Source organism: Heloderma suspectum, chromosome 5 (assembly GCF_057233095.1).
Source record: "Heloderma suspectum isolate Gila_16-S chromosome 5, 16-S_ref, whole genome shotgun sequence".
NCBI lineage: Eukaryota > Metazoa > Chordata > Lepidosauria > Squamata > Helodermatidae > Heloderma > Heloderma suspectum.
This window is the reverse complement of record NC_139462.1, coordinates 104,026,880-104,087,827: the sequence shown is the minus strand read 5'-3', so window position 1 is coordinate 104,087,827 and position 60,948 is coordinate 104,026,880. Positions and strand designations below refer to the sequence as shown.

Sequence of the window (60,948 nt, the reverse complement as noted above, 5' to 3'; positions counted from 1 at the left end):
GAAACCTAGTGAGAGGGAGCCATTTTATTTAAGAATAACCACAAAACATGTATACAGCCCTATTTTCAGAATATAACAGAGCAATGCAGTTTTCCTAACTCTAAACTTCCTTCTTTCCTTCCTTGGCTTTTGAATCATGAACCTACAGTCCTTCAGCAACAATGAAGAAAGCAGTAAAGGGAGCTTTCTTGTGAGGAAAGAATTAACCTTGTCCACGTTTGATCTGCATTTGTTCCTTTTCAGATTCTTCATCGTTCTTTATCTTCCTTCCCCAAGAAAAAATATTTCTAGACAATACTCATGGAGAAAGGAGGAGACGAGGGATGAGAACAGAGTCTGCTGTTGTATTGTAAAACTGGGTTAACAAAGTGAGAAGGGCAAAGCAAGTCAAGGCTACAGAGGAGTTTACATGATTCTGAAGAACAAAAAGTGCTTCACTCCATAATGATGAGTTGAACGTTTCTTTTCATACTGTGTTGATAAACCGGATCTGAAATAACAGGGCAGTGCCTGAATGTAAAGGCCTTGCTTAGACACATGTTCGGATAAATTTAAGCTGCAATCTTATGCACGCTTACTTGGGTGTAAGACCCATAAGTAGGACTAATTTTCACAGAAACATGCATAGGATCAGAAGGTTAGATTTCCAACACAATGTTTAAAACATGCATCTATTTGGTATTAATATACCATGGAAAATCCTTGGTTGAATCCAGGATCTGCCCTCTGTGAGAGCAAAGGCTCCAACTGCAGAAGCTTCCTCCACTCAGTTTTAGGGGGCTTTCTCCCCCACACACAGACACACACACCACAGCTTACCCCATTCAGTAGTCTCCTAATTCTCTGTGCACTGTTTTCTTTGGGCTGGAGGGGCTGCCATGGGAAGCAGGGGATGAGAATTCCACTTCCACCAGTGCAGTTAATCCAGTGTAAATCTGGATCCAGCCCCCTGCTATTACTGGCAATTATTTGCCAGGTCTCAATGTTCTGCCGTATTCTTCTACTATCTCCAAGAAATACTACCCAGGATGGGCTACAGGGATGGAGGTAGATTTACGAGCTGTCTTGGTTATCAATCTGCAGTTAATTAGGGGGAAATGGTGGGGGCTTAATTAAATCTACCTTTCCTGTAGCCTCCGAAAAAGTAGCTAAGGACCTGTCAAAAAATGATATGGGATCTAAGTGACCCTCAGATTTGACTTCTGATAAACACTACCTACAAAAGAAAGCGCACTCAATGTATTAGTCATGGGAAAAACAATGTATTACCCATGGAATATCTTTTTGTTTGCTTCCTCAGAGGGGAGCAGCCTTGCAGATTGGCTTCTGGAATTCAGCAAGGACATACTACATGCTGTCAGACACTTTGGAGAGTCACAAAATGGACTGCTTGAACTGAGCAGTAGAAAAACGAATCAAGGCCAGCGTGCCCCGTATGTATCTGAGATGTCTGAGTGCGATGCTGACAGAGAGGAAGTAATTGATGTGCAGGTGCCAGAATGTATAAGTCAGCCATTCTGTGAACCTTCACCCATGCATGAGGAGGAGAGAAGAAGCCAGCTAACAGGAAACAAAGTGGTGGAAACTGAAACGGTTGTATCCTTAAATGAAAAAATATCTGACAAAGGACAGGAGTTTCCAAGGCTCGTGAAAAATGAAAATCAAAGTATACTGGAGAAATCAGTTTCAATGCCACATCAGGACAATGGCGAAGGCTCTCATTCAGTGAAATCTTCAGCTAAGGAAATTTCAGAAAACATAGATTTGGACGACAGTCCAGGAAACCACGGGGAAAATGCAATTGTGTCCAGAGAGGTGGAAAACAGCAGCGTAAATCATCTGCAGATGCAGCCCAATCAAGAAAAGCAGGCAGAGATAAAGGAAGCCCTGAAGCAGGCAGAAAATGGGAATCGCAGGCTGATAGCAAAGCCAGGGAGGCGGTACAAAGATGTCAATCAGCAGGAGAAAAGTAATGAAAGTGCCCAAAGCACCCCGGAAAATTCTACCAGGTCAGAAGACGTAGTTAAAAACATTTCCATCGACCTGCCCACTGGTAAGCTGGAGGAAGAGGACTGTGGAAGTGACTGGATGAACAAAGAGTAAGAGCAAATGGTCTTCTTTGGAACCACAGTACTCACTTTTGGGGACAGAGTGAGTTTTTGGCCTCATGCAGGTTTTTTGTTTTCTAGTTCTTCTATAGGATCCACAACAGCCACATCTTGAGCCAGGATGTTGGCTGTATGGAACTGAGCCCCAGTTAGTTTTCCCCATGGTGTAACATACACCACACAGTCCAACAGTGTTGTCGCACCCTTACCCTGACTGAAATCAATGAGCTCACCCATCCCTATGTCAGACAGCAGAGAGCAGGTCACCACAGAGGAATTTCTGCCCAACAAAAAGATGCAGATAATTCAGTCAGTTGGTCTGCAGGGGGAGGCAGTAGATTCAAAACCTGTCGCCATAGGCTCCAATTTCAGATCAATAGAGCAGACATGGAACAGCCATATGATGATTATTTTTAAGGGAATATTGTTATTATTTTAAGGGATCCTGCCAATCAGCTGGATTTTTATTATTATAAAATTATTATTATTATTAATATTATTGTTGTTGTTAGGGATTATTGTTAGGGATTATTATCATTATTATATTATTATATTATATTATATTATATTATGATGATTATGATTATTAGGGATTATGATTATTAGGGCTTTTTTTTTTAGCAATCCTGCCAATCACCTGTTTAGCAGTAGGGAGAAGTTGGCAGTGGAGGCTGGTGGTTCCCCTGTCAGTGGGGCGGTGAATCTGCTCCGTGTTTCAGTCAGAACCAGGCAGAACTCTAAAGGAGCTCTCCAAGGTAGGGATGTACGAAAGGCACTTACCTTTCGTGGATTATGTTGATGGTGGGGGGGGAGGCGCTCCGTCCCTCTCCCCGGAATCCTGGACGGGGGGGAGGCGCTCCGTTCCTCCCCCCCCCCCCGGAATCCTGGCCAGCCGGCTGTGCTCCGCAGGGATTCTGCGGAGCCACCGGCCAGCTCTGCCAGCAGCCAGACATCCGGCCACTGGCTAGCAGGGACGCAAATGGCGGCGGCCGTAGCCGCCGCCTTTTGTGTCCCTGCAGTCAGCTGTGATAGGCTACGTAAACATTTACGTAGCCTATCACGGTTTTTTTAAAACTTAGCCGTGATAGGCTATGTAAATCTTTACATAGCCTATCACGTGTTGTTGTTTTTTTTAACTGGAAATGGCGGCAGTGGCAGCCGGTCGGAAGACCGGCCGCCGCAGCTGCAGCCGCCGAACCGCTGCCGGAGCTGCCGCCGCCAGGAAGATCCACCCCAGGTAAGTCTCGTCCCGGGGGGGAGGGGGGGTGGCAGACCGTTCCACCACCTATTTCGGGGGGCTGAATGTGCTGCCATTCGGCCTCCCCAAGATCGGTGGCGGAATTCTCTGACATCCCTACTCCAAGGTGCTTCTGCAGATTCACCGCCCCACTGACACCAGACCCGCCAGCCTCCACTGAGTTGGGGGACTGAATCCATCCACGCGTTCCCATTGTAAACAGCTGATATCAGGATTCAAACTTTTAAAGACGTGCCAGATGTGTGCAGCTCAAGCTGTTGTCCTGGGATGGTCACATGCCTGGCACCCATCTGTGCATACAATTTCCTATCAAGCTAGGGGTACGTGCACAGAATCCTGCTTCTGAACACATATGGTTTATGATCAGGTGGCTCAACTTTAAACCAGTGCCAGAGCCTTTTCTGCAGTGGCCCCACATCTCTGGAATGCATTACCAATGCAGGAATGCACAGCAAGCCTGAGTACTACAGCCATTCGGGAAACCTCTCAAGACTCATTAATTTCCAATGGCCTTTTCTTGAGCTGTGTTTTTACAGGACTGCTGATTATTTTGACTGCAATTATTATTTTTGTTTTCCTCTTTTTGTGGTGGGATGTCTGTTTTATTACTGACACTGGTTTGATTTATTCTGATGTTTAGTGTTGCATTGGTTTACCTTGTGAGCTGCCTTTAGAGGGTGGTACCCTAAACGGTGGCCTAAAAATATTTCAAATACTAATTTTAAAAAGTGCACTGCTATTGCATAAAAATGCAATTGAATCCCCTGTGTTTTCTAAAGTTAAAAGGTGGATGTATTTTGGGATGTAAAATATAATCTAGATTTAATTACAGTTGGCATATTATCATTATTCAGTGTAGTGTAGTGGCTAGAGTGTTGGACTGGGACTAGGGAAACCTGGGTTCTAGTCCCCATTTGGCCATGAAGTTCACTGGGTGACTTTGGGCCAGTCACTGACTCTCAGCCTAACCTACCGCACAGGGTTGTTGTGAGGATGAAATGGAGAGGAGGAGGATCATGTAAGCCACCTTGGGTTCCTCGGAGGAAAGGCAGGATAGAAATGTAATAAATCATCATCATCATCAGGACTGCATTACATTTTATTAAGATGGTAATAATAATATGTAATTTTCAATGTTCATGCATTATCTAGTTGTGATCTTTACAACAACCGTGCAAGGTAAGTCAGCATGATTATCCTGTTGCAAATGGATGGGGGTGGGCCTGAGGCAGAGAAAAAGTGACTTGCTTAAGGCCACCTCGGGAGTTCATATTCCAATCAGGATCTTCCTGATTCATAGCTTTGTCTCTTGGCCATTACAGTGCACTAGCTACAAGGTGTCTGATCCATTGTTCTTTGCTATTTCAAATATGGACCACGTTGTCTTGTGTCTGCAGATTTCTTGTGCAAGTGAGTGGTCTGAGTGAACCTGAAGTGGCCTGTTCAGTTACAGCCCCTCGCAGCATTCTAGAAAATCTAGTCATCAAGGTTGCCAATGATTTAAGTTCATTGGTGGTGGATGATTCAGAAGAACTAGTCAGCAACGTCATCAGTGCTGAGTGCTCGCAGCTTGGCCAGCCAATTGTTTCTCCAATCACCCTTGCAATCCCATTTACCTCACATTACAGAGGAATGTACAAAGACATTATGGTGAAGGTGACGGACATGAACTTTAAGTCAAGTTACTTAACTCCCATCTCTTTGGAAGGGCACCAAGGAAACCACAAGGTTAGTGAGCTCTTAACTGGGTGCAGTTCTAAAGCTGGGGGAGGCCAGAAGGCTTCAGAAGCAATTATTTTCCACCTCAAATTAGTTGAAAGAAACAAGGCGGTCACACCCCCTGAACCACATGGAACCCAAATGAAACAGAAACTTCATGGTGTTCCTTTTTTGCAATGTAAGTATAATGTGTAGCTTCTATTATCAAATGGATCTTTCAGATCATGTGGAAAGTTTTTGTTCCAGAACCAACTGCCACACCTGCAGAGTGCTTGGTCAGTAGGGATGGCAGAGAATTCCACCTCGGATCACGGTGAGGCCGAATGCCAGTGCATTCAGCCCCCGAACTCCGTGGTGGAATGGCCTGCCACCCCCCCGCCCCCCTGCGGATCCCCCCCAAGACGAGACTTACTGGGGCAGATCTTCCAGGCGGCGGCGGCTCCGGCGGCGGCGGCGGCAGCTCCAGTGGCTGGTCTTCCAACCGGCTGCCGCCGCCGCCATTTGCAGTCTTGTAAAAAAAAAAAACAAAAAAAAAAACGACGTGATAGGCTACGTAAATCTTTACGTAGCCTAACATGGCTGGTTTAAAAAAAACAAACCACGTACGCAAACGGCCGCCGCCATTTGCGTTCCTTATTTTTGGCCGTCTTAGTCTACGTAAATATTTACATAGACTATGACGGTGAAAATAAAGGGGAACGCAAATAGCATAGCAGACGCTATTTGCGTCCCTTTTTCATTCGCCATTTTAGCCTACATAAATATTTACGTAGGCTAAAACGGTGAATCAAAAAGGGACGCAAATAGCGCCCGCTACGCTATTTGCGTTCCCCTTTATTTTCGCTGTCATAGTCTACGTAAATATTTACGTAGATTAAGACGGCCAAAAATTAGGAACGGAAATGGTGGCAGCCGTAGCCACCGCCATTTGTGTACATGGTTTTTGGGTGTCCCCCCCCCCGAGCCCTCCACGGACGGAAATCCGGCTGCGGACGGCTCTGGCCTGGCTGGGCCTGGCCGGCTGCTCCGCGGAGCTGCCGCAGAGCACAGCCAGCCGGGGAGGATTCCAGGGGGAGGGACGGAACGCCTCCCCCCCCCCCACCATCAACATAATCCACGGAAAGGTAAGTGACTTTCATACATCCCTAGCTTGGTGTTAGCATAGACATTCTCCATATCAAGTCAACAAGGAGAATCACATGATGTCATACTACATATTAGAGCAGAAGTAATAGACCACATAGATGCCATTTATAATGCATGTAATGTGCAAAATGGCCCCCATCTTGGTGGGAATTATTTTGTATTAATGCCTCCTGTTAGAAAGGCAGCCAGCAGAGAAAAACAAAAGGCAGAACAGAATGAACATTTACCAGTCTCACATGCATACAAGGCTTAAAAAGGAGCTCACACCCTTCTTTGGTGAAGAAAAGGTAAAACTTTACTCACAATATTGTCTATTATACAGGTAGGAGCGAGAGAGAGCAAACACAACAGCTCCCAGCAATGGAGGAGGAAGGGGAGGAGCAAAAGGAAGAAATCACAGGAAACCACACTGTAGGCTATAGAGATTCTAAGGCTAGCTGTGGTTTAAATTCCCATGAACTAACCGCAACATGGGCCCTTACGGTAACTTGCAGATGATGTTGCAACGTTCCCAACACAGGAGGCTCCACAGGCTGGATGCAGAACCTCTGTGAGCCACAGCTTCTGCATCTGTGCCTGTCAACAACATTTCCATTCATGGGCAGTAAAAAGCACACAAAACAGAAGCACAAAATACACAGGATACAAAATACCATCTGTTTTCTTATCTATTATATTAGATCCTCACTTTGAAAAGAAAATAAGGAGAGTTCATTTTAAAAAATGAACTTGTCATTAACTCTGAACCAAAAGACCTTGGCCATTTCTACACGAGGCATTTATGGTGTGCTCGTGACTCGTCACACACAGAAGTTCATGGGTCCTATACATGACATCGTCATTCTCCAGGACACCTCCCACTCTTTGCAACCTTTTTTGTGTTTTTCTTTCATGAGAACAAAAGTCTGACATTTTCCCTCCTCCCCCTATGAACCGCTGTAAATATATGGTGTACTGATGAAATGGCAGTTTATCTCAGCAATACAACAGTGCCATCTAGTGATTTTATAATGAAACATATAGAACTTGCCCAGAAAAAAAAAAAAGGAAAAAACCACATGGGAAGGAGCCAGTCGTAATCCCACAAAGAATCTAGAAGCAGAATCCCTTGTAAAGTCACAGGCTTTCAGCTTCATGTAGTGCAGCCCCTAGAATCAAAAGAGTTCAATTTCCCATTGCTTCTTCCCTAGCTACTCTGACAACACAGACGAAGGAACAACACAGGCAGGGTCAGTTATGTGACTTCTTTTTACAGGACCATCACTCAGGCTGAGGGCCACTCCAGGTCTGTGGGGCCTGAGAACAGTGCCCTCGGGTGGCCACCCTCTTACATCGTTGGTCCTCCGCAGGCTTTCCTGGCAGTGGCAGCAGCACTGCAAGAGTGGAAGAGAGCTGCTGCTTTCCCACAGCACCCCAGAGTGCCCAGTATAGTGTCACTCCCAGAGCACTGGGTGAATTAAAATGGAAGCGTGAGACCCAGCTGCCTGATGTGGAGGGCCTGAGGCAGGTAGGATGGCCATGTGTCCTCTTTTACAGAGACCAGTCCTCTATTTGAAGGGCTGCCGCCTGCCAGAAAACTGGCCTGTATTCGAAGGCATTCTCTGTTTGAAGGTCTGTCCTGTCCAATCCCAGTTTAAAGATAAAGAACCAGAAGAACAGTTGCCCATCAACAGGTAGCGCCTACCTGGACAGCAGGCTGAACAGGTGGGCACACGGGTCACCGGTCATAGTCTTCCACACACTGGTGAGGTGTACTGTATTTCTATTTAAATTTTAATAATTATTTCTAAATGTGCGGCTATACATATGAATTAGCAGATGCAAATTCTATGCAAATTGGTGTTTTCTTTGCTCTCTTTTTTTGTGATGCGTTTCCTTGCAGGGGGGATTCATAAGTGGCCACTCAGTCAGGGGTCAGCACTGGTGGCCTCACTGGAGTACTGGGGCCGCAGTAACTGCCCTAGGATACCAAGCGCTGACACCAGGCCTGGCATGGCCTCCATAGTATGGCTCCTTCATGTTATCATAGCAGTGAGGGAAGAGACCATAAGAAGCACTACCCAAATCTTTTCGGCAACATGTGAATTTGCTGCAAAGCTCCACTGAAACACAATAGAGAAAATAGTCTTTCCCAATGGTCGTAATTCTCACGTTCATTTCCATTCATATCTCTGATTCAGGTTAGTTTCCAAGGTCCAAATTCATAATCCATTCTCAGATGTAGCATCTTTTCTTTTTCACCCAGGGGACTTTTGCTGAAGTAAAAACCTGCCAGCTTGGCATTTTTTACGTGGTTTCATGCTTAAAGAAGGAAACGTTCACCGTTCCAAGGAAAGGTCTCTCACGTAAACTAGCTATGGATTCCAGAATTTCCTTTTGCTATCCACCATCCACTTTCAATTCCCGAGTAACAACGCACCTAAAGGTATGCTTGAAAGGTATTTACCATAACCCTTGAGAATTGCCAAAATACTGGGAAAATTGTAGAAATACCGGGAAAATGCATTAACTCCTGATCTTGATGGCAGAGATTGGTGTGCAATTAAGGAATGGGTACAGGAGAGGACATCTGAGCTTATAATTCACACAGGGCAAGTTCATGTATACATATTAGTCACCTGATGACTGCGCTATAAAGTGGTGACTTGCACATGTGAAATGGCTATTGCAGGTCAAACTCAAAACTGCCACATAACTTTAAACAAAATTATTCCAATAAATCAAGTTCACACATTCAGCTGCGAATGGAATGATATGTCACTGAGTAACCAGACTGAGTAATGTGTGTGAATCTGGCTCCTTTAATGCTAGCACAGTCCTCTCGGGAACTGGAGCAACACCTGTGTAGGGAAAGGAAACATGGCACAGACTTCACCCGTGTGCCTTTGGACATCAGATGTCACCGGGCAATTCAGGAAATGACCATACAAGCTGCTTTTGAAAGCCCCCACAGTTTCAAAAGGAACTTGCCATGTAGGATAAGTGTCTGTGCTGTCCAAGAGACACCAGCTCCAAGACATGCCAAACTTATTGTCCACTTCTTTGGATTCCAGGCAATGTCTGAAGGGGACCTTAAGAGCTGCTACTGTTAGTATGTTGCTCATCTTCCTTTGTAGCATAGCAGCTCACTTTTTTTTCTTTTGCTCCTGTTTAAAGAATTCTTGATATCAGGAAACAGAGGATATCACTCACCTCATCCCTGGGTGGCAGCAAAAGCTTAGGAAAGAATTCTTAGGAGTATATTATAACCACAGAATGTCAACTGTTCAGTTGACAGTTCAGCTCCTGCATGGTTGCATTCTTCCTGGAAGAAACACAACTCTTTATCCTCTTTATAATTCAACAATCTTCTCCGATGATGTCCCAGATTTTTGTGAGTCTGTCCATCTGCTTGCTTTCTCCTCCTGTACCACTTTGCTGGTGTGAGTAAAAGAGGTACTGCCAGAAAGCAGAGAGGAAGACTTGATCATATACTGCCTTTGGCTAACCTACAACCTTTTAATCAGGTGAAATGCCTTTCCAAACGCTCCCCACCACCACCCCAGACCTGCAGTGGGAAATAAGCTCTCCTCCCCAGCATTTCAAGGAGCCTTCAATTACATCAGCAGCTATTACACCAGTCCCCACTAGGGATGTGGAAGAAATCTGCAATGGATTCAAATAAGTTCCACAGTGGACCGACTTTTCCCAGTCACAGGGATTACTTAGACTTGCAGACTTGTTTGTTACTTTGTGGAGGGATTTGTGTAAATTTGCACTTGCACGATTAGCACAAGTGTGCATTAGTGCTAGTGCACATTAGCACAGGTGTGCACTTGCGGTAATGCACGTTAATGCTAATGCACACTTGCACAAGTGGAACAAACTTCCCTAAAACCATCAGATTCCGTCAATGAGCAGACGACAGAATGTAAGACACCTGACAATCCATGAAACGCAGGCGGAACAGATTTAACCAAATCCATACATCACTAATCCCACCCACATATCAGGCCAATGTCTAAGACTACCCACACCTCTCACTAAATAAAATGAGAGAAGATTGCCATGCTTAACAAGACTGCAAGCAATTGCTTGATAATTAATATGGACGTACAGAAGTAAGAAATACTTTGTATATCTTTCCATCATTTGGTGGGCATTTCATTAGTAAAACAATAGCAGACAATTCTCCTAAAATGAATCCTTGACTGGATGTTCAGCAGCACTTTCTTCTTAATCACTGTTGCGTGTCAATTGCATTTTGCTTTACAGTAGACAGCGAAAAGAGAGCAGAAGTTTGCTATTCATTCCATTCTGCAGATCCTCCACAGGAACTCAGTCCTATCTGCCATGAGTATGTAAGGAAATGGTCTGTGCACAGATGGGGGATTCCCTTCTGGACATGCTCAGACCATTTCCTCACTTAGAGAGAAAGGGAGGCCCTGCCTGAGCATCAGAGCATTGGGCCATCATGGCCCATGGTCACAATTCTGCTCAATTAATGCACTTAATCATACATACAGTCAGGGCCAGAAATATTGGAACAAGGATAACCGTTTTGGCAGTTGGCCTCTGTACACCACCACATTGAAGTTGAAAGGAAACACACCCAGATGGGAGCGAAGTCAGGACTTTCAGCTGTAATGCAAGGGGCTTGACAAAAGTGGGGCACTAACCATTCAGGAAGGACAGCCAGTGGCATACACACACACCCATCGTTGGTGGCTCATAAGTAATGGAACGAATGGCTGACAAGCAGCTGCATAAAGAAGGACTTAACTGGCAAGCTCAGCAACAGCAAAAGGCCTGGAAGACCACAGAAGACAACTAAAGTGGATGACTGCAGAATTCTGCTCATGGTGAAGAGGAACCCTTTCACAACATCTAGCCAGGTCAAGAACACTCTTGCGGAGGTAGGCATGTCATTGTCAACATCTACAGTCAAGAGATGGCAGGATGAATTCTGAAGTATATAGGGCTATACTTTCTGCTCAGATTCAGCCGAATGCTGCCAAACTGATAGGATGCCGCTTCATATTGCAGATGGATAATGACCCAAAACATACAGCAAAAGCTACCCCAGAGTTTCTCCAGGCAAAGAAGTGGGATGTTCTTCAATGGCCAAATCAGTCACCTGATCTCAGCCCAATAGAGCATGCTTTTCACTTATTGAAGACAAGACTGAAGGCAGAAAGACCCACAAACAAGCAGCAGCTGAAGGCAGCTGCAGTAAAGGCCTGGCAAAGCATCTCGAGGGAGGAAACCCAGCATTTTGTCATGTCCATGGGTTCCAGACTTCAGGCCGTCATTGACTGCAAAGGATTTTCATCCAGGTATTAAAGGCGATCCTTAAGTTTGAAATGATGTTGGTTTGTTCCATTACTTATGAGCCAACAGCGATGGGGGGGGGTGTGTGCCACTGGCTGTACTTCCCGAATGGTTAGTGCCCCACTTCTGTCAAACCCCTTGAATGACAGCTGACAGTCCTGACTTCGCTCCCACCTGGGTGTGTTTCCTTTCAACTTCAATGTGGTGGTGTACAGAGGCCAACTGCCAAAACAGTTATCCTTTTTCCAATATTTCTGGCCCTGACTGTAACTGGGGAACTACGTCATGACTTATTTCAAGAAGATAGTTGGCTCAAATTACAGGAAAGGGCAGATTTGGCAACACTGCAAGAGTTTCTAGGTGACCATTTTTGTTGATGCATACCAACATTAACTCTAACTTTACATTAGGGGCCTGCAGGTGGTGGTCCCTGGGCCAAATGCAGCTCTCTCTGGGGTGTCATCTGGCCTCAGTTGCATGTGGAAGCAAAAAGCGGTGTGGGGGGTGTTATAATAGAAGCATTGTCAGTGGCAAAAGCACTTGGAAGCAGGCCACTTTGCAGGGTGGGGTTAGGGATTGCCCCAGCACCTTCTTTCCCTTCTAAAAGCAGCCCTAGTCACTGGACAGGCCTTTGGATTGTAGACTCCTTTGGGGCAGGGAGTATGTTTCTGTGTATGTTATTATGTAAAAGCACCATGTCCATTGACTGCAGGGCCCTTTACCCACCCGCACTGGGTGGGCCTCATGACAGCACTCACCCCTCACCTGCCTAGCACCTGGCAGGCACAGCAGCAGCAGTTAAAGAAAAGAAAAACTGGTTTAACTGGCAAGCACTGCTGCTGGTGCCCGCCATTTTAATTTCCCCCACAATGCCTCTGGGGCCCTGCTGTAACATAGCTTTGGGCCAATGCTATGTGTGGGTCTGAATCATTCTGGGGGAATTTGAATGGTGGGTGCCAGCCGCAGCCACCTGGGCTCCAGGATATTGGATCAGCAGTAGCCCCTCCAGAGGGCTTGGTCCATCGGCAGCTGCCCAACGATGCCCAGCCCTGACACCAGGCCTGACTGATTGCACTGAATGATAGATAATGATCATTATAACAACGGCAATAATGATAACAATTACACATAGGTGCAACCAGTTGAGCCATCGACGATTTCCATATTAAAAACCAAGCACGATATATATCATTCAGTAGTGTCTACAAGCCCTCTGGTGCATCTGCAACATCCTTCATCTCAGCCATTCAACAAGTCCATCACCGTCATTCTGCCTTGTCCTCCAAACCACGAGAAGAAGAGGGAAGCCAGTGAGACAGACCACGGGAGAACGACTAGTGCTTCTATACACAGGGTTTCAACTGTGCACCATTTTCGGTGAGAAATGATCATTTCTACCTGCTTGAGTATGATGTACCTGTTCTATATAGTCTATTCCCAATCATTCTTGTGGGCATTTGCTCTGAAGGACAAGCAACTTTTTCTGCCTGAAAGAGCATCTACATGTTGAGCATAGGAGAAGGTGTAGGATCATTCATCTTATAGTGAGATAACCTCAGGTCATACATTTAACGCCCCCCCCCCCCCCAGCAGCAGTCAATGAGCTTCTCCGCATGGGGCTTTTATCTTGCAGCTGAGACTGGTCACTCACGGAAGTTTGCAGGTCCTTTACATGATGTCGTCAACCTCCAGTGCCTCTCTCGTACTTTCCCAGTGTTTACACAGGTTAATTTGAAAAGGGAAAAATCTAGTAACAAATAGATCAGTTTTCCATTTCTACATGAAAGGAGGAAATCCTGCAATAAGAGGGGCTAGACCACAGTGCCATCTAGTGGCTATATAAATCAAACATACAGAACTCACAGATAAACAGGGAAAGGGAAAGGGGGAAGATTGTGTAAAGGGAGCCCATCATGATCCTGCATTTAAAACGGAAGCAGAAAGCCCCAGAAAAGTTGAGGGATTTTAGCCTGGTGTAGAAATGCACAATGATATGGAGAAGAGGTGGGACAATGTACAGGTGATGATGTTACAAAATGGGGCAAGTGAACCTATAATGTATGGGGAAGAAGGGGTAGAATTCAACATCAGATTCACAGCAGCTCCGTATTGGACATAATGTATATTTCCTCTCTGAGCCTCACACTCTTCAATGTCGTTAAAAATCAGTGTAGTCAGAACTGGCTTTGAGGATCTTCTGGAACCAAAATGCTCTAGTAATAGAGAAATAGCGGGAACAGTCTCCAGAAATATAAGATTGATATGATGGAGCAGATATGATGGGGCAATGTGATAAAGCAGCTTTGTACCTTCAAGGGAGGAGACAGTGTTTGTGACTTGGGTCTTACAGTTATATTCATGGGCAAGTTTTTGTTTTCACAGTGCGGACAAAAAGGGCTGCTCATTTGCACAGCCAATGCCTGCAAATAGCCCATGTTGTAGTAGGTCCATAAATGGCGGTTTTCAAAGGATCTACCTTCAAGGAAGACTTTCCATGCTCACTTGTCTGCCAAGCAAAACCTAACTATCTGCCACAGCCTGTTCATTGCAAAGGGTCCCGGAGTATGTTCTAGGACTGAGGCCTTCTTGGACTCACAATTGCCCATGTGAACTGAGTGTGGCTTCCCTGTGGCTATATGTTGCGGAGGGACATGGGTACTGGTGAACAAGCTATATTTTAGGGATGCTTTTCTGTCACTATTGATCTTCTCAATGAGGAACCCCTGGTAAGATTTTGAAGAACTGCAGTGTTCTCCACAGTAGTATTTGAAAACCACTTTGCTAAAATTAAGGCAATGGAACCAGGTAGTTTACAGATTCGGTCTTCTTGAAAATAGAAGCATGTGGATTGTGGCTTTTAGAATCTGTTTATTTACACATCTACATGTTAAGCAGGTGGGAAGCAAGCATGAAGAGTCAGGCATCGCTAATCCTAATATAGCATCAGTTCTGCACCTTAAGATCCTCAAAGAGCCAGTCAGAAATCTCTTAGCAGCCTTTCCCAGCCAGCTGCCAAATTCAAATTCTTTTCTCTTTCCCTAATCAAACTGAAAAATAAAATGTTCAGCATCCACCCTGCAAATAGGAGTGGAATCAGGTATCCTTCAGAATGGGGTTTTAGTCAAACAAATCCTTGCCTGATAGGCCATTAGAATCAATTAAGGAGACATCTAGTGTTCACCACCAACTAGTAAGAGGTACAAGAACCTACAAAGAAAAAGTTGTCTTTTCACCTGCATCAAAAGAATAACATGGCCAACATTCGATAGAAGGAGATTCTCGGAGTTAAACACAAGTGTTTTACTTTCCTCCAAAGCTGGTTTTAAAAAAATAATAATTTAAAGTCTTTATCATGTCTGGTCACTGAAGTCAGTGGATGAAGCCCATTTTGTGGTTCTGCAGAGACCAGTTAGCATAATTTTTTATGGTGCAATTTTACATGTGTTTAGATAGAAAATAGGCCTACAACTCCATGGGGCACGTTGGGAATTGTAGGCCTTTTTTCTGCCTAAACATGCATAGAATTGCGCCTTTAATGTATTAGCCCCATCTCTGTGGAATTCCTTGCCAACTGATGTCTGGCATGTGCCAACATTGTTTTGATTTCAGTATCTGCTAAAGACATTCCTATTTAAACACATTTTTCCTGGTTGAAAGCCTAGTGATGGTTTCAGTGGGATAACTGGTATAAAATAATATATTTTAAATATTTTTATCTTTTGTATTTTAAAGTTGTTATTGTGGATCACCGTTAGGGATTTTTCTTTAGTGCAAAGTGGTCTATAAATACAACAAACAAACAAATAAATAAATGTCTTGTGATTCTCCAGAGTAATGAGTGCCTCCCCAAGAAAACATGGGGAGAATCTCAATGAATCTTTGAAATTACTGGGGTACAGGAACCGAGAAGAGGAATGGGCACTGTTGGATGACGTCACGGTGAGAAATGCACGGAGTGGCCTTGTGACGTTTGAATTAGACGAGCCCTTAGACAGGTGAGACAAAATCAAATCGGTAGGCGAATGTGAAATTACTGACTCACTCTGCAGTCCAAACAAGGTTTCAGTAAACATAGGAAATGTTTACAGTGAAATTCATTAGCTGCAAAATATTTTACCACAAGCAAGAGGAGATATATTCATCCCTACTCATGTTTAAGTGGGAGAGGGAAAGAAGAAGCGCAAGTCATTTGTTCCACTTTAGGGAGCAATACTATTGCACTTATTGTAAGCCTCTGAACTCAGAGACTTGTGGTCATCCTATGCAGAGTGGGAGAAGCACTGGAGGCAATCTTTGCCTCTCCATCCTCCCACCCTGAATTTTTCAGTAGACGGGCTTTTTTGTCCATCTAGCAATGGTGCTTCAGAGGGGCAGGAAAGGAGGCTGGAGAGACCTCAGGATAGCTCATATCCTGGCCTCTCCAGTCTCCTCCCTGCCCACCAAAATGCCCCCTCCTGAGGTTGCTTTCCTGACCTCGCAGAGCAGCCAGCATGGTTCTTTCTGCCCATGCTGCAAGCGGGGGGTGTCGGACTTCCGATTCCCTCCTCCGAGGTCAAAGCGCTCCGAGGTCAAAGTATCCAATGTGACACTACCACGAACATAAATTACATTGTGCTAGCACAATGCCAATTGTACTTGGTGGCGCAATGGGTTTTGCAGGGCCTGGCATTGCATTTACGCAATCACCACATAATTTCCAGTAGTGGTAATGTTGTTTGGCATCTGCCTTCTGCATCAGCACAGTTGGAATTTCAAAGCAATGCTGTGAGCCAAGGTGACAGTTGGAAGAATACCCAGGATGGAATCATTCCAATGGGCATGGCATGTGCCAGCAGTGTTTTAATAATCAAAATTGAAGGCTAGATAGAAAATGAGAGACTAAGTCCATGGGTGCAAAGGTCTTCAGTCTATAGCTCTCTTCAGGCATTTGAAAACCCCACAGAGTCTAGGGTGCAAGGAGGGGGAGTGATGAGGAGCGTGCTAGCTCCACCACCCCCATCACTGTTCTCATCACCTTCCATGTGTAGGGGGTGACCGTTTGCAGTGGGGAGCTTCCTTTACCCATAAAGGCTCTACGTGCGATTTTGAATCCTGATTTTCTAAAGTTGTTAAGAGATACTGGCAGAGGCTCTCCAGAGGGATAAGGGGTTTTCCTGCCCTACCTGGAGACACCAGGGATCGAACCCGGGACCTTCTGGATGCCAAGCATGTGCTCTACCACTGAGCTATGGCCCCTCCCCCTCTGCACATGGTGCTCTGCATGTGAAGAGCGGCAAGACAGGCGACAAGAAAGGTGATGGAGGGGAGGCAAAGTAGCATGCATTCCCCTGCTCTCGCTCTTTGTATGTGGTCCCTATGCACTTTTCTAACACCTTGAGAAAGCATTTGAACTTAGGCCAAGGGCAGCAGGAAATTAAGCTGTGGGCCACAGATGGCCCCAGGGTGGCAGGTTGCCCAACCCTGCTCCAAGGGAAATATGGCCAAGTCAGAGAGGTTGTGGCCATCCAAATTAAAATTTGAAACCGGTTGCTGAGTTTATTGTCCACTGAATTGACTAAATGTTGGTCAAAAGTTTCAAAACAAGATCGTGAGAATGATCAAAACAAAATAGATCTGAAATCCCAAGTGTGCTACTGAGGAAGGTGGATGCTGAAATGTTTAATGAAACAATTTTAGATATCTCTGTTTTCTTGTTCACTTATTTTTCATATATAATTGCTTAGGGTTTAAGGGTCAGAGAGTCTAACTTTCTTCGGTTCGATTTAGTAGCTTTTAAGACTGAGATATATTCTCTTTTTTAAACACAGCTTTATTATCGTTCGCCTGTCCTCTACTATGGACAACACACACCTGGTTCAGTTTATTCGGAACCTGGAGCAGGCCATCCACAATACCATGGTGAAAGTGGTATTATATCGGGGGAAAGAAGATCCGTACAAGGTCGTTGTCTTACTGGTTCTGTCCAAGGAACTGAGCTTGGAGCTGCACAGTCTGCGTGAAGAGGGATATTCCGGCCCCCCAGATCCCTCTCAGCAGTTCATAATGAGAGAAGGGGAACAGGTTCATTTTAGATTTAGTGGAAATATTTGTGCTTCAGGTAAAATGGTTTTGGGCTCTATATTGTATTTATTTATTTATTTGATTAGTCGCATGTACCATATATACCACTTTCCACAAAGGTATCAAAGTGGTGAGCACAAAATACAACGGCATAAAAATCCCCAACAATAAATAGAACAATAAAAACAACGCAATACAAATTAATCAGCAATAAAACCACACACAGTACTGTGTGCTCCAAACCATAGCTTGGCTGGGTCACACTTCAGGGAAAGCCTGTGCGAAGAGATGCGTTTTAAGAAAACATTTGAACGTCAGAACTGTGGGGGCCTGTCTAATGTCAACTGATAAAGTGTTCCAGTGGGTCAAGTGTTCCGGAATGTATAACTACATCCCATATAATGGAGCCAACCTGAAGTATATTGATAAGGCTGATTTGGCTTTCCAGATGAGCGTATCAGAAAGAAAAACATTTTAAAGGTCTTTATTTGAACCCTGTCTCATTCACTCTACAATATGCAGTCCATTGTGTTTGGTATTTAATTTGTTTCCTCATTCCTGATATCCTTAGTTCTACCACTAAGGCTACATTCATCCATGCATGTTGACCACAAGCAATATCAGGTGATTATGAGCTTCACATGTGAAACAGCCACCACAGAGATTCAAAATTATCCAAACAGAGGCTTTGCACCACACTTTTCTTCTTTCATTTATTATTTAAAGTCACCTAACGTAATCATAGCTAGGGCATGAGATCTGAACAATCAGTATATCATTATTTCATTCAAGCTATATATTTTTTTTAATATATGGCTTGGATCCTGAGAAGTGCTGGGAGAAGGTGACTTCCCCACCCCTTCTCCCCAAAAAGGCTTCTCCTGAAGGTTGGATGATCCTCTTGAATGGGGTGGAATGTGGTACAGGGAGCTGAGGAGGAAGGGAGGCTCACCACTGTTATATGGACATAGGCACAACTTTTGGCAGTCTCTCCTTCCCCACCAGTCCCCTGTGCCGTAACCCACCTGTCATGGGCCTGAAACTTCAAGCACACACTCTGGCATTCTGACACAGGACACCCCAAATCAGTGAGACTATTTTATTGTAGCAAATCCCATGGTAAAATACTCCTCAGAAATCATATAGCTGGTGACAATTAGCTATAGGCTCCATAAGTAAATCGAAAACAATCCAAAGTTAATAACGATAACTGTGTCTGAGATCCATACAACTTGGTTTCCCCGTTGCAAACCCTATGGCTCGGAATACAGGGCAAGGGCCTGCTGCAATCAAGATGAAACCTGCCACACACACACACACACACACACACACTGTAGCTGTGATGATTAGAAAAAAGTCCCCATTGTTGGAGGTGGGACCTTTTCCCCCCCTAAGTTTCGTACCTGTGCGGGGTGTGTGTGTGTGTCATTTTCGTCCCAATTGCATCCAGGGAGGAAGGGATAATTCTACCCTGCCTGCATGCTGCAGTTCCCAAAACAGTGCCTTCATGCTTGCAAGCTATTCATTCAGCATAATGTGTAGTTTGGCTTTCATTCTTCAAAAGAGATATCACGTTGATCCGGCTCACATGTCAAAAACACCCCACAGTTTGTTTAGTGTGGGTTGTTGTCAATCGTGAAGTGGGAGCAAGTGAGACTGCTGGCTCCCCATCCACCCACCCCCACTTCCACTGAGTTAAGCAATCCCAGGACACTCCTTCCCTGGGTTGTTTATCACGACATCCAAAAACAGAAATGGAAGTTGTTGGGGGAAGAACAACCCAGACTTGTAACCTAGAACAAACTATGGGTTACAAGTCTGGGTTGTTTGTCCCCCAACAATGTCCAATTCCGGGTTCAGACATCATGATAAACAGCAGGGACGGCACATCCACTCTGTGGGAGTGGAGGAGTGGGAGCCAGCATGCTTGCTCTCTCCCACTCATTCACAGCTACCCAGGGTTTGTTTAACGTGAGAACCAGGCCATTGTATTGTCTTTTACACTTTTCTTGGCCCTCTTCAAACCAGATGTATGCATGTGGGGGTGAAGCTGTGACAAAGAACACTGTCCTGAACATGTAAACCGCATCTCATTGTGATATCACAGTATTCAGATGGAATTCTCGCATCTCAGACTAGAGATGTCAGAGGAATCCATTTGCAGGGTGGAGCTCATTGAGCTTTCATTGGCTTGGGCCCCCAGGACTGCATTCTGCCTTCTGCCAGCTGGCTAGACTCGGTGTGCAACAAGTCAGGCCAGCTGGCAGAATTTCCGTTTGGTTTTTTGTGTGGAAAAACATTTGCACAAATTTTGGCCGTAAATTGCACAAATTTGCATAATTTGTGGAAATCACAGTCATAATTTGCACAAGTTATGCAGATTTGCACAATTTACAGCCAAAATTTACACAAATTTGCATGATATGCACAATTTGCGGCTATAATTTGCACAAATTTATTTTTGCACAAATTACAGCCAAGGCAAAAAAAAGTGTTGAAAGTGCCTGGAACTCGAAACCGTGCGCAGCTCAGCTTACAAAAGCGAGCCAAGTCGGGCATGCCGAGGAAGTCCGGTGAGCCCAAAAAGGGACAGATTTCCCAGCGACAGACATCCTTGTCTCAGACAAAGCAATGAAGGAACACACTTACCAACAGAATGCCAAATGGTTGAGTTAAAGGAAAAGCCTCGCGTCACGTGATCAGTTACAACATCTTGCCTGAATGATACAGTCAATAATCAGTCCAGTAATATTCTGAACAAGAGAGACTTAAACTGTGTGCATGCAACAAATAAGTGTAGAATGAATACCGAGTAAGGATCAGGATTATATCTGCTGTCCCTGCTCTAAACCTCTAGTGTTCATCTGAAGAGTAGGCACGGTGTAGACCTCTGTATGAACACATGAAAGTTTATTTTATTTTATTTTAAAGCACTATATCCCACCTCATTTCCAGAGAGTTCTATTTGGCTCAGAACAAGTTAATAACTGAACAATTAAACACATCCTCCAACTCATAACATAACACACAAAGCCAGCAACAGAAAAAGACAATGCAACAACAAACTATTTAAAATATTAAAAAGTGAAGGAAGGTCTTCACCAACTTGTGGAAGGTTGTTGGTAAGATTGTGAGACAGGCCTCCCTTGAAAGGGAGTTCCAGAGTTTAAACATAGTCACTGAAAAGGCCCTCTCCCTACTCCCAACTAGATGTACCTCAGGTGTTGTTGGGACAAGCAAGAGGGCCTCCAAAGATGAACTCAAAAAGTGGGCAGTGTTCATACAGGAGAAGGTGGCTGAGGTCAAGGGCAAGGGCAGAAGCGTGATCCCTTCTCCCCTCTGCATGTTTGTTCTAGGATCCAATGGCATCTGTGCCTCAGCCCTGTTGACACTGCACCAGCAGAAACCAACTCTTTTGTGATGCCAATAGCACTTGCTAGCCCTCTGCGTTTGCCGGGAAATGGAAAACATTGTGTGCACGTTGCTTTCCACTAGTGCAACAGCCATGGCACTAGCACACGGACACCACTGGATCCTTCCCTTTGTTTTGTAAACGGGGCTTTTCCTTGTGCCACACCTTCAGTAGCTGTCAGAAAGTGACAACATCTCTTCGGAAAAAAAGCATAACCAGACCCCCATTTTCACTACACATAATTTTTCTGTTTATGTCCCTTAGCGTGTTGGGGAATGCTGGGAGTTGTAGGACTGTTTGCTATCTAGACATGCATAAGATTGCGCCTTTAACAACATATCTAAAGAAGATGTCTGAATATTTATTTATTTATTTTCCATCTATTTTGCTGTGTGGGTTTTTTGCAGGCTCTGAAGAAGTAGCTTGCTTTGATTCAAGCATGCTTCCAACACCTCTGTAAGACGTTTTATATCTCCTGAGGCACCATACTTTTCAATGTAGGCAGTTCACACATCCAAGCATGGCATCCAAGCATGGCATAATCAACTGAGGAAGGGTTGAGTTATGTAGATATAGATGGACATGTATGCACGACCTGGCCCTAAGACCACAGCTGTACTATAGCTTTTCATACTATTGTGTATTACACTAAAAGCATGGGAAGGACAAAGGGAAAGTTCTTGTGAAACAAGATACCATATTACCTACACTGAAACGGTGAAGCAGATGGTGGCAGCTATGTGGCTGGTGGTGACACTGGATTATCCCCATGATGTAGGTTTAAAAGCTCTAGTTGGATGTATTCCTAGGGACAAGCTGAAATCAGGCTAAATTCAAACACTTCTAGATCCAATTCTAAAGCATTATATTCCCACTATAAGGGCGAAGAATGTGAGTTGTTTCCATGCTCCACGACGTAGGGTTTGTCCATCATGATTTTCCTCGAGGGAAACCAGCATGCATAAATTATTATTTTTTTTTATATGACCTTACATGAAACAGTGGCTAATAAATTAATGAATAAGTAAATAAACCACGCAACATTTTATAAAAATATCGATCCATAGCATTGACTTGGATAACCCTGTTCTTTTTGCATTACATATCTACAGATGATGGGATGGCCTTTGGGAAAACTTACAAGCTTACTTTTCATGCACAAAGGAAACCCAGGCTTGCCCTCCAAATCAAGGAAGTGGATGAATTTGGCAACTTCAGTTCACCCCATTACAAAGGAACTGCCTTGTTTTACAAAGTGAGCAAAGAAGACATAGCCAGGAACTTGGAACAGCCTCTTTTGCCAGATGACTACCAGCATCAGGCTTCCCTCTGCAGATTGGCTCTAACCTTGCCAAAGGTTAGTTATTTACTCACATGCTTACCTTGCAGCGTGTAATGATGTATGCTAGTTGTATCCTGAAGTGTCCCTCCATTCTCCATAAAGGGGTGAGAAAACATTTTTATGTTTTATACACATTGCCAGTCAGCTGCCATAAGCCACAATCCGAAACTCTCTTTCTTTCTTTCTTTCTTTCTTTCTTTCTTTCTCTTTCTTTCTTTCTTTCTTTCTTTCTTTCTTTCTTTCTTTGATTTATACTCCACCTTTCCACCCCAAAAAATGGCACTCAAGGCAGCTAGCAATAATGAAATCAAGATTGAAATAAAAGCTTAGTTACAACAATCATAAAAACAAATAGTTTAAAAACCATTTTAAAAATACATACACTTCTACATGATGCTACCTCTTCCACCTACTGTGCTCTCTCTTCCATCAAATTCCTGGATTTGATGAGCACCTGAGAATGCTCCAAGAGATTGTAGACGTTGCTCCACAAAGGACAGAAAAGAACTGAAATAGGCGAGTTCCCCTTGCCCTGCCGGTTACTGTCCCCCATCCCTTGCAAGTAAAAGGGAGGGTGACTGGCAGCAGAAGGGAGAACGGCACCCCACCTCCCTGCTACCCTTTTGCCAAGGATGACAAAAAAAGACTCAATTTGGGGAAAGGCTAGGGGAAGGCTAAAAGCAGCAAGTGGTTCATCCAGCATTCATCTTACACAAATTATTTGGTTTAACAGTGTAATATGACACAAAAAATACCCTTCATGGATCACTGCCTTGTTGTGGCAAAGGAGGCAGGGACCTAACAGAAGCAGATGAGATTAAGAAGAGGTGGAAAGAATACACAGAAGAACTATACAGGAAAGATCTTAATGTCCCTGATAGCCATGATAGTGCGGTCACTGAACTTGAGCCGGACTTGAGCCGGACATCCTAGAACGTGACGTCAAGTGGGCCTTAGGAAGCATTAGTAACAACAAAGCTAGCGGAGATGACAGTATTCCAGATGAGCTATTTAAAATCCTAAAAGATGATGCTGTTAAAGTGCGGCACTCAATATGCCAACAAATTTGGAACACTCCACAGTGGCCACAAGACCGGAAAAGGTCAGTTTACATTCCAATTCCAAAGAAGGGCAACACCAAAGAGTGTTCAAACTACCATACAATTGCGCACATTTCACATGCCAGCAAGGTTATGCTCAAAATCCTCGGTTCACATACTTCAGCAGTATGTGAACCGAGAACTACCGGAAGTACAAGCTGGGGTTTGAAGAGGCAGAGGAACTAGAGATCAAATCGCCAACATTCACTGGATTATGGAGAAAGCAAGAGAATTCCAGAAAAACGTCTATTTCTGCTTCATTGACTACGCTAAAGCCTTTGATTGTGTGGATCACAACAAACTGTGGCAAATTCTGAAAGAGATGGGAGTACCAGACCACCTTACCGGTCTCCTGAGAAACCTGTACGAGGGCCAAGAAGCAACAGTAGGAACCGGACATGGAACAACCGATTGGTTCAAAATTGGGAAAGGAGTACAACGAGGCTGCATATTGTTGCCCTGCTTATTTAACTTATATGCAGAGTACATTATGAGAAACGCCGGGTTGGATGAATCACAAGTCGGAATTAAGATTGCCGGGAGAATTATCAACAACCTCAGATACGCAGACGATACCACCCTAATGGCAGAAAGCGAAGAAGATCTAAAGAGCCTCTTGTTGAGGGTGAAAGTGGAGAGTGCAAAAGCTGGTTTGAAACTCAACATTAAAAAAACTTAAGATCATGGCATCTGGCCCCATCACTTCCTGGCATATAGAAGGGGAAGAAATGGAAGCAGTGACAGATTTTACTTTCTTGGGCTCCAAGATCACGGCAGACGGTGACTGTAGCCATGAAATTAAAAGACGCTTGCTCCTTGGGAGGAAAGCTATGGCAAACCTAGACAGCGTAGTAAGAAGCAGAGACATCACCTTGCCGACAAAGGTCCATCTAATCAAAGCTATGGTTTTCCCAGTAGTAACGTATGGCTGTGAGAGCTGGACTAGAAGGAAGGCTGAGCGCCGAAGAATTGATGCTTTCAAACTGTGGTGCTGGAGAAGACTCTTACGAGTCCCCTGGACTGCAAGGAGGTCAAATCAGTCCATCCTAAAGGAAATCAACCCTGACTGCATATTGGAAGGACACATACTGAAGCTGAAGCTCAAATATTTTGGCCACCTAATGCGAAGAGAAAACTTCCTGGAAAAGACCCTGATGCTGGGAAAGATTGAAGGCAAAAGGAGAAGGGGACGGCAGAGGATGAGATGGCTAGATAGCATCACCGATGCAATGAATATGAACTTGAGCACACTCCGGGAGAGAGCGGAGGACAGGAAGGCCTGGCATGCTATGGTCCATGGGGTCACGAAGAGTCGGACACGACTTAAGGACTGAACAACAACAACAATGACACAAAAAGCTCCATGAATCCTTAGCAGGAAATGAGCCACGCAGCATCATTTGCAGCCATACAAAAGCCCAGAAACAATTCTTGTATCACCATAGATGAGCAGAGGAATAGCTGTTTGCATACCTTACCTGACAGAACCACTGGAAAATTAAGAATGAATAGCTCGTTAATTATGGTTGTGGTATAAGGGCTCACTGCACTGAATAAGGAGTAGGAAGAAAGAGCAGGAGGCCTAGTGGATAGTCTTAAACTGGAGAGATCCATCAGGAAACTCACACTGTATGAACGTGTGCTAGTCTCTCTGTTTTAGACTAACTTACCTCGTATAATCTTGTGCTAGTCTCTCTATTATCTTGTGCCAGTCTCTGTATCTTGGACTAACTTACCTCATATTGCTGTTATGAAGATAAAATAAGATGCACAAACATATCGTGTGATCAAGTTATATTGCGCTAAGCTACTCGGACAAAGAGTGAGATAAAAATGTAATAAACAAATCGGTGTATCTTGTTCTACATATACAGCTTCATTATGGTCATGAAAAGGTTTGGCATTTACCCTGATTTTCTTTACAGAAGGTAAATTCAGCTATTGTTTACTTAACTTTCACTCCTCGGATCTCTTAGTAATATTTTTCTCCTATTTCCTTGTGTAGAAGGAAAAGCTTATCAATCGCCCACAAAGCACAAAAAGAATCTCAACTGATGCAACAGGTAAGGAACACTCCCTACCCCACCTCTGTAATCCTGTGTGTGTTTAGAATTGCAGCCTCAGGACGGAACTACATGTTACTCAGCCAGTTCATGCTTCTCAGTTGTAATATTTTACCGAGGAAAACCAGGAGGCAGGAGCAGGGCTGGCCCTACCATTAGACAGAGTGAGGCAGAGTGAACTAGTCACCTTAGGCAGCAGTTGCTAGAAGAGGGCTGGAGGACAGAGCTGTGTGCCATGTGGCCTACCCTGTTCCTTCTAAGCTAGCCTGCTGCCTTCAAGTTCAGTGGAGAACATTGCCCCATCATTAGTGTGGAAGTCAGATTCATCTGTCAGTCCAGTCAGCTTTTGTACATGGAAGAGGGGGCGCCATCTTTGCCTCAGGCAGCAAAATGTCTTGGGCCGGCCCTGGGCAGGAGGGTGGTGTTTATTGCATCCTATGTTTTCCTCTCTACTGGGGTTTTATGTGGCTTCCTCACAACTGGCATAAGGAGTGTAATATGGGGGTGGGGGGGACAGACATGACAATAATCATGGAACTGACAGTTGTGTGATTTTTTTTGTTCTAAACAGCAGCCACAAGGAATTGAGAATGGAATCTGGAACAGAACTGCAGGGGGTGGGGGAGAAAGAGAGGATTTAACCCTTTGCCTCCCGCCCCATGGTCCTGATTTGGATCAGGCCTTCCCTATGGTTACTATTTGCAAAACAAAATCTAATCATGCAACTGGCAGTGACATGATCACCATCACATCTGTTCTGTAACTGCACACTTTTCTTCCCAGAATTAATGAGAAAGCCTCATTTCCGCCAAGCCTTTTACATTTACCATTTTTAGAATACTTTAAAATACAATTCATTGTCTTCTTTTTTAAATAAGAGGGGGGAAAGAATGTCTTTATACGTTAATATTTTGACTAACAGATGCAATGTGGGACAACTTACTGTACTGGCTGTCACAAGAGCTGTCAGAAGACAATGCTGCACGCCTCGCGCTCTCTCTGTCTCTCCCCCGAAGCACTCTTCAGCTTATTAAACTGAAGTGCCCTGAGAATCTCACGGAGCAGATCTACGAGCTCCTGTGCTTCTGGAAAAGGAATCTTCCCAGATCGGCCGACAAGCTCCAGCTCCTCTCTCGCTATCTCTGTAAGAGTGGCCGAAGTGACCTCGTGGAAGGTCTGCGCTTCAAGTGGGAGAACAAAGTGTTTGTGAGGAAAGCTCATGGGTAGGCATGCAATATTGGGCAGCGTTAATGTAAACCTGATTTCTCTACTAGGGGAGAAAAAAATAAGTCTGTGTAGTATTTTTTTTCCTTTGGCTCTTACTAAATGACTGATTCTTTAGAGTACTTTTGTAATATTTTCATTTTAACGGTATCCCTCAAAAATGTTTACTGCTAAACATTTGCATGTTTCGTCATTTGAATGGTAATGCATTTCTTTGCCAGGCCTGTAGACTGAAATTGTATGTACTGGGGGGTGGGGGGAGCCAAAGGATCCATGGCAGGTATTGCAAGCCACCTCAAGACAGCAGAATCCTAAATATACAGCTAGTCTTTAATACGTCTACTTAGAAGTACATCTGCAATGTGTATTACGTGAGGCTGCCTTTGAAAATGGTCCGGAAACTTCAGCTAGTCCAAAACAGGGCAGCAAAGATTGTTAACAGGGACTGGCCAACAAGATCACATTACACAAGTACTTTTCTAGCTGCACTGGCTGCCAGTCCATTTCTGGGCCCAATTCAAAGCCCTAAATGGCTTGGGGCCGAGTTATCTGAAGGATCACCTCCTCCCATACGTGCCTGCCCAGACCCTAAGATCATCCTCAGGGCTCCTTCTCCAGAAGCCCCCGCCTAAGGAAGTGAGGCTGTTGGCTACCAGGAGGAGGGCCTTTTCTGCTGTGGCCCCCCGGCCGTGGAATGAGCTCCCTAGAGAGGTTTGCCTGGCACCTACGTTGTTCTCCTTCCGGTGCCAGGTGAAGACCTTTTTATTCTCTCAGTATTTTAGCATTTTAGCTTCTTAATCTTTAAGCTCTGGTGTTTTAAATCTGTATTTTAAATCTCTGCATTGCTGCTAGGTTGTACTGGTTATACTGTGGCTTTAAGCCTTTATATTTTCTTTTGTTTTATGCTGCACTTGGTGGTTTTAATTTTTGTGAATTGCCCAGAGAGCTTCAGCTATTGGACAGTATAGAAATCAAATAAATAAATAAATAAATAAAATCTGGTTGAATTCCGCAGGGCTTACTCCCAAATAAATGAGTATGGGATTGCAGGTCTAGGGCACAATCCTATGAAGATAGCCACCAACTTCCAAACTTGGAGGCTGCCAACTATGCTATACCGAGGGGACCCTTCCTTCCATGCTCAAGCCTCCCTGCATTTATCTTTTATCTGTCCTGAATCTCCCACCAATCAGCTTCATAGGATAACCCCGGGTTCTAGTATTTTGAGAGAGGGTGAAAAATGTCTCCCTATCCACACCATGCATAATTTTTACACCTCTATCATGTCTCCCCTTACCCTCCTTTTTTCCAAGCTAAACAATCCCAGTTGTTGTAACCGTCTCTCATAAGGGAGATGCTCCAGCCCCTTGATCTTTTTAGTTGCCCTTTTCTGCACTTTTTCCAGCTCTACAAATACCTTTTTTTAGGATAACCAACTGCAAGCCCTAGGCTAGACCCAGTGCCCAAAGCGACTGTAGCCCTGTCAGACTTTAAACTAAATGTGGTAAAGTGTCTACCCACAGTTTCACCCACAAGAAAGAGAAAATTGTTTGTCACCTGTAAGAACTCGAGATATTCCGTATTTAATGTGACATCTCTCCTGTGGATTTTTGATGTAATGCTCCTGGTATCTCTAAGCTCATGTGCTCCAATAACCCTGAAAGCTTTATTCTTAGATGGTCCAGTATGGGGCCTGACCATTTACAAGAGGGCCAATTAATGTGGCAAAATGCACTTCCAACCCCTGGAAGTGTACCAGGGTGGGGAAGGCAGGTCTGGAGAATAGAATGCTCCCAGAGAATATAAAATTGGCCATCCCTGCTTTAAATACTGTCAGAATGATGAAACCTTTGGAGCAGAAGAGATTTCATCTTTTATTTTGAATTAAAATGAATTAGTTTGAATTAAATTTGAATTAGTAGTACTTACGTTTAACCACAAGATGGCCTCGGTGTCTGTTTTTTCCAAAGAAAACTAGGGATGTCAGAGAATTCCACCAGGGATCTTGGTGAGGCTGAATGCCAGTGCATTCGGCCCCCTGAAATCTGTGGCAGAATGAAGCCCCCCGCCCCCCCCACCCCATGAAAGGCGCGCAAAATGGGACACCTACCTGCTGCCATTCGCACTGACTTGTGAATAGTGGCTGCGGCTGCCATTCACTTCATCACTTTAGTCGTGATAGGACGCCATTTGCGTCCCTGCGGAAGCCGTAATAGGCTGCGTAAGTATTTACGTAGCCTATCACGGCAAAAAAAAGGGAACGCAAATGGCGGCGGCTACGGCCGCCGCCATTTGCATTCCCTTTTTTTTTTTTTTTGCCGTGATAGCCTACGTAAATATTTACGTAGGCTATTACGGCAAAAGAGGGGCGCAAATGATGTAGGGGCCGCCATTTACATTCCCCCCTTTTTTTTCCCGCCGTAATAGGCTACGCAAATATTTATGTAACCTATCACAGCAAAAAAAAAAAGGAACGCAATTGGCGGCCACCATAGCCGCCGCTATTTGCATTTACTGTTGTTTTTTGCCGTGATATGCTACGTAAATATTTACGTAGGCTATTATGGCAAAAGAGGGGCGCAAATGGCGTAGGGGCAGCCATATCACAGCAAAATACAGGGACGCAAATGGCGGCGGCTATGGCTGCCACCATTTGCGTCCCTGCAGGCTGCCCAGCGGACGGATGTCCGGCTGCGGGCGGCCCTGGCCGGTGGCTCCGCAGAATCTCCACAAAGCGGAGCTGGCTGGAGAGAATTTCAGGGAGAGGGATGGAGCACCTCCCCCCCCCACCGCGAATGTCACCCTTCGAAAAGGTAAGTGACTTTCGTACATCCCTAAAAACAACGCTATTCACTGTTGTTTCAGAAAAATATTGAAACAGGGACTTTGCTTTTTAAAGAATAAAATCCACCTGGACATTTGACATGTTTTGTAAATTCATTTACAGGAATGGTGAAACAACCAGTATCAAAGAACTGAAAATGCTGCAATTTCAGATTTGAAAGGATTTTAATGGTGTTTTTTGAGGGGAGTATATTTGGCATGAAGTATTTTAGAATCTAACCATTCATTCATAATTATTCATTCACTTAAATCCAGTAAGGGTAGTGTGTATATAGAAATGTGTGCATAGAAATAGGCTTCTATCCCCAAATCTCCTTCCTGATTAGGTACACTGCACCATGTGCCACAGGATGTCTTAAAACCTGAGTCCAGCATCAATGGCCACATACAGTGTCCCGTAGTAGATTGTGACATACACACACCTGGCAAATAAATGGGTTATGTGGACTTATTTATTTCTAGTATTTTGATCCCACTCCTCAGCCAAGAAAGGCTCCAGGAGTGGCTTACAATCAATAAGCAAACAAGACAGTCCCTGCCCTCAGGCTTACAATCTAAAAAAGACACAGCACACAAGGAAAAGGGGATGAGGAGGGAAGAGGAGAAATGAAGCAGGCTCTCAGCAGGGCAGGTGGAATGGCCCTGCTCCCCCCCTCATCTCCCAAGGGAGGGGCAGTCCAAATGGAGCAGATCCTGATGTTCCCTTTGCCTGGTCCTGTCTCCCTCACTCCTCCTTCTTACCCACAGGGCCACTGATGTCCGTTATCCCTGTGGGGGGGCAGGGAGTCCAACTGGAGCAGGCCATTTGCCCGTTCCTGCCTCCTTATGAGTACAAATGAATAGTTATTAATGTCTGTAGTAACTATTCTGAAGCACTGTGGTCTATGGTTTCCCCAAATTTTTCTATAAAAGGGGGAACCACGATAACCCTTTACCAAGTAGTCAGTTATTCAGGTGTGCATTTAATCACTTTGTAACCTGGCTGACTGTATTACCTGGCTAAGGCTGCAATCGATCACCACTTACCTGGGAACAGGGTTGGTGGTGGCACTTGGCATCTTTGGGTAGCTGCTAGGGCCCAAACCCCCTGGCAGGGCCAATGCTGAAGCCTGCCATGGGGCAGTGTGGCAGCTAGGTAACTGTAGACTCTGGACTTCATGGTCTGTTATGGAGGGCCCCTTTAGATGGCCACTGGTATTACTTCAGTGTTGAAGCACTCAGCTAACATTACCCTTCCCCCCACCCCTCACCATCATTTCATGCTTTACAACCGCTTCTACATTCCTGATACATCAGAACAGCCTTCCCCAACCTGGCACGTTCTGGATGTGTTGGACACTTGGACTGCAAACCCATCATCCCCAGGTCATGCTGGCTGAGGATGATAGGGGCTGTAGGCCAACATATTGGAGGGCTCCAGGTTGCAGAAGGCTGTTAGAACAACATCGGCAAAACTGTTTGCCAAGCCTGATTTTAGATAGACAGATAGATAGATAGATGGATGGATGGATGGATGGATGGATGGATGATAGGTAAACAGGGCCCGAAACTGGATTGAAATAGAGACAGAAAATCAGTTTCATCCAAGAGTGCCTGGAGTTGATCAGCAACCACTCACTCAAGTGCCCTGTCTAGGAAGGGGACGTTGGGAATCGGCCTTGTTTCATCTTCTGGGCCAGGTAGGTTTCTTCGGGAGCAGCCTGACCAAGGCCTCTTTTAAAGAGGCTGGTACCACACCCTCTCTCAAAGAGGAATTCACAACTTCCTGTACCCAGCCGGACATCCCCTCCCTGTTAGATGTAATAAGCCAAGAGCGTCGAAGGTCAAGCATAGAGGTGGTGGGCCAAACATGACTGAGTGCCTGGTCCGCATCCTCAGGTCTCAACATCTGAAACCCATCTGACACAACAGGAGCAGATGACGTCCTGGCCACCTCCACGACTGGAATTTCCCCAGCTGCAGCTTCTGAAGTTGTGACAGTTCTGAGAAGGTTATCTTCTTAGCGTCTCGCAAACTTGCCACTTGTGCCGCCGTGCCAGTCTCATTTATGTATACTCAGAAGTAGGCCTTGCTGAATTCAGTGGCATTCGGTCCCAAGAAAACGGACATGGGATTGCAGCGTTAGTGCGCAGCAGCAAGACTGTTCTGACAGTAATATGGTTTACATGGGCCAGGTGGGACAGCCAGTAAAGAAGAGTAAAAGTAAAAAGTAAAAGTAAAACACACACACACACACACACACCTGTGATAGGCTACGAATGATTTACGTAGCCTATCACGGCTAGATTTCCAAAGTCAGCCATGATAGGCTACGTAAATCGTCACGTAGCCTATCACGGGTGACTTTGGAAAAAAAAAAGCGCGTACGCAAATGGCGGCGCCCATGGGCCACCGCCATTTGCGTACGCGCTTTTTTTTTTTCCCCAAAGTCACCCGTGATAGGCTACGTGACGATTTACGTAGCCTATCACGGCTGACTTTGGAAATCTAGCCGTGATAGGCTACATAAATCGTTACGTAGCCTATCACGGGTGTGCATTGTTGTTTTTTTACTTTACTTTTTTTTTTTTGCAATGGCGGCAGTGGCAGCCGGTTGGGAGACTGGCCGCTGCCCCTGCCCCTAATGAAACGCCGCCGAAACGCCGCCAGGACCCGCCGCCAAGAGGGACATTCGGCCACGGTACGTCCCATCCGGGGGGGGGGGCGGGGGGCCGGTGGAGAATTTCCCCACCAATTTCGGGGGGCCGAATGTGTTGGCATTCGGCCTCCCAAAGATTTGGGGAGAAATTCTCCGCCATCCCTAACTGGCTCTCAAAATGAATATACACAGATCGTATATTAAAAATGGGGAGATTCAGAAGAATCGAATGGGAGAATGCTTCCATCTCCCTCAATGCAAGTTCCTTGACTTGAGGATCTGTAAGCTTGGAGACTGATCACACCAGAAGGTTTTAATTTTTGGTTTTAATTTTTGTGAACCGCCCAGAGAGCTTCGGCTATTGGGTGGCATAGAAATGAAATGAAATGAAATGAAATGAAAAAATAAATAAATAAATAAATAAATAAAGGTCTGGACATATAGGACTGACTCTGGCCTGCTTGCACTGGCTGCCTGTATGTTTCCGAGCCCAGCTCAAGGTGCTGGTTTTAACCTATAAAGCTTTACACAGCTTGGGATCACAATACCTGACGGAGTGCCTCTCCCAACACAAACCTACCCGTATACTACACTCAACACCTAAGGCCCTCCTCCAGCTGCCTACACAAAGGGAAGCTTGGAAGACGATGACAAGGGAGAGGGACTTTTTGGTGGTGGTCCCCATATTATGGAATGATCTCCCCAACGAGGCCCGCCTGGCGCCAACATTGTTATCTTTTCGGCACCAGGTTAAGACTTTTCTCTTCTCCCAGGCATTCGGCAGCATATGATAAGTTTTAATCAATCCTGGAATGTCTTATGGTTATGGTTGTTTGCTTTTGAGATTGTTTGTTTGAACTTGTTTTAGATATATGTCTCTTTTGTGTATATTGTCTGTTCATGTGGGTTTTTTTTAATGTAAATAGTTTTTAATCTCTATATATTGTATTTTTAATGTTTTTAATCTTTGTAAACTGCCCAGAGAGCTCCAGCTATTGGGCAATATAGAAATGTAATAAATAAATAAATCAGTTACTTTCTCCACACAGTCTTCTACATCTGTCCCTGCAATCACAGGGGAAAACAAGGGCTTGACCTGTTTGAGGATACGAACAGAGTGTCTCCAGAGGCTCATCTGTTGCTTACATTGTCGACTTTTGGGGCCTTTTTATTTTCCCAGGCTCTTTAGTTCTTCAGTTTTAAAAATTGCTTTGGGGCACAATCCTATCGGATCTACCCTTGATACTCGTAAGCCTCCAAACTCAGAGACAGAGAATCCAGCACAGAGCACAAGGCGCAGCGGAGGCAACCTTTGCCTGTCTAGCTGAGGTGCCAAGGTTGGGGAGGGAAGGAGCCTGGGGAGGCCTAGGGATACAGCGGAAGCCGTCCCCTCCCCTCCTCCCCGCCCACTGGCACACTGGCACAGTTCTGTCTGCACAGGCTGTGAGGGGGAGGGGAGCCCAGACTCCTGGGCCTGAGGTTGGAGAGCTGTCTCCAACCTCGGAACCAGGAATCCAAACTATCCTACAGCCCCCAGACTCTTTCTAGGGACAATAGGATTACTCTCCCCATATGTTTTTAGATCTTTGCACTGCTGCTGGCTTTTACCGTGGCTTTTACTTTGGTTTCATTCTCTTTTAAACTTAAGGTTTTTATATCATGTTTTACAGTTTTAAGTTTCGTTTCTGAACTGCCCAGAAGGCTTTGGCTATTGGGTGGTATAGAAATGTCATACATACACATGCATACATACATACAAGCAATAAATATGGCCAACACTGATTTGCTCCCTGGGAAAGGCCACACTGGTAATGCCGCTAGTCAGGTTACACGCCTTATGAAGTTTTCCCCCATTCACTGCCATAGGTAGAGGGAACAGATAAGGCTAAAGTAGTTTCTACCTCCTGGTATACATTTCTCTAAGGCCTAATTTGTCCATCGGAAACTATTACACACTGTGATAGATTTGTTCTTGTCTTATGATTTGAGATTTCTGTATTTAGCTTGATCATAGATCAGCAGGTATCCCATGCCATATTCCAGGTACAAAGTGTCACCATGGAATTTGTAAGTTTACAAAATTCCTGGTATTAACATGCAGAGTTTTTAAATACAGGACTCTGAGTTCAGGCATTTAAAGATATTTTACTTTAAAATCTTAAGACTGCTGGTCATTGACCATAACATGAAATGACTGATTGAAAATCCCAAGCAGTTTTTACATTTCATGATATAAGAACATTACACATACAAGGATACATAGTAGTTGCAAACAAAACACAATTTTAAAACGTTCTTCTAAGTCTAGTTCTAGGAGCATTGCCTTTAAAGATTAAAGCATCTTACCCAATGACATTTCTAAGGTGGAAGCAAAATGGAGCAGAGAAGTCAATCTGAGACAGGTGTTTTAAGGTGCAATCCTATGCATGTTTAGACAGAGAAAAGAGCATGGCTGGCTGGGGCATGCTGGGAGCTGTAGGCCTTTTCGCTGACTAAATATGCATAGGATTGTGCCCTTAGTCTCTCATGAGGACAGATGGTACATCCTGGTGAGAACTGATGTTTGGTTCTGAAGTCCCTGTATTTTGCCTCTCACATTTAAATTATGTCTTATTAGCGCTGCTTAGATGACTCTTTTCTGCAGAATAGAATTTCTTTAACAATTAGTTATTATTTTTTCCAGCTATGATTTTGGGTGATATATTTACTTTATATCTTGTTAGCTTTTATAAGCCACACTTCCCTTCAAAACAGGATCACATCTCTTTCTCTTCCACAGTTTTTGTTGTTGTTGTTGTTGTTCAGTCGTTAAGTTGTGTCCGACTCTTCGTGACCCCATGGACCATAGCACGCCAGGCCTTCCTGTCCTCCACTCTCTCCCGGAGTGTGCTCAAGTTCATATTCATTGCATTGGTGATGCTATCTAGCCATCTCATCCTCTGCCGTCCCCTTCTCCTTTTGCCTTCAGTCTTTCCCAGCATCAGGGTCTTTTCCAGCGACTTTTCTCTTCGCATTAGGTGGCCAAAATATTTGAGCTTCAGCTTCAGTATGTGTCCTTCCAATCAGCAGTCAGGGTTGATTTCCTTTAGGATTGACTGATTTGACCTCTTTGCAGTCCAGGGGACTCGTAAGAGTCTTCTCCAACACCACAGTTCGAAAGCATCAATTTTTCAGCGCTCAGCCTTCCTTCTAGTCCAGCTCTCACAGCCATACGTTACTACTGGGAAAACCATAGCTTTGATTAGATGGACCTTTGTCAGCAAGGTGATGTCTCTGCTTCTTACTACGCTGTCTAGGTTTGCCATAGCTTTCCTCCCAAGGAGCAAGCGTCTTTTAATTTCATGGCTACAGTCACCGTCTGTGGTGATCTTGGAGCCCAAGAAAATAAAATCTGTCACTGCTTCCATTTCTTCCCCTTCTATATGCCAAGAAGTGATGTGTCCAGATGCCATGATCTTAGTTTTTTTTAATGTTGAGTTTCAAACCAGCTTTTGCACTCTCCACTTTCACCCTCCACAAGAGGCTCTTTAGATCCTCTTTGCTTTCTGCCATTAGGGTGGTATCATCTGCGTATCTGAGGCTGTTGATAATTCTCCCGGCAATCTTAATTCTGACCCGTGATTCATCCAACCCGGCGTTTCTCATGATGTACTCTGCATATAAGTTAAATAAGCAGGGCAACAATATGCAGCCTTGTTGTACTCCTTTCCCAATTTTGAACCACTCAGTTGTTCCATGTCTGGTTCTTACTGTTGCTTCTTGACCCTCGTACAGGTTTCTCAGGAGACAGGTAAGGTGGTCTGTACTCCCATCTCTTTCAGAATTTGCCACAGTTTGTTGTGATCCACACAATCAAAGGCTTGAGCATAGTCAATGAAGCAGAAATAGACGTTTTTCTGGAATTCTCTTGCTTTCTCCATGATCCAGTGAATATTGGCGATTTGATCTCTAGTTCCTCTGCCTCTTCAAAACCCAGCTTGTACTTCCGGTAGTTCTCAGTTCACATACTGCTGAAGCCTAGCTTGTAGGATTTTGAGCATCACCTTGCTGGCATGTGAAATGAGCGCAATTGTACAGTAGTTTGAACACTCTTTGGTGTTGCCCTTCTTTGGAATTGGAATGTAAACTGACCTTTTCCAGTCTTGTGGCCACTGTTGAGTTTTCCCAATTTGTTGGCATATTGAGTGCAGCACTTTAACAGCATCATCTTTTAGGATTTTAAATAGCTCAGCTGGAATGCTATCATCTCCGCTAGCTTTGTTGTTAGTAATGCCTCCTAAGGCCCACTTGACTTCACTCTCTAGGATGTCCGGCTAAAGTTCCGTGACCGCGCTATCATGGCTATCAGGGACATTCAGATCTTTCCTGTATGGTTCTTATGTGTATTCTTTCCACCTCTTCTTAATCTCATCTGCTTCTGTTAGGTCCCTGCCTTCTTTGTCCTTTATCATGCCCATCTTTGCACAAAACGTTCCCTTGAGATCTCCGATTTTCTTGAAGAGATCTCTAGTCTTTCCTGTTCTATTGTTTTCCTCGATTTCTTTGCGTTGTTCATTTAAGAAGGCCTTCTTGTCTCTCCTTGTTATTCTCTGGAACTCTGCATTCAGTTGGGTATACCTTCCCCTTTCTCCCTTGCTTTTTGCTTCCCTTCTTTCCTCAGCTACTTGTAAAGCCTCATCAGACAGCCACTTTGCTTTCTTGCATTTCTTTTTCTTTGGGATGGATTGAGTTGCTTCCTCCTCAACAATGTTACGGACCTCCGTCCATAGTTTAAATCTTAAGTGTTTCTTTGTTCTGTTTACTTCCCACAGTATTTTATGTTCAGTTATTTGTGTCATATAGGGATGTACGAAAGTCACTTACCTTTTCGCGGATTGTGTTCGTGGTGGGGGGGGAGGCGCTCTGTCCCTCCCCCCGGAATCCTTGACAGGGGGGCGATAGGGTCCTCCCCCCCGGAATCCGTAGCGGCCGCCATTTGCGTCCAGCCAGGCAGCCGTGATAGGCTACGTAAGTCTTTACGTAGCCTATCACGGCTGGGCCAAAAAAAAAAAAAGGCGTATGCAAATGGCAGCGGCTACGGCGGCCACCATTTGCGTTCCCTATTTTTCGCCTTTCTAGCCTACATAAATATTTATGTAGGCAATTACGGTGGGGAAAAAAGGGAACCGCAAATAGCGTAGTGGGCGCTATTTGCGTTTCTTTTTTTTTGCCGTAAAAGCCTACGTAAATATTTACATAGGATAAAACAGTGGGAAAAAAAGAACGCAAATAGCACCCACTACGCTATTTGCGTCCCTTTTTTTTGCCATAATTGCCTACGTAAATATTTATGTAGGCTAGAATGGCGAAAAATAGGGAACGCAAATGGCGGCCGCCGTAGGCACCACCATTTGCGTACACTGGTTTTTTTTGGGGGGTGGCTGTGATAGGCTACGTAAATTCTTACGTAGCCTATCACGGCTGCAAAGACACCAATGGCGGCTGCAGCAGCCTGGCCGCGGCCGGCCAGGAGACCAGCTGCTGCCGCCGCTGGAGCCGCTGCCGCTGGAACCGCCGCCGCATCTGCCGCATCCGCCCCAGGTAAGTGCCGTCCCAGGGGATTCCGGGGGGGGGGCGTGCGGGTGGGGGCAGGAGGCCGTTCCACCACGGATTTAGAATCCGGCCTCACTGGAATCCGTGTTGGAATTCTCTGCCATCCCTAGTGTCATATGCTGAACATGTACAATAGTCCAGTAATCAAATGTCTTTTTTCCTACTTCCTTGCCTGAAGCACATTTTTCCTGACTTTAGGGAAAGGCCCCCTTGCTTTTCCTGAGTTCAACTGGGAATTCCCCCCCCCCCCATAACAGGCTCCTAGGTCAGTGAAAAGTCATGGCATGTCAGCACAAATGCTTCTGTTAGAATAAAACTGATTCAGACTTAATACAGGAGTATATCATAATATTCCATTGATTCCTTATGAAAATCGTAACTTAGGAGAGTATAGCAATCCATGAGATATATGTGAAAGACCAATAACCCTGCAAATATTTATCCAAAATAGAGTTGTTATTATTATGCAAGTTGGTGCAGGAGTCCTGTCAGATGCAAAGGCTTCTGGAGCAAATTATTCTTTACTACACTTCTCCCATTCCCCCCGCTGTCAAACCACTGGATAAAGAAGGGAGAAAAGTCCACAGTGGTTAATGGCTGCCAACCCATCAAAAAGGGCATGGTAGGCCTGCAGTCAGAATAGGAAAAAGTCAATCTGAGGCGTATGGCTGGGCCTGGGAGATTATCCCTGTCTCTTCCACGCTCCTAAGGGCTCAGCCTGTGGCCATCTTTAGGGCTCTGATGCAGATTTAGAGTGGCACGGTATCATTCACAGCTGCTAACGGGAAAAATTTCCACATGGGTGCATCAGCCAACTGACTCATCCAGCATTCAGACTTTGCTGCCTAACACAGTTAGAGATGCCATGGAATCCCTTTCTCTGGGGGGTTGTTTTGATTACTCAGAGGACTTGCTCCCCCCACCCCCCCAAAAAACAAAAAAGAGCCAACTTTGAAGTGACTTCCTTTGGTGCTTATGCTCAGACATATTTATCTGGCAACCATGTTCTATACAGCTTAACATCAAACTATGCCTTCCACATGAAATAAGTTCTAAAAAACTGAAAAGAGCATTTTGTCATTAAAAAAAATGACCCTCTAGCACTGGTCTGTTTACATTTTTTCCCTCTTTTCTTTTCAAGTCTTCTTCCTCTCCTCCGAGCATCTATAAAGAGCCTGAACACCTAATTAATATCACAGCCAGAACGCAAATAGCATAAAAGGGACATGATGCAGCAACTTTGCTGAAGCTAAACAGTTCTGAATCCAGGTCCACTCAGTGTCTGGATATGTCCCTGCCTAGAAACACTATATGTGCCACAATGAGTTCCATCACATATGAAATGTGTGATATAAATAAACAAAAGTTAGCATTTTTACAATGTGCAATACATTTTAGGGCAGAACTTGACTGACAAGACAAACATGGGGCTGGGAACTCCGTGTTTGCTTCCTAAAACTAATATGGATTAGGGAAATATTTGCAGGCTGGGGGATTGACAGGCACCAGGGGCTGCTAAACTTATTCCCCACCCATCAATTCTCACCTGCGATCCCCTTCCCTGGCTAGACGTTTCCCAATTTTCATTCATAAGTTTCTTTCAGACAGAAAATGAATCTGACTGAGGTGGGCAAAGGCCTGAGAGAGTTGCAGGGAAATGTTCAGCACAGCCCCCTCCTACCTGCTGAGGAAGAACAAATCTTACACACCAAAGAGAAATGCAATTTCACACATTGCATGATTTATCCATGGGATTCACTGCCATAGGAGCCAGTGCTGGCCACTAGCTCAGATGGCTTTTTAAAGGGTTAGACTAATACATACAAGACTCAGAGAAGTGAACCAGCTGCCTTTTCTGTGGTGGCCCCCACTCTGTGGAACTCCCTCCCTAGGGAACTCCATCATGCCCCCTCTTTAATGAGCTTCCGTCGTGCATTAAAAACGTGGTTGTTCAGGCAGGCATTTGGGGTGGGTTAGGGTATTTTAGAAAATGTTTTTATTGTAGAATTTTTTTGTTTTAAACTTATTGTATGTTGTACATCGCCCAGAGTGGCTGGGTGACCAGCCAGATGGGCGATTAATAAATTTAATAATAATAATAATAATAATAATAATATATTACCAGGCCAGGTTCAAGGTGATGTTATCAACATATAAGGCCCTAAACCACCTGGAACCAGGCTACCTGAGGGAGCATTTTCTCCCATATCAATCTTCCTGTTCACTGGGATCCATCAAGACCTCATGGTTGTCCCATCGCTTACCAGGGGAAGGGCCTTTTCTACTGTAGCACCCCACCTTTGGAATTCTCTCCCCATGGCACCATCCTCAACGGTGTTCAGGTATCTGTTGAAAACATATCTGAATTTGCTTATTTTAATACCTAGCTGGATATATTTTCTTTGTTGTTGTTTTTATATTTGTATTTTATCTTAATTGTAGTTTTAATGCATTTCGGACACCACCCTGTCTGTGACTGATAACGAAGGGCAGTGTATAAATATTTTAAATAGATAAATAATGTGAACTTCAGTTTTGACAAGCTTCTCGACAATTCATATATATCTCACAATATGACAATAAGCAGATGGTGGCCTGTCACTTCGTCAAAACCCCCTTCTTAGCATTCTCCATGGAAATAGCTCCCAAGTGAAACCAGCCCTGTGTTTCCACAGAATCTTTATATTCCCCTGGGAACAGAAAATGCCATCTTGTGCCTCTTATGAGAACCAGTGGCATAGGCTGAGCAGTGTTAATGGCACACAGGCAGGCCGAGCAACAGAGGGAAGGGATCCCAAGGTGGAATTGCTGAAGGAAGGGAACAAAGCAAGCTGTAGACTTAGACACAGCAGCATGAGGGGAGGCAGGTGTAGTGGCTAGAGCGTTGGACTGGGAGCCGGGAGATCCGGGTTCTAGTCCCCACTCGGCCATGGAAGCTCACTGGGTGACTTTGGGCCTCTCACAGACTCTCAGCCCAGCTTACCTCACAGGGTTGTTGTTGTGAGGATAAAATGGAGAGGAGGAGGATAATGTACACTGCCTTGGGTTTCTTGCAAGAGGAAAAAAGGTGGGATATAAATGCAAGAAATAAAATAAATAGGTGAAATGGAGGAAACCAGAGTGGGGGAGGGGCAAATGAGTATTTAGGGAAACAACATTTATGGAAGGAGGTAGCAGAGGCCTAGGAAGGAGGCGGCAGGCCATGAAAAATGAGAGTCTAGGAAAGAAAAAGGGGAATTTTCCTCAGGAATTTATTTATGTATTTTTTATTATTATTATTATTATTATTATTATTATTATTATTATTTACATTTCTATCCCACCTTTTTTCCTTTTGCAAGGAACCCAAGGCAGCTCACATGGTCCTTCTCCTCTCCATTTTATCCTCACAACCACGCCGTGAGGTATGTTAGGCCGAGAGTCAGGGACTGGCCCAAGGTCACCCAGCGAGCTTCATGGCCAAGTGGGGACTAGAATCCCGATATCCCGAGTCCTGATCCAACACCCTAACCACTACACCACACAGGCTCAACCACAGGAATGAGGTTGCGAGGACTAGGAAGGAATCTGAAGGTGGCAGAGGAAAGCACGGGTCTAGAGAAGAGGGAGTAGAAGAGAAAAGTAGCACAGGAACATGAGGAGACGTGGGTGGAGTCTGAGCGGATCGTTCACGATGGGCTCAGAAGGGGACCTTGCTCACTAGCGTAACTGTAGTTGGCTTCTTTCTTTCTAGTTGTATGATGAGTAACGGAACTAAATGGAGAGTTTCAGGATCTCCTAAGGGAGCAAGAAGTGCTGGGACAGGAGTCTGCAAGAGGGCCTCTCACTCACTGCAGCTTGCCAGGAGCAAACCGCTTGAGCACACCTACACCCGAAAAAAGACCTTTCCTTCGTAAGTACAAATGTAAGTTGATACACATCGTTGTTTGGGGGACTTGTCAGCATCAGACTGTACTTCCTTGCTGTCTGCTTGATGCTGTTATGGTACATTACCAGGGAGCAGATACTCTGCCCAATGGTTATGGTAGAGTCTGATTTATACTGGGGAATCACATTGCATGAATGCCAGAGCAGCACAGCTAAATCAAACGTGTTTACAGAGAAACTCAGTGGCCCAATCAAGTCAGAGAGATCTGCGCTGCTGTGGGGCTGGGGGTGTCTCCTGGCTGCATACCCCATCTGCATGGCAATGTTTATCTGCTCCACATTGAACTTCTGACCCTTTTTGGACTTTCTGATGCAAGCAGAGACGCACATCTGTATCCACATTTGGATTGGGACCAAGTCATTGTTTACTTCTAGAGTGAATTATACTTATTTAGCTAGAAAAGAAATATAAAAGTGGAAAGCAAAGTTCAGTAATGAAAGCTGGACATGGCACGAGCAGTAAAACCTCATTGGCTCCAGCGCTCTTGCAGCTCACTTTATCTATATTGCACTGAAAAGGAGCAGAGTTAATTTCTGCCTGAAAATAACCTAATTTGATTTATGCTTTCCAATAGATAAGGCTAGGTGACTGGCAATTATAATTTTATTGTACAATAAGTGGACTCTTTATCTCACAGCATCAAAGGACATGGAAGTCTTGTTTATATGCCTAGTCCTTAGAGATCTCCAGTTGTTAAAAGCATTGACATGAAGACTTGAAACTGACAAGATAAGACTAAAAAAAAAAGAAAAGCTGTGGGCACTTCCAGTTAGAATTGGCTATACACGGTTGAACAACATAATTAAATTCTCTAAATCATCGATGACAAAAATACCCTTTATACAATGTATGTATTCATTTTGTTGCCCGTCCATATAATTCATAACATTATCTAACATAGTGATGGTGCTTTCCCTTTTTATATAAGGTTCATTTAAAAAATTATGCTTGATACAAGATGACTTTTAATTGCTAGATTTATTAATATATAAATATTTATGATATAATCAAATAATAATGTATGCCCCCAAAAACCCCACCACCACCTGGGACACAAGTTTTTGCAAAATTTAAAATTAAAATTGAGAACAAATTGGAGCCTGGTTGAAAAGACATCTTTAGCTGACTGCTCCAGAAGCAAAGAAGGTCGTATATTTTGAAACAGCCTTGTCATATTAATTTTATGTATGAAGATGGGGAATTCAGTATTTCTCAGAGTATTTTTTTTTCCATGAAGCCTGCAGTATTGAAATACTCTAAGGGAGTAGGTTGATCTGCAAGGCAGTTAAGAAAAGGTATCTGGATTTACCATTTCATTCAAGGGGCAGGATCTCTACATACCCACAATGGTGTGGATCTCTGGTTCAATGCACTGCTGCAGGAAGAAACCACGTGGGAGGGCACAAGAATATGGTTCCGTTCCAGGCCAACATTGCCCCAATGACATCCAAGTGACATCCAAGTGGGAAGGAACCATGTCATTGGCCTCACTTATGTGGTTTCTTTATACCCACATCTCTGTCTGCAACCTGGGACATCACATCTTATAAGGTTGCACCAATAGAGTAGCTAGAACAACCACACCTTTTAGGGAGCAAAGAAGGTCCAAGGACCTTTGGCTTGTTTCAACCTGAGCATTCCAGATTCATTGGCTTGTAGACCAGCACATCATTCTAGATTCTTTATCGTTGTAGTCTAAATACGTTCTCTTTATTATGGAGTATGTGGGTCTGGACACAGATTTATCGGCTCCAAAGAATGATGTGTGAGAAACAAGGAATCCCTCCAAGTGAACGGCATGGCTTAAAGCTGGTCCATATAAACTCAGGCATAGAAAGCCTTGACATGCCATCACTATCACAGCAACCGCCCACATGGAGGAGGGGAAAATATCAGTGATGGCGAAAACCCAGCCTCTCAATGTCCAGGCTGCAGTTGTCTGATGCATCACTGTAGACTGATGATACGAAGGACCTGTATTGGCATTTCTGACCTGGTGTATTTATGCTGCTGCTGCCCTTTTTGGAACATAGGAAGGTCCTATCTGTCTATCTAGCCCAGTATTGTCTGCTCTGGTTTTGGCTCTCCAGGGTTTCAGGCAGAGGTCTTTCACATCACCAACTATCTGAGCCAGGGACCTTCTCCATGTGACGTATATGCTCTGTCTTATCCTGATGCCAGAGTGTGTCTTCAACTATTTCCTCAGACAGAGTAGCCCTTTTAACTATTAACCCCCTACCAGACAGAGCAGGCAAGAACTGGGCGAGGGGCTCCACAGGTGTGAGAAGCTCCATGGGGGTGAGGAGCTCCATGAGCACTCTCCAATGTGTGTGTGTGTGTGTGTGTGTGTGTGTTCAGCCTCTGCCTCTGCCCACAGATCTCTGGAACTCAGACTAAATGTCCCATTCAAGGGATGAAGTGCTAAATGTGGGGGATTTTTTTCCCTCGCTCTGACAACAGGACCTACTTTTGTATTCAGTGGGAAGATCATGGAGCTGGAACCCATTTTCTTCCCTGGATACCCCACTGAGCACTTTAGTTGTGAAATTGCACTTGCAAGTCTGTTGTATCAAACAGAAAGTGCAGAGGTGAGAACAAAGCAAAAACAGAAGATATGCTGATGCAGAATGATTCATATATTTACTGTCCCTTTTCATAATTTCATCATGTTTCTCAGTGTGTCTGGGGTATAACCTGAAAGCAGTTCACCAGAAATTACATGTTTGTGTCCTCCAATGGATATTATTAACATCACATGCAGAAACAGCGCCATAACTTCTCCTTTGCAAGGGTGCAGTTTAAAGGGCCAAAGAGGCACCCACCCAAATTCCAGCGTGGGAACTTTTCACCCATCTGGGTTTGCTTTTATCATCAGAGCCTAGCTGGGAGGAAAGTACCAAGAGGGATCCATTGTTAGCTAGCGACTTTCCCAAAGCCATTCAGTGAGCTTCATGCCAAATTAAAGATTTGAACCTAGGTGTCTTGCATCCACCTCATTGGCTTCAATGGGGCTACCATAGCACTCTCTGAGCACCTTGAAGAGAGGGTAGAATACCAACACAATGAACATCTAAATAATCATATTTCTACTTGAAGATTCATTTTGTTCTCTCTTACCGTTTTGTCTGCAGGAATCAACCATTGTCAGAGTTTCCTGTTTATTTTTATGCATTTATGTAATGTGAGTACTCTCCAGTGCTCCACTTTATTGAATAGCTTCATTATTTTGAACACTTCTGCCCTTGTGCATCAAGAGACTCCTTGTTCTCTTTGAAAATCAGCAATGAGTTAAGGAAATCTATGCTTTATTGTCTCTGCAGAACCACCTTTGTGGAAAACGACAGGAGCAGACACTCCACTTGGTCTCATATCTTCTCAGCAAAGAACAAGGCACTTGTCTGCACTTCCCACGCTTCATCTCTTCTTCCCTGTTTCAGGGTGCAATGCCACTTTTATCACCACTTTCATAAAGATCAAATACAGATGTTGTCTAAGAAGTCAGATTTCTCCCAGTCCTCTGAACAGAATCAACACACAGTTCTATGTTTCCCCTCTATCGGCTTCACTTTGTTTTCAACTTTGTTGCGATGTTTCCCCAATCGCATCTTCTCCTTTTCCAGTTTCCACAGTGCTTAAAGTCCCGGCTTATCATCGCTGTAGCCCAGGGCTTTGTGCTGTTTCCACTGAGCTCTAATCAAATTATTTTCTTGATGGCTGGGTGGAGTCTGAGTGAAGTCTGGGTTGAGTCTAGGGATGGACAAAAGTCACAGCTTGCTTCGTGGTGGGGGGGAGGCGCTCCGTCCCTCCCCCCGAAATTCTGGGTGGGGGGAGCGCCCCGCCTCTCCGGCTGTGAAAGTTCTTCTCCTGCCGGGATGTAAATGGCGGCGGCTGTAGCCGCTGCTGTTTGCATCCCTGACCTGCAGTCAGCCGTGATAGGCTACGTAAATCTTTACATAGCCTATCACAGCTGACTTTGAAAAAAAAAAAAAAGTGCGTACGCAAATGGAGGCGTTGGCATTCGGCCTCCCGGAGATTCATGGAGAAATTCTCCGACATCCCTAGTTGAGTCTGATTACCTCATCAGTGTTCCCGTCTCCTCGGCTGTGTTTCCAGGACAATGGAAGGAGAAGCTACTGGAGGAATACGGGGTTTTTTTAAAAAGAATCAGCCTTGCTGTGAAGAGAGGCTTTTCCCCTCTCCCCGTTTCTCCTTTCCCCTGAAAGTCCAAATGCACCTGCATTTCAGAAGCAAGCCTCACTGAGCACAATGGGAGATACTTCCGAGTAGACACACACATGCTTGTGCTGGGAAAGGAGAGGGGGAGGAGAACACAAAGAGGGAAACCAGCCCCTATTTTAACCCAGAGGACCTCATTGACCACAATGGGAGTTACTTCTGATGAGACTGTAATGGGTTTGTTGGGGGAAAGAGAGCAGTAAACACAAAGAAAGAAACCAGCCCCCATTGTAAACTGCAGGATATCTATAAGGAAGCTGTGAAGTACTTTCTTCCTAAGGCTAATTTCCTAAGTATCAATCTGCCTACATTAAAATACCCCCCTTTTTAAAGGAGCAAATTTAACACAACCAAAACAGAAGAAAAGTCAGGAAATAGTTAATGTTCAATTAAATTTATTTCCATATTTTCTTGAAGTCAGGGAAAATTAGTCTGCAGCCTGAATGTTAAACTCCTTACATTGCATTAGCCTCTCGGATTGTATAAATCATGTATAAAATCCGATATCACTTAGGAAAAGAAATGTATGAAATCCAGTCTTCTAATTAAAACTCATGAGCATTGCTGGAGATGACATTTATCTTATATTAACTGGAGTTCCTATGTACTCAGAGATTTTTCATAATGCTAAAATAATATACATTTCGGTCTAATTGAAATAAACAAAGCAAAATAGTAAGCAACACCATCCAAATGGTGAGCAGACCTAAAATACAGTAGGTTATCTTCAGTCATTTGAGGACATACATTTTCTGAAGCAAAGCACGTTACTAAATGTTGGTCAAATATAATCCTCCCTAGGAATAACATTGATACTTCAGCCTTGTCCTTAAACTTATGAATTTACTCTCCAATTTACACAAATGTTCTTTTGTTTACCGTATTTGTATATATGCCTGTGTATTTTGGGGGCTTCTTAGCTTCCCAGGAACCCATTCCACATTGACCAGTCTGCTGGAAACCCCTTCACATTTTCTGCAGGATACTTGCCTGTTGCAGAGGATTCTGGGAAGTGCCTGGAAATGCCCAAAACATCTGGTTGGCACTGCTGGAAACAGAATAATGGACTAGCAAGCAGGGAGGGAGCTCTTCCCTTGTCCAATAATGATCTGGGAGCATCTAATGCTGTTGCACTGGTGAAGTTGCAAGCAGTGTCTGGACAGGAGTCATATAAACATTTAGGAATATATAATGCTGCCTTATACTGCATTAGAATATTGATTCATTTTGCCCTATGCTGTTCACTCCATGTGGCAGTGACTCTCCATGTCACCAGAAAGAGAGATTTCCCAACTCTGCTACCTGGGATCCTTGTAACTGGAAATGCCATGGATTGAACCTGGGACTTTCTACATACAAACCCTGTGTTCTCTCACTAAGTGAAGGCTCTTCCCCAATAAATTGCTGTACTTTTGGAAAAGAAGAGTGATTGGACCACAAGTAAATAAGCAAACCAACAAAAACAGCTTTCTTAGGAGAATGTCCCTTACCTAGAGCATCTCTACACCAGCCTGAAATCCCACATTTAAAATGGGGCTTTCAGCTTTCGTTTTAAATGCAGGATCACAACGGGCTCCCTTTACATGCACTTCCTTCCCAGCACCCCACTCTTCCCCTTCCTTTCCCCTTATCTGAGTCTTCCATGTGTTCCATTATACAGCCGCTAGATGGTGCTGTGGTCTAGCGCCTCTTATTGAGGCTTTTCCTTTTTCAGGAGGGAACTAGGGATGGCAGAGAATTCCGCCACAGATCTCGGTGAGGCCGAATGCCAGTGCATTCGGCCCCCCAAACTCCGTGGCAGAACAGCATGCCACCCCCCCACGGATCCCCCCCGGCACGAGACTTACCTGGGGCGGATCTTCCGGGCGGCGGTGGCTCTGGCAGCGGCGGCGGCCAGTCTTCTGACCGGCCGCCGCCACCACCATTTCCAGTGTTAAAAAAAAAAAGAAAGATGTGATAGGCTACGTAAATCTTTACGTAGCCTATCACGTCTGACTTCTTTAAAAAAACACACGCGCGTACGCAAATGGCGGCGGCTATGGCTGCCGCCATTTGTGTTCCTTATTTTGGCCCATCTTAGTCTACGTAAATATTTACGTAGACTAAGGCAGCGAAAATAAGGGGGAGGGGGACGCAAATAGCGTCCACTATGCTATTTGCGTTCCCCTTATTTTCGCCGTCTTAGTCTACGTAAATATTTATGTAGACTAAGGCGGCCAAAATGAGGAACGCAAATGGCGGCAGCCATAGCCGCCACCATTTGCTTAAGTGCGTTTTTTTGTTTGTTTGTTTTTTAAAGTCAGACGTGATAGGCTACTTAAAGATTTACGTAGCCTATCACGGCTGACTACAGGGACGCAAACGGCGGCGGCTACGGCCGCCGCCATTTGCATCCCTGCTAGCCAGCGGCCGGATGTCCGGCTGCTGGCAGAGCCAGCCGGCGGCTCTGCGGAATCCCTGTGGAGCGGAGCCAGCCGGCCAGGATTCCGGGGGGAGGGACGGAGTGCCTCCCCCTCCAGCGGAACTCGGCGGAGCCAGGTAAGGCCAATTTCGTACATCCCTAGAGGGAACTCAAGAACTGTAATTTGATAACTCGTTATGGCCAATTGTTTAAAAAATGGAATAAAGGTCATTCAGTGTGGGAGACACCCTGGAGGTTCACGACATCTAAAGGGCCCACAAAATTCTGTGAGTAACCAATCTCAATAGAAGGATAAAAGCTCCATGTGAAGAATGTCAGGGTTGGATCTGAGCTTATAGAATCCTAAAACAGCTCTGATTCTGAGGAGGAGATAGAATCCGTGGGAGAGGAACCCTCTCAAGTTTCAGAGGCGCAGCAGGAGGGGGAGCCCCCCCCCGCTCACATTCCTGGGAGTGACAGTGACCCTGGCAGGGAAAGGGAGGGACAACTTGAGCTTTTAGATGCCAGGCGCAGGCCCAGGCACAAGCAAGAGGTTGCAGGAGCCGAGCTGAGGCGCTCAGCCTGGTTGGCTCGACGTCAACAGCTGCGCCCTGAGGCCCCACAAGAGAGGGTGAGACTTTCCCCTCCTACTCCTTAAATTCAGACAGTTGCCACGCTTTTCTTCAAATGGAGACCAACTGACGTACTAACTCTTAGAAACCCCTGGTAGGCTGTTCCTTTGTATTTCCTCTACATCTCAGGCAATTAGCATTTGTAAGCTTCATTAGGTTGAATGGAAATAAAGCCTTGGAAAGCAGCCCTTTTGTCTGGGTGCTGATTCTGGCTATTGGAGGATTCAGAAGGCAACAGGGGCATTCTTGACAAAGAAGCCCCTAGTTTCTGATACTGACTACATCAGTGATGCTTCCCAAAGCCACCTGACCACCTGTCTGAGCCACATGGCACTCCTGTGGGTTGGCTACCCACATGACTGCAACACATCTATGTATGCTACATCTCTGATGGGAATGACACCCTGAACATTTAGTCAAAAGAACACTTTGGCAGAAATGTATAATTTTGCATCTGTGCAATTTTCTTGACAATTTCTTGTTGAATATTGAGTATTAACGTCTGCCTTAATAGCCCAAATCTTCCACTTAGCTGTCCATACCAAAATAAAACATCTGTTTGACTGTGAGCACATATTTTCTTGGCATTCTTTTTCCCTTGGAGCAATGTAAATATTAAATCAAACATTTCTATGTTCCTCATTTCCTACCCTTTCCTGTCAGAGTATGTGATCACTGAAGTATTTTAACAAACCCAAGGAAATTTAAATGCTCCTTATTTCTTTGTTGTTGTAGCATTCAAGTAGGTTGGACAGAGAGGCAGAAATGTTCAGAGAGTTGAAGGTGGTGTGATCAAGCCATTGTCCCCCGTGATGGGCCTATTTCATTGCTATCATGTTTGGTCAAGCAGGTTTTGCAGGTTTTATCCTAAACGTGCAAATCCTGTTGAGCTGATAAAAGAAGAGTGTAGAAATCATGGGTAAATATGGCTGTATCACATCACTTTCAATTGTTGTCTCCAGCTTTAATTGAAAATACAGCTTGTGTTGACCATGTTCTCCAAGCAGTACCATCTGACCTCTTGAGATTGCTTTCTTTTCTGTAGTCCCCTTTCCCTCATGCTTCAATGTCCACTAACATTTTCTCATAAAAGGAGAATTTAAATTACTCCATGGAATTGTTCAAACCACTATGCACCTCACTCTAGAAAATCTATCTTCAGCTCCTCACCCTAATGTAAGATCAGAAGAGGAGAATCACTCACACACTAATTACCCATAGTGGAGTTTACCTCTACAGGCTGCTTCAAAATGGATTATTTAGTTGGGGTCAGATGCAATTTTCAAAGAAAGGTACTGAAAAACCAAATAAAGGATCTCTTTATCAGCCATTTTTATTTCTTCTTATACCACATGTGCGGAATTTATCGAATCCCTGCCAAGATGGATTACAACAAATCTGTCCTATATTGTAGTTAATAAGATCTCAGCTCAACAGATGAGAGCAAATTCAACACCTACAGGCTTCAAAGATGAAAAGAAGGAAAGGTAATTTACAACTTCCTTCCCCAGAGCACACACTCATTAGAGGAAGAGCAAGCAGCATTGCTATGACTATTTACAACAAATGTGGCTTTAAACTCTTGTGCACCTTCACAATTTCTCCCATTAGGGCTTCTTTTGTCACTCCAGTGGTAGTCTAAGACTGTGTAATCTGGAGAAGTCGTTTTCCATCTTGATCCATAAATATGTTGTAGATATGTTGGCTCTAATGCACACGTGGAGCTCCTCCTACCACAAATATTTTGTGATAGACAGGGATTTCCTGGGTAGCATTATTAATATTTATTTTATTTTTTATGTGAATATTTATATACCACCTTTGAATGAATTATCAGAGCAGCTTACATGATCAAGAAATACAAGAACAGTTGAAATGCATAAAATAAAAACATTTTTTAACAACACAATAAAACAGTAGTGGCACTACTACTCGTATTTATTTACACAACATCGTCAAAGTACAGGGCATTTTATAGACTGTATAAAAAAATTAAAATGGGAGCTAGGGAAAAATATGAGAGGATGGTCCAAGGCAAAAGTAATGGGAAATGAATATATAAAATGGAGGTTCACAAACTTCATTTGGCTTCATTTCAGTTGTAAGGGTTTATTTTAATTTATTTTTCTTGTAACACACACTTCCATACCAGTGGGACTTTGTTTTTAGCCTCCGGTGAGTAGAGGATCAGGCACAGGCTACTCTAGAACAATCAGAAAGCTACACACAAAAAGGGAAAAGAGGCTATGGAAGGACAAGACTCTCCAGTGGTGGTGACCTGCAAGGTGTGTGCAATGTTTGTTTTCTTGCCTGAGAACAACATGGCCTACACCTGCAACAAGTGCAAGTCGATCACGCTGCTGGAAGAAAAAGTAAGAGGACTGGAGTGGCAACTGTTGACCCTCCAGGGAATAAGAGAACACAATCATGTGGGAACAAATGATACCACCAAGCGGAGCTACGAAGAGATCACGTCAGACTTTGAAGCTTTGGGAAGGAAACTCAAGAACTTTGGGGCCCAGATAGTTTTCTCATCCATCCTTCCAGTAGTTAGAAGAGGGATAGAAAGGGAACGAAAAATACTCCGGGTGAATGACTGGCTACGAAGGTGGTGTCGACGAAAGAGATTTGGATTCTGGGACCACGGGCTATACTTCCTGGAAGATGGGCTGTTGGCAACGGATGGGTTGCACCTCACAAAGGATGGGAAGAATGTGTTTGGCCACAGTATGAAGAACTTCTTCAGGAGGGCTTTAAACTGAACCCTACGGGGAAGGGAGATGTAATGTTGGGGGTAACAATGGACATAGGCGCATGCACTGCAACGGAGAGAACAGTTCTGATAGCGCCCAATAATAGTCTTCAGACACATGTAGGAAGAAAGCCAGACTATGAAGCATGTGGTCTTCGATGTCTATATACTACTGCCCAGAGTATGGGAAACAAACAGAACGAACTTGAACTCTTAATACAGGAGGGAAATTATGACTTGATAGGTGTAACTGAGACCTGGTGGGATGACTCTCATGACTGGAATACAGCAATTGAAGGATATAACTTGTTCAAAAAGAACAGGAGGAACAGAAAGGGAGGTGGGGTTGCAGTTGCACTGTATGTGAAAAATACATATCTCTGCACAGAAATACAGGAGGATGAGCTTGGTAGCCCCATCGAGAGCATCTGAGTTAGAATAAATGGAGCAAAGAATAAAAGGAACCTGGTGGTTGGAGTCTACTACTGGCCACCCAATCAAGGAGAAGACAAGGATGAAGCTTTTGAAAAGCAAATAGCCAATGTTTCAAGGAAGCATGATGTAGTAGTAATGGGGGACTTCAATTGTCCCGATATTTGTTGGGAGACAAATTCTGCAAAACATGGCCCCTCCAGGAAATTCCTGACTTGTGTGGTGGATAACTTCCTCCTACAGAAAGTAGAGGAAGGAACTAGAGGATCGGCTATCCTTGACTTGATAACCAACAGAGATGACTTAGTGGGTAAAGTAGCAGTTACAGGAACTCTGAGGGAAAGCGACCATGTTGTACTTGAGTTCTTGGTTCTAAAGGAAGCAAAAGCTGAGGGCAGCCAAACGCATACCCTGGATTTTAGGAAAGCCGATTTTAATAAACTCAGAACAATGATAAGTAAGGTCCCATGGCAAGTGACTCTAATGAGAAAAGGCATCCAAGATGGGTGGGAGTTTTTAAAAAAGGAAATTCTAAAGGCACAATTACAAACAACTCCAACAAGAAAAAAGGGTGGAAGACAACAGAAGAAGCCAATGTGGCTTCACAAAAAGCTTAGAGATGACCTGAAAACAAAAAAAAAGCACACATATAGGAAGTGGAAGGAAGGACAAGCAACAAAGGAAGAGTACAGGCAGGTAGCACAGAATTGCAGGGATGGTGTCAGGAAGGCTAAAGCTGAGAACGAGCTGCAGTTAGCGAGGGATGCTAAAAGCAACAAAAAAGCTTTCTTCAGTTACGTCCACAGTAAAAGACAGAGGAAAGAAATGGTTGTTCAGCTATTAAATAAGGATGTCAAAATGATAACAGATGACAAAGAAAAGGCAGAAGTGCTCAATTCCTATTTTGGCTCAGTCTTCTCCCAAAAGAAGGTCTATGACCCTCCTGGCAAAGGCAAAGTACAGGCTGAAGGGGCAGGATTGCAGCTTGAGATTGATAGGCATATGGTCAAGGAAAACCTAATTACTTTGAATGAGTTCAAATCTCCAGGGCCAGATGAGCTGCATCCTAGAGTAATAAAGGAACTGGCAGAAGAACTCTCAGATCCACTCTCTATTATCTTTGAGAAATCATGGAGGATGGGTGAAGTGCCAGATGACTGGAGAAGGGCTAATGTTGTCCCTATCTTCAAAAAGGTTAAAAAGGAGGAACCTGGGAACTACAGACCAGTCAGTCTGACATCAATCCCTGGGAAAATTCTGGAGCAGATTATAAAGCAATGCATCTGTAAGCACCTTGAAAACAATGCAGTGATTACTTGAAGCCAACATGGATTTGTCAAGAACAAATCCTGCCAGACGAATCTGATCTCATTTTTTGATCAGGTAACCTCCCTTGTGGACTATGGGAATGCTGTGGACATAATATACCTTGACTTCAGCAAAGCTTTCGACAAAGTGCCCCATGATCTCCTGATGAGCAAACTAGCTCAAAGTGGGCTAGATGAAACAACGATCCGGTGGATCCACAGTTGGCTACAGAATTGGAATCAAAAAGTGCTTATCAATGGACCTTCTAAAACTGGGGAGAGGCAACGAGCGGGGTACCACAGGGCTCAGTACTGGGCCCAGCGCTCTTCAACATTTGTATTAATGACTTGGAGGAGGAGGTGCAGGGAAAGCTGATCACATTTGCAAATGACACAAAATTGGGCAGGATAGCTAATACCTTGGAAGACAGAAACAAAATTCAAAGTGATCTGGATAGACTGGAGCACTGGGCAGGAAACCACAGAATGAAATTTAACAGGGATAAATGCTAAACTCTGCACCTAGGAAAAAGAAACCAAATGCACATTTACAAGATGGGGGATACTTGGCTCAACAACACTACAAGCAAGAAGGATCTTGGAATTAGATCACAAGCTGAATATGAGCCAACAATGTGATGTGGCTGCAAAAAGGGCCAATGCTATTTTGGGCTGCATTAATAGAAGCATAGCTTCCAAAACCTGGGAAGTACTAGTTTTCCTCTATTCAGTATTGGTTAGGCCTCATCTGGAGTACTGTGTCCAGTTCTGGGCACCACACTTTAAGAAGGATGCAGACAAGCTGGAGAGGGTTCAGAGGAGGGCAATGAAGATGATCAGGGGACTGTAAACAAAGCCCTATGACGAGAGACTGAAAGAATTGGGCATGTTTAGCCTTGAGAAGAGAAGATTGAGGGGAGATAGGATAGTGCTCTTCAAGTACTTGAAAGGTTGTCACAGAGAGGAAGGCCAGGATCTCTTCTCGATCATCCCAGAGTGCAGGACACGTAATAATGGGCTCAAGTTACAGGAAGCCAGATTCTGGTTGAACATCAGGAAAAACGTCCTGACTGTTAGAGCAATACGACAATGGAACCAATTGCCTAGGGAGGTAGTGGGCTCTCCCACACTGGAGGCATTCAAGATGAGGCTGGACAGCCATCTGTCAGGGATGCTCTGACTTGGATTCCTGCATTGAGCAGGGCGTTGGACCATCATCTTACAGGCCCCTTCCAATCCTACTGTTCTATGATTCTGTAAGGACCAACACAGCTTCATGATATAGGCTGACCAGATGCAAAAGATGACTAGGCTCTTGTACCTTTAATAGCTGTGCCCAAGAGGGAGTATCAGCAGGTGTAGCTTGCACAGTGAGATGTACCTGCTGAAATTCTCTCTTCTACATTGCTATTAATGGCACAGGAGCCCTGTCCTCCTGCTATTTGTGAATGAGGTGGCTTTTGAATGTGTGCATTGGCAGTGAAATGGGTCAGGAAGCCTGCAATCAAGGGAAAACAGAATATCTGAAGTATGTAGGCTTATGTTTGTGTGTGCCTGCCCCATAAATTGAAGGTAGGTCCAGATTTTAAGAGTGTTCTACCTGACCCAGCCAAACTAGAAATTTCACTCCTTAAGTCTAGGACCTCAAGGCTAGGCCAACCATTAATGCTAATTTGGGGGTGCTTCAAGAAATGGATGAGTAGGTTGGGAGAAGGTGGGTAGCAGACATCAGAAAAAACTACGCTGGATCAGAGGCCTACCTAGTCCAGCATTCTGTTCTAACAGTGGCCAACCAGATGCCCATGGGAAGTCCATACGCAGGACATGAGGACCATAGCACCTTCCTGCCCAGCAGCTGGTCTTCAGAATATACTGCCATCAGCCTGCCTCAATCATCATCTGCTAATACAGATCCCTGGCTGCACATCAGAATTGCTAGATCAAGAGTGCAATCCTATACTTGTCTTCTCAGAAGACTGTGATCCTATACCCACTTACTTGGGAGTAAGCCCCATTGAAATCAATGGGACTTACTCCTGAGTAGATATGTATAGGTTTGCTGCTGTCTGTCACATTTTCATAGTCTTCTAACTGAAGAACATGATCCTCCCAGATCCTCTCAAACTGGAGTGGCACAGGAATTTCATGAACACTTCACCCATGACATGGATGCATATTAAAAAATGAGATCTTTTATGAGTCTCAGTGTGAATTTTCCATCTGCCGTATGTGCACCCTCAGCGATGCCTATCTATGCATGGGGCTTTGAACATAAGAGCTACATCCTCGCCTTGTATAATAATGCATTAGCCTGCTGTAACTAGCTTGCTTTTTGCTCTGTAGTTGCTATTGTGAATGCTGTGTTCCCATAATGCCCACACAGATACAGCATATGTCATCAATTTTAGGAGGTTAGCATGATATTATATTTAGCAGTCATTAATGTGGAAAATGTCAGTGCTGCAGTGTGAGCCTTTTCTACTTACCGAGTTGAAGTGTTTTTCAACTTGCGAAAACACCGACTGTGATTTCTCCTTTTGTAAAACTGTGGAGACTTGGAGGTGGTCTTTTACATTAAATGAAGTAATCTTTATTGGAGGAATTCTTTTATCAGTTCACATATACCCAGATCCCTTCATTCTAAACTCTTTGATAGCAAACCAATATTTTTGGAGTTAACAATGAGATATTTAGCAAAATGGCAGGCATAAAAGACGTTTCAAAGTATTTTTTTTATTATTATTCCAAGAAGGACCCATGGGAAGATGATCATCCTCTTATGTGAGTTTGAAATACAGATTTATGTTGTGTTTTGTCCTTTTGTTCATTGCTTTGAGCATTTGAAAAGCACCCTACAAATAAAGATAACTAAGCAGCATATGAAAAATACATCTGCCTATTTAAATTCTATCCAGTTCCATTTGTGCTGCCCTACTATTCATAAGTATCAGTTGCTCACTTCCTAATAAAGGTCCTCAGTATTTTTGCACATGCATGTTTCACCCCAGTCACACTACATCATAGATTGTGTAGTCTTAAGATTGCATTGAACTTTTGTGAAAAACGTGTTCCTTGAGCAATTCTGTGTTCAAAATGTAGCTCCCAGTGACTGAAATTTGCAGTGCTTTAATAAATTGTTGAAAATAGAAAACCTTTGTTTTTTCCTTCTCTCAAATCCATCATTTTGTTAATCTTCTTTGGCTACCCCTCTTAACAAAAGAAACCTTTGATCAGAAAGGATAGCAAAAATTACAAAAAGGCAGAAAAGAGTGATCTATCCATGATGAAACCCAGCAGGTTAAGTGTGCTTCTAACTGAGGGCTCCTAGCACTATCAATCCAAAGACATTGGACATCTTTCTCTCCTTAATGGATTTTCTGTGGTAATAAATAAATCAATAAAACAGAGAAAAGTGGTAGGAAAACATGGGGGAGTTACAAGGGGAACAGCGCCCTGTAACAAGTAGGAGAAAGGAGTGCAAAAGACTTGGGTAGAAATGACTGGCACTTCCATTTCATGTGAAATAGATCTCCCAGTCTCTCTCTGTGGGACCACGGGTGAGCTGTCCTTGCATAAGGAAATGGGTCACATTCTCACATACGATGGATATGTGGAAAAACTACATATTTGTGCTTCCTACACTCTGCATTGCTGTAACATCTAAAGCAGAGGTGGGGAAGCTGTGACCCTAAAGATGTTGGATCCAGCCCCCATCAGCCCCAACTAATGGCCAGGGTTTATGGGAGTTGGGGTCCAACAACATCTGGAGATTGGGGAGGTCACCAATTCCTTGAACTAAAGATACTCTCACTGAAAGCTGTCAGATAAGTTTATTCAATAGACTTTGGGTTAATTTTTTTCCAAGCTGGTTCCCTAATCCTGTTCCTCCTCTTTTGCATAGCACTGCTCCAGAAAGCCCTGTACTGATGGCTATGAAACTGCCTGTTGATCAGCTAGCTGATTGATTTAAGAACAGATTTGTGAAGCATTTTTATTCTGACAGATGCAGCTTTATTTATAGTGCCAAAATACAGCATTTTGCCAGTTTTAAGTTTATTTTTTGAAATCTGCAAACACATAGGCAGATTCCAAAAATGTACCAAAAGCCTTGGGAGCTATTTTCCCAAGAGCATCTTCCTTTTCTAATAGAATGTATTTTAGAAGGAGTTCTAATTAGATGGATGTTTTCCCTCCATCTGATTGAAATGATAGCAGGTGTTGACTTTTCAGCTTCCCTTTGGGGTGGGGGTGGGGAGAGAAAAAATGCTAGTTCTGAGCAAATGAGAACATCTGCAATAAAGCAACAAAAATGTTTCTTCTCGATGACTAATTTGTTGATTTGTCCATGTAGGAATCATTCCGTTAGGTACTTAAAAATAAATCTTTGATCATGTTAATACCAACCTCGTGATCCTATATAGATGAACATAAATCATATTTGTCATGTTGTCTTTCTAAAACTCCCAAGTAATTAAGTTGTAAAAACCATTATGCCCATATTAGATCACAGCCCCATTTCTTCGGTTACTAGAACTACAGTCGTTCCCATGCTCTGCCTGTTAACATGTGCAACTTCCTCCCACATGATTAGAGTGGACCACATGGTCACATGGCATGCTATCCTCTAAGCATGGGTCATGGCTAGCATGTTATGTAATCACACAATGTGCCCTAGTCATGTGGTGGAAATTACATATTAGGAGAAGTCTTGGGGGAAGGATACACATATGAATAATCAAGAATGAACAAATGATCCAGAGCCCTGTATTCATGAGTGATGCCCTTGGGTGTATCCTATTCTTCTTTTGTTATGCGATGTTGCTAAACAAAATCTTAGCAGTTTAACAGAATCAAATGAACACACCATTATTTACAAATGATCAAACAGTTTTAAGTCTGACCAGTTCACAAATCCCACAATAACATGGTTCATAACATGTCATGGTTAGTACTTTGACTCTATAACCACTTCCAAAAACATCTCCTGTGTAATTTAGAAACTGGATTGTGCAGGGTCCTAAATCATGTGGGAGCATACACACTGACAGAGCAGGCTTCTTTGGATGTTTCTCCCAAATGTAGTTTTTGTGCGCGTGCGTGTGTGTGCAAGGATGCAACAGCATGAGCAGGCAGGGTGGCCATGCGTCTTGTTTTATAGAGGACAGTCCTCAGTTTGAAGGGCTGTCCTCTATTTGAAGGCATCCTCTATTAGAAGAGCTGTCTGATTGAAAGACAAAGAACCATCAGAGGAAAGAGCTGGGCTTTTAAGTTGCCCATCAACAGCACCTTGATAGCAGTCTGTGCAAGACACACAGGGCACCTGTGGGGTGTTTCCACAGTTGATTTGCTGTGAGCTGGCTCTGTTTCAAGGTTGATCAGTGCACATAATGTCGTGGACATCCTGTAGCCACCCTGGAGCTTTTTGTGGAAAGAATGGATTTCCTGAGACTACTTTAAGTCCGATTTTTTTCCTTAAGTCGGGTTCTCCACGGTATAGTTGTTGTGTGACCCAACCCCCTCATTGACCTCAGATATACCAGCCCTGCCCAGGGCTGTGCCTTTCACCTTGACCCCAGTTAAGGGGCGTTTCCTGTCCCTGTGTTTCCCTTCCCATGTTTCCTAGCACAAAACTAATTAGTGTCTACTCAGAAGTAACACCATTCACCCCTGAATGCGCTTCAGAATTTACAGAGACGCCCATCAATTGAAATAGCACATTTTAAAGCACTAATTCCCTAAAGGCTATAAAGCGCTATCTTGAAGCTGCAATCCTCTGTTGTTTGTTTATCGCTGTTGGGAAGTAACTAATTCACACCTTCGATCATGCTCAGCATCGGGTTAGAAAGGGGGCTGCTTTCCCATCCCTGTGTTTCTAGGGATGTACGAAAATCACTTACCTTTTCACAGGGGTGCTTCGCGGTGGGGGGGAGGCGCTTCGCTTCTCCCCCCGAAGTTCAGGCGAGGGGGGGAGGTGTCCCGCCTTGCCCGGCCGAAATTCAGGCCGGGGAGAAGCACCCCGTCTCCCCGGCCCCGAAACAAAGTCTAAAAAAAAACCAAAACCCTGTGATAGGCTACGTAACGATTTATGTAGCCTATCACGGCTAGATTTCCAAAGTCAGCCGTGATAGGCTACGTAAATCGTTACGTAGCCTATCACAGGTGACTTTGAAAAAAAAAAGCGCATACGCAAATGGCGGTGGCCTATGGGCGCCGCCATTTGCGTTCCTTATTTGGTCCCGGTAGTCTACATAAAGATTTATGTAGACTACGCCATAAATCTTTATGTAGACTACCAGGACCAAATAAGGAACGCAAATGGCGGCGCCCATAGGCCGCCGCCATTTGCGTACGCGCTTTTTTTTTTCAAAGTCACCCGTGATAGGCTATGTAACGATTTACGTAGCCTATCATGGCTGACTTTGGAAATCTAGCTGTGATAGGCTACATAAATCGTTACGTAGCCTATCATGGGGTTGTTGTTGTTCTTTTTACACTTTGTAATGGCGGCGGCGGCAGCCGGTTGGAAGACCGGCTGCCGCCCCCGCCCCCAACGAAAGGCCGACGAACCGCCGCTGGGACCCGCTGTCTGAAGACGCTTCCGTGGTCATGTGGCCGGCACGGCTGAACACCGAGGTGCACGGAGCACTGTTACCTTTCCCGCCGAGGCGGTACCTATTTATCTACTTGCAATTTCTTGCTTTCGAACTGCTAGGTTGGCAGGAGCTGGGACTGAAGACGGGAGCTCACTCCGTCACGCGGCACTCGGGTCTCGAACTGCTGACCTGCCGACCTTCCAGTCTGCAGTTCAGCGTCTTAACCACTAAGCCACCGCGGCCCCTAATAGTGCTGTAGCACTAACCCCGAGCTAATTGATATAACCAAGAATTGAGAAAGTCCTACATAGCTCCAGCAGCTTGGGAATTAAAGGACCGGTATTCCATTATGCAGTGCGCTCCAGCAGGTTGGAATGTCTCCCATGGCTTCTGGGTTTGGAGGAGGGTCTTCTGGAGCTGTAGGTGAATCAGGGGAGGAGCGCTCTGTCCCCAAGGAGGGGGAAGAGCTACATCCTCTAGAACTAAGGATGGGGTTCTTCTTCCATGAATGTCTCTAGAGGAGTCCCTGCCTTGGAGACAGCTTCCTAGGGAGCTTCAGGGACCCAACGTCTCTGTCCTCAGAGTCTTTAGGGTGCTCCCCTGACTGGGCTGTGATGTATCACCCTGGCTGGGGATGATGGGGGTTGTAGTCCAACACAGTTATGGAGGGAGCAATCCTATGGTGCTAGTCAGCGGCTAGATGGCCATAGGATATGTGGGTTTCAGGAACCAACCTCAGAGCCCACACTCTGAGGTCAATTCCCGAAGAACCGACCTTCCCCCAATCCTGTGCTGCCTTGCAGGCAGGCCGGAACAGCCTTACGGTCCGCGGTCAGAAGAGGAGTGCAGAG

The 60,948-nt window shown here is 44.5% G+C and overlaps 1 protein-coding gene across 1 annotated transcript; it reads left to right on the top strand.

Moving 5' to 3' along the window:
• Positions 1-243: 243 nt before the first annotated feature.
• DTHD1 (death domain containing 1) lies at positions 244-28,679 on the top strand. Its single transcript, XM_084860330.1, has 9 exons — positions 244-2,099; positions 4,764-5,094; positions 8,477-8,656; positions 12,674-12,918; positions 15,372-15,536; positions 17,349-17,638; positions 22,126-22,370; positions 25,461-25,518; positions 26,441-28,679. Exons 1-9 carry the CDS (start codon positions 1,249-1,251, stop codon positions 26,743-26,745), a joined length of 2,670 nt encoding a protein of 889 aa, XP_084716456.1. The 5' UTR covers positions 244-1,248; the 3' UTR covers positions 26,746-28,679.
• The last annotated feature ends 32,269 nt before the right edge of the window (positions 28,680-60,948 follow it).

Excerpts from the sequence above, each read along its gene's own strand:
- DTHD1 (XM_084860330.1), top strand. The coding sequence starts at position 1,249 with ATGGGAAAAACAATGTATTACCCATGGAATATCTTTTTGTTTGCTTCC. Across the intron at positions 15,537-17,348 it reads TTAGACGAGCCCTTAGACAG|CTTTATTATCGTTCGCCTGT; the intron begins GTGAGACAAAAT and ends TTTTAAACACAG. Across the intron at positions 22,371-25,460 it reads TGGCTCTAACCTTGCCAAAG|AAGGAAAAGCTTATCAATCG; the intron begins GTTAGTTATTTA and ends TTCCTTGTGTAG.